We start from the raw sequence: 70,542 nt of genomic DNA on the forward strand, positions 1-70,542 counted from the left end.
TATCGAATGACCATCATACAATTAACCATGTTCATGTATTTAATATTATCACTTAAGTCTCACTCAAACAACCAACCCAAATATATTGAAATATATATCACAATAAAACATAGTCCTTGAAAACATACTACCACAACTTTTAAAACAATTATATCATAAATCTCAACCTATTAACTTAGTTTTAATCACCATAATACACTATCTAAATTAACCTATCACAATTTTTACATAGACATCTTGATTTTGATTTCAAAATATCTAAAACAATATCAATGACCATAATACAATCAATTTAATTAGTATGTGTTTTTTATCATTAACATCATCAATTTAAACTAAGATTGTGATCATCATTCCTGATTCTAGAAAGTTTAAGATGACTTACATTGCTTAAAGTAACTTATTCTCGAAGAAAACATAACTTCCAAAACTACGGAAGCTTTCACACAACTTTTAGAGTACACACCTAAAAATTAAAGTATAACCATAAAATTAACCTATCAAGAATCTTACCCATATCAAAGTTTTCTTCGAATAACTTTACCTTCTCCCTGTTACCTTCTATACGTTATTATTTAATATAAGCTTTATTTTTTAAACTCATAAATGCTGAAAACCAACAACCTCATATTATGTTAATAAATGTAATCCAAACCCCATTTTCATTCTATTTAGAATAACCCATGTTCATCACAAAGTATTCTTTATTCGTGTTCATCAAATTATTCTTCATTCATATATGAGTAAGTTAAGTTAAATGATTAATCTATTAATATCATACGAAGCAACACACTCAACTAAAGACTTTTAACTGTATTAATATAAGTATTGTATAAATCTAATCATAATATATACATATATTATAAAACACTTATTATAATTCGAGTGAATGTAATTTTAAAGTTATATGTTTTATCTCTCAAAATATTACTTGCAAATAAAGTTCTTGGTTTTCAACAAGTGTATTTTAATATAGTAAAATATTAAAATATTTTTCTCCATTTGTAAGGAAAATGTTTATTTTTCAAAGAGAAGAAAACGTCAGATAGGGCCCTTATTTATTTCATTAAAAGGATTGAACAGAACTTCGTGTGTGTACATAGTGTTGATTTTTTCATTTACCAAAGATATAAATTTAAAAAATTAAAACTATACGAAAAATACGATTAATTATTCAAATAAACAAATAGAAAAGTATAAGCGGCATTATTTTTTAAAATTAAAAAAATGAAGAGTATACGCACAAAGATAGTGGAGATTTATTATGAGATTAAAATATATAATTTGGAAAACAATTTGACAAAAATAGATATTCCGGAAATAATAATAACCTAAATATTTGAAAATATAAAAAAAATAAATTCATAATTATATCTATTTGGTAGTGTTAAAATACCACACACAAAAAATAAAAGAAACGAATATAACCACGCAAATAAATTAACACTTACTTTATTTTTTTATTTCTTTTAACAATAAATATATTTTTATTTTTATTTTGAATAAAAATTGAAATTAGTCTATTTTTAATTTATCTAATTTAATTTTCTAGTTTTTGAAATATATTAATTTTTTTCACTATTATATTTATTTAACATTTTAAAAATATTTTATATTAATATTTAAGTTTTTACCGTTTGATATACAAAACGTCAAATAAATTTGATTAATAAAATTAAATAAAAATTACTAAATTTACACACTTATAAAAGTAATATACTAAATTAGTTCAAAATTATTTTCATTTTTCAATAAAAATATCCTTAATAATATGTGCATGAAAAAAGTGTTTTTATTTTGAATTTTCATATAATTTATTGATGTCCAAAATAACACGATGAATAGCTTGTAGGCAACGCCATCTAAATAAAAGCATTAAGGTGTGAGTCACATCATAACATAACACACATGCCACTCAAGAAGGAACCACACGACAACTGATTTCAAATTACAAACCACTTACCTCGTTAGATTCAATTCCCAAACTTACCTGTCTATAAACCTAACACAATTGTTAAGAGAACATTCTCGACTCCAACTCAAACGTTGGGCCTGACCCACCATTTTCCTCTCGTGGTTGTTACAAACAACAATGTTCCTTTCATCTTCTTCCTCGCATTGTCATAACACTCATTTTCTTAAGTAAACCCATTAAATTCAGAATACTTATCACAAATTCAATACCCAAAGCATATAAGCAACAAAATAAATTCTTAAACATATTTCATGTTAGGTTTTTTAAGGGGTATTACGGGAGAGAACAAACACCAATGAAACCTGAGCCCAACCACATAAAGAATTGACACCACTTTCAACCCAAGAAACTTAAGACAATGGGTTGGGTTTATGAGTCTTTATTCTTATATAGTGTTTCACCTTCTCATTTATACCCATTTATACCCAATGTGAGATTTAGACTCACACTTAAATTTCCAACACTCTCCCCCTTAAGGGTGAGTCCTTTCAAAGCTATGGTTGTGAAAGATTCAATAATAAAATTCCACATCTAGAAGCCAAATTACTCCAAAATTTAGACAAAAACAAAATTGTGATTTTCGGATCGTGGGTCGAAACAGGCGATGTTTTAGTGGGGAAATTAACACCTCAAATGGAAAAATAATCATCGTATTTTCCCGAAGATAGATTATTAGGAATATTTGGCATTCAGGTATCCACCTAAAAGGAAAGAACCCTTGTCAAGAAGACTTTCGATATAAGAATCATATTGCACTCGTCTGAGCTGGTTTTAACCATTGGCTTTAATACCACTTTAGGTTTTTAAGGAGGGATATCACTAGGGAGAACAAACACCAATGAGATCTGAGCCCAACCATATAAGAAATTGACACCACTCTCAACCAAAAATCTGACAATGAATTTATGAATCTTTATTTTTATATAGTGTTTGACTTTCTCATTTTTACCTAATATAAAACTTAGACTCATACTTAAATTTCCATCATTTCAGAATAAGTCAAGCCTACACGAGTTAGCCAAAACATTCAAATTCGAAACTCGATGTGCATGAATATCAATCCATTATAACAATTATTGCATGTATGAATATCAATCCTTAATTATAATAATTTTAATTGATTTGGTTTTATTTGGTGTTTAATTGAAGAGGGTTTAACGTTGGACAAGGGTTCTGAAAATCTCTACAGGAAACATGTGCGGTAGAATGTTATAGGAAACTAGAATGTACTGAATAAGAGTGTTATTTGTTCCAATAACTTTTTCTGTTAGAGGTGAACAAGTTTTTGATGTGTTAGTTAGAGTGATGAAGATTTATCATTTATGTTTATGAGTTGCTTCATGGATATTTGGGTGGTGTGAAGCACAATTACAAAATAAAAAGAGAAAAGGAGGTAGAATGATCTCTAAAACAAGTGAAAAAGATAATTAATCAAATTGTGAAGAGATTTACAATCTCTTCTGGTTAATAAGTAATTCAATGATAATGCAAATGCTACAAATAAAGACTTGTCAAATAGAGTATAGTTCTAGAAATTTAAATAATGGGATAAATAATATTAATAATATTATTAATGTCAAATTTATTATTTTTCAAACACAATTTATTTTCTTTTATGTGAAAAAATAATAAGTCTCATCATATGTGAGATGACGTATGAAAGTATTTCATTGAATATTGTTATTTACTAATAAGACATTAAATGTATATGTAATGATATACAAATATTGAAGAAATACTAATAACCTCATTGATGCATATATTTTGATAAACACAAATATTGTTGTTGTAGCGAGTATGGATTTGTAATGATTTTTGTTGTTGTAGCAAAAACACATGTGTTATTACGCCTGTGTGTTCGTATTTTTTAATATTTTATAGAAATTTGAGTTAAGTTTAACTCTTATGCTAAAAGCAAAAATATTAAAATATCTTTTATCGTTGAACCATGTCATTGCGGCTACCGAGCCTCCGCATCCGTCACCATTGTCACTACACATATGTTCTCCATTGTTGTTGCAATCCTTTTTAGAGGAAGCAATAAAAGAGAGTGTAAACTAATGATAATGTATGGAAAGTTTGTTCAAGAAAACTCGTTCTGAATAATTTATTTCGGAAATCTTGTTCTTGAAATCCTATTCCATACTGCATCTTATATGTTTTGAAAAGTTTGTTCCGAAAAGTTCATACAAAAAAGCATCTCATATGTTCTGGAAAGCTTATTTTGAAAATTCTGGTCTAGAAAGCTCTTTACAAAATGTATTTCATATGCTTTAGAAATCTTATTTCAAAATTTTTCTTCCAAAAACCCTATTTTTGAAATCATGTTCTTAGAACTTCATAAAGTTTGTTCCAAAAATCTTGTTGAATAGGTAATATTGAAGTCCCTTTAGGAATGGTAGAAGGTTGTTTTGAAACATGTGACTGTTGTTAGAAATCATAGGAGCGCAAAAGAAAAAGTCTTTTTCATTCATCTATAACAATATATAAAGAATAGACACAATCAGTCATATGTTAACATTATTTTAATACAGCACAAAATGTATTTTTTAATTCTTATTGTAAATATTTTATAATTACTTGTTGATTAACCTTTAAATGTATTAGAGATTTCCTTTCTTCATACTTATTGCATTTACATTGTCACGTGCTTGCTGGAAAAAAAATTGTCATGTGCTTCTTCATCTCTTTGATTTGATTATCTAGTTGTTGTTTATTAAATGAAAATTTCAAAATGGTTTATAAATTTTGGATCTTTACTCTTAATATTTTGCCACTGTAGAAGAGATTTGTAGTTATTTTAGACAAAATTTAACATTTGAGATAGATTAATATCTTTCTCGTAGTAGACTTGATAACTTTATTATAGCATGAAATTATGTGTACACTCAATCATATAAAAATGTAACCTTAAAAGGAATTATTAAGATAAATCAAGATTGTAAAAAGTTCAATTTGGACCTCTTGAAATAAAACGAAAAGTAATAAAACACTAAAAAATAATAAAGGAATTAAAAAATAAATAAAAGATATTAAAAGGAAGCTTTAATTGTTTTGTAAAAAAAATATTGATAAAATTGACTTGACCAATATAATAACAATAAGTCTCATAAATATTTTTGATATCTTCCTTTAGTTGTACATTATGTTTTCGTTATGATTTTTTGTTTATTCTATTTTCTCTTTATATTTAAGAATACGTCATTTTTATAAAATTATTTTATCTTATAGGAATCAACAAAATGAATCTAACTAAACTTAACTGTAATGATCTGTATTGTATTAAAGTAAAAAAAAAATTATTTTTAATAAAAATTAAATATTAAAATGAAAAAAAATTAATAAAAATTAAACAGTATTGTTTCACCGTTTATTTTTAAAAAACTGAACTTTTACCTGTTAACTGCTCACTAATTGAATTATGTATTTTATTTTCTCATTCTTCTTCAATGGCCTTTTAGCCTAAACACTATGCACACTCCTTTTTTAATTCAATCACCACCATTAAGACAATGATGGTGAGTTTCTCATCCCTGTCACTACTATATAAGGCCATGTCGCCCTGCTCTCGTCGTCCCATCTTACAACCTTCACTGTAATTCTAACATCTCACATCCCACTCCACTGGTATGTCTTTTTTTGAACTTTAATTCTAGCTAACATTTTATCCTTCTTTTATATGTCTTTTGCATTCATCTCATTTTTTTTATACTTAATCCTTCATTACTCCCATTTCAATTTTTTATTCATCGTCATATAATATTTTTCTTAAATTATTTTATCTTTTAGGGATCAACAAAATTAATCTAACTAAACTTAACTATAATTATCCGTATTGTATTAAAGTAACAAAAAAAACTATTTTTAATAAAAATTAAATATTAAAATGGAAAAAAATTAATAAAAATTAAATAGTATTGTTTTACCGTTTATTTTTAAAAAATCGAACTTCTACCTGTTAACTAATCACTAATTGAATTATGTATTTTATTTTCTCATTCTTCTTCAATGACCTCTTATTCTAAACACCGCGCACACTACTTTTTTAGTTCAATCATCACCATTAAGACAATGATCGTGAGTTTCTCATCTCCGTCACTACTATATAAGGTCATGTTGCCTTACTCTCGTCGTCCCACCTTACCACCTTCACTACAATTCTAACATCTCACATCCCACTCCACTAGTATGTCTTTTTTTGAACCTTAACCCTAACTAACATTTTATCATTCTCTTATATGTCTTTTGCTTTCTTCTCATTTTTTTATACTCAATGCTTCACTACTCCCATTTACATTTTTTTCATCGTCTTATAATATTTTTCTTAAATATTTAGGCTTTTACAAATTTCGGAACTCTATATTCTCCACTTTGTTTGACAAAATAGTTATTTGTGTGAAATGTGAATACAAACCAATTCAAGCTTGTCATTTGGATTTTTTTTATTGAAAATGTACAGTTTGTTTATGTTATTGTTTATACACTTGCTATATTTAATTTGGAAAAAACATTATGTTTCAATTGTTTAAGAGGGACCTTACGATTGTGGTGTTGGTGCTGAACAAACTTTTGGGTATGACATTTTTTGCGCACATTACAAAACGACTCTGCTTTTGCTCTATATTAATTAATTATGAAAGTGTTAACTTTTCCTTTAAATTTTCTCCTCTTTTTTGGAGGTGTTTTAAAATTCAGCACAACTAAAGAATATTTAAGTTCAGTTCGATTTGGTTTGGTTTGTTCTGGTTCGATTCAGTTCGGTCTGGTCTGGTTTGGTTTGGTTTAGCACGGTCCGATTCAGTGCAATTTGATTCAGTCTGGTCCGGTTCGATTTGGTTCAGTGCGGTTTGATTTGGTTAAGTTCGGTTCGGTCTGGTCTGATTCGTTTTGGTTTAATGCGGTTCAGTTCGGTTCAGTTTGGTTCGGTTCAGTCTGGTGTGGTTCATTTCGGTTCAGTTTGGTTTGAGGAGGTTCAATTTGTTTTGATTTGATTTGGTTTGGTTCGGTTCGTTTTGGTTCAGTGTGGTTCGGTTCGGTTCAATTCACTTTAGAGCGGTTCAATTTGGTTTAGAGCGGTTCAATTTGGTTTAGTGCGATTCAGTTTGGTCCGATCCGGTTTAGTTTGGTTCATTTCGATTTGGTCTGGTTCGATTCAATTTAATTCGATTCGGTTTAGTTCAATAAAGAATATATAATGAATTTTTAAAATAGTTGTTAAACGTAAAATTAGAAAAATAAAATATGTACATAAGAGAGGTATTTAAAACAACTATTGAAGACAAAAGAGATTTTTAGACCAACGGTTAAAAGTAAACTATTTATAAAATAATTAGTTTTTAAAAAATAATTAAGGGTAAAATTGGAATAATGAAATATAGACATAAAAGGGTATCTCTTTATATATTGTTATAGATGAACAAAATTAATCTAGCTAAACTTAATTATAACTACCTGTATTATATGAAAGTAAAAAACAAAAACAAAACTATTTTTAATAAAAATTTAATATTAAAGTAAGAAAAAAATAATAAAAATTAAACAGTATTGGTTTACCTTTTATTTTTAAAAAACTGAACTTCTACCGGTTAACTAATCACTAATTGAATTATGTATTTTATTTTCTCATTCTGCCTCAATGGCCTCTTATCCTAAACACTGTGCGCTCTACTTTTTTAGTTCAATTACCACCGTTGAGACAATGATCGTGAACTTTTCATCTTCAACACTACTATATAAGGTCATGTCGTCTTGCTCTCGTCGTCCCACCTTACCACCTTGACTGCAATTCTAACATCTCACATCCACTCCACTGATATGTCTTTTTTTGAACCTTAATTCTAACTAACATTTTATCCTTCTCTTATATGTCTTTTGCTTTCTTCTCATTTTTTTATACTCAATGCTTCACTAGTCCCATTTACATTTATTTTCATCGTCTTATAATATTTTTCTTAAATATTTAGGCTTTTACAAATTTCGGAACTCTATATTCTCCACTTTGACAAAATAGTTATTTGTGTGAAAGGTGAATACAAACCAATTCAAGTTTGTCATTTGGATTTTTTTTATTGAAAATGTATGTTTATGTTATTGTTTATACACTTGCTATATTTAATTCGGGGGAAAACATTATGTTTCAATTGTTTAAGAGGGACCTTACGATTGTGGTTTGGTGCTAAACAAACTTTTGGGTATGACATTTTTTGCGCACATTACAAAACGACTATGCTTTTGCTCTATATTAATTAATTATGAAAGTGTTAAATTTTCCTTTAAATTTTCTCCTTTTTTTTGGAGGTGTTTTAAAATTCAGCACAACTAAAGAGTATTTAAGTTCAATTTGGTTCGGTTTAGTTTGGTTTGGTTCGGTCCGATTCGGTTCAGTACGGTTCGGTTTGATCTGATTCGATTTAGTGCAGTCCGGTTCAGTGTGATTCGATTCAGTCTGATCCGGCTTGGTTCAGTTCAGTGTGGTTCAGTTCGGTTCAATTCAGTTTGGTCTGGTCCGGTTCGGTTTAGTTCGGTTTGGTCTGGTCCGGTTAGAGTCAGTTTAGTGTGGTTCAGTTCGATTCGTTTTGGTCCAGTTCATTTTGGTTCAATTTGGTTCGGTTCAGTTCAATTCGGTTCGGTTCGGTCTGATCTGGTTCGTTTGGTTTCAGTGCGGTTTAGTTCGGTGCAGTTCGATCTTGTCCTGTTCATTTTGGTTCAGTGCAGTTCAGTGTAGTGCGGTTCAATTCGGTTCAGTGCGGTTCGGTTTGGTCCGGTTCGATCTGTTCCGATTCGATTCAATTTGACTCGGTTCAGTTCAGTTCAATAAAGAACCTATAATGAATTTTTAAAATAGTTGTTAAACATAAGATTAGAAAAATAGAATATGTACATAAGAAAATTTTTTTAAACAAATATTGAAGACAAAAGAGATTTTTAAAATATCAGTTAAAAATAAACTATTTATAAAATAATTAATTTTAAAATAATAATTAAGAATAAAATTGAAATAACTAAATAAATAAAGAAAAGTATCTCTTTATATATTATTTTATATATCATTACATATATTATTATAGATATTAATAGTTATAGACATTGAAACCAAACAAAATAGAACACATTGATTAAATCGTATTTTGGTTTATTACGGTAATACCCATGTTTATTCTCGTTACACTTTGATACATTAGGGATGCCACTGACATATTAATCCACCGAACACACATGGCCTGGTTATGGCGCGCAGGTGCCAAGCTCTCGCTTGTTGCCTCCGCTGTTGGCGGCGGAGTCACCACGGCGCTCATTGCCACTTCCGACGACCCCGAGACGGCGCTCAAGCTTTGCGCCACCGTCCCCCATCGCCTCTTCAGCGACGCGTTCACGGCTGCTAACATTGCTTTCGGTACTTTTAACCTCCCTTGTTCTCGAACTTTCTATGAACGCTCATTCAATCTTGCGTTTGTTTTTTTGTTGCTTTTTCAATTCAATTTACCGCCTCATGAAATCGATTACTGAAGTGTGATTACTGATTAGTTGTTAAGACAATTGAACTTGTTGGAAACTTATGGGTTTACACTTTGGGCTAAAATGATTCAATAATTAGATTTCTGAACGATTCTTTACTGAATTATGGATTTTTGAGTAAACTATCTTTCTAGCTTCTCAAATTTTACCGCGCTCTCAAAGCAGTCTCCAAAACTAACGAAATTGCAATCCTACAATCACATCAATAAAAAATTCGAAAAAATGTATCACTTAAGATATAATATTATTATATATGTTTAGAGACTAAATAATAATAAGCGGTTAAATTTCGGAAATTTGATGAAACAATTGATCACTTTAGAGACTAGTTTGAATTTTCTTAAACTTTATACATTAATGTAACAGTCCGTTACCCTTTCAAGTACGAAGTGGTGATTTACTCAGTTATGATTTGTGTGATTGTGTTATGTGTGTGGGGTAGTAAGCATATTTTTAACTTGAAAATGAAGCTTGTATTACTAAAGCTGGTTATGATTTTGTTTTATTTGAAGATTATGAATATTCACTGTGGGGACTCCCGGAAGGGAGTATTGAGAGGGAGAGAATCAAGCATGAAGTGCACCTCCGGTCAGCACAAAAACTTCAAGACCTTTGTTTTAAGAATGGAGGGATTTATATAAAGCTTGGGCAACATCTTGGGCAATTGGTATGATTTGATTTCCCCTCCTATTGATTTTGAAGGAAAAAATAGATACAAAGACCATAGACTTCTTTAATTGCTGTTATTGTCCATCATTTGCACATTAGGCAATGATGAGTTGTTTGATTATTTATTTATTTACAGGAATATTTAGTTCCTCAGGAATATGTTCAGACAATGAGGGAATCTATGCTAAATAAATGTCCAGTTTCTTCGTATGAGCAAGTATGCAACGTATTCAAGAAAGAGCTTGGTGATACTCCAGATAAAGTATATATTATTTGTTTCTTTCCTTGGTGAAATTGTTTTTGTGTAATTAGTTTCCTTGGTGCTTGATTTTGTCTATTGCAGTGAATGAGTTTTACATTTTAATGTAGATATTTTCCGAGTTTGATCCAGTTCCAATAGCAAGTGCTTCCCTTGCGCAAGTTCATGTAGCTCGCATGCATGATGGACAAAAAGTTGCTGTCAAGGTTCTGCTTGTTGCTAATATTTTGTTATATGTGTGAAAAGAGCATTTTAGATCAGTTTGATTCTATGTCAGTCTTAATGCTTTATTTTAATATTACTTTTCTTATTTTTATCTGTCAATGTATGTTCAGGTTCAGCATACTCACATGACTGATACTGCAGCTGCTGATCATGCCACTGTGGAATTGGTTGTAAACACATTGCACAGATTTTTTCCCAGTTTTGATTATAGGTACAGCTTTGATGCTATTAGCAGTGAAATTTACCATCATCATTATTGTGGAAAGTTTTAAAAGCCATTTGATGGACTTGTGCATTTAATTATCGGAAAAATAAATGGTCTACGTTGTCTCTGTAGCTATAGTTTTTATGTCCCTGGTTTCCATAGGTTGCTATGCACTGATCGTTTAGTAATGTTCTGTTTACTTCTATCTACAGGTGGTTGATTGATGAGATTAGTGAAAGTTTGCCCAAGGCAAGTTGCTATTTAACTCTGGTTTAACTTTCAAGATTAATTTCGCTGTGTATTATGGTTATGTACTCCTTACTCCTTTAGTGTTGGAATAAAGTTAATGTATAGTTAAAATCATTTAACCAAAATTTGTCAGGAACCTTAAATACATGTTAAATTCAGTTATATTATGATCATATTAATAAGCAAAGTCATCATTTTCATTTTAACAATCCAATGTGTAAATTGTTTAACAAATAAACCATAAGGGTCAAAGAAAACCTGGGTTTGGAAAAATCTAAGTTTTTATGCTTACCTCCACCCTAAAAAATAAATAATGTTAGGTAAAATGTCACTTCTTTCGTTGGTTTGGAAAATGTTGTTTAAAATATTGCGGATTTAAGTTTGATAATCCTCCGTTATGTTTCACATACTTAATAGATTTCATGTTAGGATTATATCTTATCTTCAGTTTCTGTTAGTTTCAATTGACTTTCTCTATTGTCTTTTGAGGCCAGAGGTGGGATCAAATATTTGAATTTCATTTGTAAATTCATGTGGTTCCATTACACTGCATTAAAGCCTTGATCTGTTTTTCTGTAGATGTTATCTAAAATTTATTTACTTATCTTGTTAACCTTATTATTTTTTATTCATTCATGACATGACATTCACAATGTTTTGCTTGCGTAAGATTTTTTCGAGAAACATGTATAATCATACCTCAATTGTTATGGTTACGAGATATGATGTTCTAGCATGATGAATATTTTTTTACTCGTAAAATTTTCTTAGAGATATTTTGGATGTTGGAATTTTATGTTTCTCATTCATCATTATTAGATTCTGTTTTATTTTTTTCATGTTTACCCTGTTTTCAATTTAGTTTCCTAACATTATTACTGCAGGAATTAGATTTTTTAACTGAGGCAAAGAACAGTGAGAGGTGTTTGGATAACTTCCATAAATTGTCTCCTCATATTGCGAATTATGTATATGCACCAAAAGTATATTGGAACCTGAGTACCTCGAAGCTGCTGACAATGGAATTCATGGATGGTGCTTATGTAAATGATGTAAAAACCATTCAGAAACTTGGGATCAACTTGCATGAACTTTCAACATTGGTAAGTTCATGTTTATGGGCTTCATTATAGACACTTGTACAGTGACCAACTATAGGTGTTGATAGTGTGTAGGTTTTTTTATAACTTTATCGTATACGTTGAGATATCTTTGATACGGAAACATATGTCAATGAAGTTGAGGGACTTAATGATGAGCATTTTGATTGCCTCATGCAATTAGTTCCATTCCGTATGTGGCTTATAAGCAAAATTAGGGGCGGGATGGTACCACAAAGTCATAAAACTCTTGCACTCAGGATTGCTCGATCTCTGTGTGGGTTTAAACTGTATAGTAGACAACCTTTTCTTTGTATTTTCAAGATTCTCAACTCAAACCTGTGACTTCACAAGGTGATAACTTCAACTGTTACGCCACGGCTCCCTTTCATTTATTAAGTAATTTAGTAAAATGTGATGAACATTTTGCAGGTTAGTCAAACTTTTGCTGAAATGATGTTCAAGCATGGGTTTGTGCACTGTGATCCGCATGCTGCTAACTTGTTGGTTCGCCCATTGCCTTCCAGTAAAGCTAGCATTTGGGGTAATTATTCCTTCCCTTCACCTTCCTCGCTGATCTATAACTATATTCTATCAGTTATTGCCCGGAATTAGGTTTAGTTGTTTCTTTTTAAATCATTTAGACTATTGTTTTTCTAATTTAGCCACAAGAAAGAAAAGAATAATCTATAAACTCCTTCTTAAGTGTGAGATGGTGTCACCCTTAACATTTGGATTTTGTTGGTAAAAGCTTGCACCAACTAAATTTGGCTTTTCCATTAGAAAGTTTCAAGCACAAATTTAATATGGGATGAACAATTCATATCATTTTTCTTGAATTATGGTGGCATCGGCATATCCGTTGATTTGATTTGGGCGTCTTTTAGTTTCCAGGGAAAAGTAAATAGCTATGGTTGGCATTAATAAATGTTATTTGAAGACTAGACTAACAAAATATCATTCAGCAGGCTGCATTAATAGTTCCAGTGTTATTTTCGGAGATATTTAGGACGTTAAAGTGAATGCAGGAGGATTAATACCATCCCATGGTGTCCGTGTAGATTAAAATTGAAAGTTGATATTCATGTGTCAATGTGTGATTATCAATTTGAAAATGATACTATTCTGAAAAAGGTTGTTTCTTTCAATTGTTGACAAAAATATTGAAGTACCATTTCTGATTTCGAAGTTAATAAATATGCAATTTCAATTTGCATATACCATAATTTTTTCTTGCTTTACATTATCAACCATTCAAATGCTGATATCCACTCTCTTCATAAATGTCTATACTCTTTTATTCTATTAATGTTTTGGTTTGTTTGCTCACCACTGGCTCCAACTTCTTGTTTGGTTTTTTACAATAACTGCAGTGCTGGTTTCATGCGATGAGTTTTTCTTTATCTTTTTAATTTGGATATTTATTTCTCATATAGGCAGGAGAAAACCACAATTGATCCTTTTAGACCATGGACTCTACAAAGAGCTTGACTTCCAAACAAGAACTAATTATGCTTCACTATGGAAGGCGTTGGTATTTGCTGATGCTAATGCAATCAAAGAATATAGTGCAAAGTTGGGAGCTGGGGAGGATTTATATGCACTCTTTGCCGGAGTTCTAACGATGAGGCCGTGGAATAGAGTTGTTGACCCATCTATGGATCATTTAGTTATACAGGGAAATGAGAGTGAACGATTAGAACTGCAGGTAAGATATAGTTTAAGGGAAAATTTTCGCAAGAGTTTGTATCTCAGTCTCAGGTTCATGTTTTTTGTTGAATTATAATACTTTCACTTTACTTCTGCTTCATAATAACACTAAGTAATACTCGTGTTTATGCTGGTTTTCTTACGGAACTAGGTAAAATTCGTATTTCTTCTGTTTTTTGTATTCTGAATCCTGTGATCTTCAGTTTAAGCACTTGTTTTAAAAAATTGGTCAACTACAGCGTTGTTCACTTTTTACTGAGTAAAAGAAGTCAGTCTGTTTTTAGGGTTTAGGGTTTGGCATGGTCATTTTTCCTTGCTTAGCATGCCCTTGAAGGAAAAGACGCTCTAAAATGACTCTCCTATTTGTTTTGCAGATGTACGCATCTCAATATTTCCATCAAATCTCTGAGCTTTTAAGGCGATTACCGCGTGTGATTCTGCTAATGCTAAAAACAAATGATTGTTTACGAGCGGTCAATAACTCTCTGGTAAATACAACTGTGTTTTCCATTTACTACATTTTGTGCCATGTGATTGATTGATGAATAATACTCTTCAAACAAATGTAGCTTCTGTCTAATTGTAAAATATCCAGTCCAGCTCATAGAAGTGAAAATAGCAATTGAAGCAATACCTATTTGTCGGGTCTGTTTATAATAGATTTCTTTTTCTTTTTGGGTATCATGATCAGTTACAGGGATCATCTTTGGAGACCTTTTTTATCATTGGAAAGGTTTCTTCGGAGGCTGTCATTGAAGCAAAGATGTTGCAAAGCAAATCACTTTTAACATGGTTAAACGTTAAATTGGATAAGATTTTGCTAGAAGTACGACTCTGGGGAATGCAGGTGGCCTTGTGGCTTTTACAACTAAGAAAGACTTTGTCTTGGTCTAACCAACCATTATAGAGGAATTAATCTGCCTCATTATTTGCTACATTTTATTCTTTTGGGAAATAAGCTCTTACATTTTTTGTGTCCGCGGTCACAAAATCCCTCACAATATGCAACTTCTGTTTGAGCGCGGATTGACGAATTGGTTTTAGTATATGTTTGGAATCTCAAAAACATGCACTTTATAGGTTAAAGAGGGTGAAAGTAAAGGAGCAAGTCATTCTTGTGTTAGTTTGTAGCCTTTACTGTATTCATGTATTGGGCGACGCAGAATGTTGTTGTAAACTCCCATTAATGTATGCGGAAACTGTGAAATATATAGATAACTTATCACATCAGTTTGAATGGTTGTTTTCGGGTCTATTCAGATGCTATTTTACATGCTTTCGTTCTGGTGTATGTACATGTGTTCTTTATATGCACGTGCAGATATTCAGATACTTGTGCTGTGGACACTCCAACCAGGATATTCAGTTCTCTACAAGCTATTTGAAGTTAATTATAGTTTTCTTTAACCATTTTAATGTTGATAATATATTATTTAATATAAGTATGATACTATTGAGTAATGCAAGGCATTTTCCTCCTACATACATCTCCATAGCTTTATTCCTGCACTCTCATGAATTTTGTTCGCTATTTTGTCTTTTTGATTATTTAATTTTATTTTTTTTACTTCTACATCGTACAATCTAAAAGGTAAATTTGACTTTTGAGTTATATGATTCTGAATTATGTGATTCGAAAGTCTGTTGATTTTTAAATTGTATAGTTTTAAAATTATTATTTTAAGAAAAAATAATAGTTTTTGAATTGTTCAATCTAAAAGTTACTTTTATTTTTTTAATTCTATAATTTGGAAGTCTTTTCTTTTAATAATTTTCGAAATATACCATCAAAAAGAACAAATTGAAAAAACAAAATTATAGAACAAATTTTATTATTGTAACTATTATTAATTTATTCTAGATAATATATATAACTTATTTTAAATTGTGTATTTGAAATGTTTTCATAAATAAAAAGACAAAGGGTAAAATAAATACAAGAATAAAAGGAGAGATATTTGTAATAAATTTAGACATCAATATAATATTAATTTTTATCTTGACATTTAGAGTATGTTATTCATGACATACCTTAAATACATCTTAAAATATAATAATTATTCTCAACATATATCAGCCTAAAAATTAACGATCGGTGTAGCTGTGATGACAAATAGAGTTAATCGTACAAAAATTTACTGAAGGAAGTGGAAGGTAATTTTAGCACCATTGGATGGAAATGTGGAAGCACCATTTTTCTAAACAAAAGACATGAAAAACGGTAGAAACAATTTTTTGCTTAGCATAAATTATATATTATGAGTTATTACGTAAATAAAGATACTTTGAATTATTAGAATCATTCCTTTTATATCTTGTCGGATAAAAAGATTGACAAGTAGAAAGAATGACATGAAGATAAGATCTTTGAAAATTCACTTACTTTCCCTGTCAACAATTCTCCTAATTCTTCACCTAAATCAAACAAACGACTCAGCCTTACAAACAGTTGTTTATCGCCTAAGCCATACCCAAGCAAGTGTCATCCCAATAAACAACCATCACTGATGCCATTGTACCTTCACAAAAACTGGCCCAGGATCTTCAATGTTTGAACCCACTGCTTCCTTAGGCTGCTGTGTCGTATTATTGTTCTCAAACACCATTCCCCCAAACCCATATTGCTGTATAATTAGCAGTGAAGAGCTTGAACCAAAATTATTCGATGCCACAATGTCCCCTACCACACCAAGTTCCGGACAATCTGTCCATTTCATCAACTCCGATAATATCAAACAGTTTCTACCTCCTCCTTGTCCCAAAATATACAAATCATAACCAACTTGATCAATCTCATTAAGCACTTCAGGAATATCATCACGACTTCGAACTTCTTTCTCCGAATACTTTATAGAATCCTCATTGCTCACTGCTTTCAGTCTGAATGCACTCATATACTCATCATCCAACTCCTTCTGCTTCTCACTGTCCACTATCACAGATAACAGTCCATGATTCTCAACATGTGACATCACATCAATCTCTGCAGCATCACCAAACAAAAGGATCCTCACCACAGACAGTTGCACCCCTTGATGCTTTGACATCCTCCATGCAACGGCCAAGGCTTCACGGTCATCAGGGCCACCGACATAAACCATCACCACTCGCAAGTTCACTTTGAACAATGAGGCAAGTCCTCGGTCAACAAAGATTCCCACAGTGCACGGTGCATCTCTCATCACATTGCGGTTTATTTCTTGGAATGCAGTGTTGGCTGTCTCCAGAATGCCTTCTATGTTTGATTGTTTGTGGAAGGGAAGGAGAATGAGGTTGGCTTGTTTCTCCTGTGACACGTTGTATATGTCCTCGTGAATGGTTGAATAGGAGGATGCAGCTGCAATGGTCTCCACGTTATTGCTCTCGTTTATAGCTGCGTATGTTTGGAAAATGTTTGTGATGCTTTCTAAGTCTTCCTGTGCCTTGGTGAGGGCTTGTGCACCAACACTTTGCTGTGGGTTGTGCTGATTCACATGGGAAACAAAAAGGGAAGCTGTGTGTCCCGTTAGTTCAACAAGCTGAAGTGCAAACACACGTAGAGGAGGGAGTTTTGTGGTGTGGTATGCTTCAAGAATGTTGATCATTCCTGTGGCTTGCCTAGGGTTGTGAACACAAGCTAATATACGCAGTTCTGCTTCGGCCTTTAAGTTTTGTAGGGTCTTGAGTTTGTTTTGTTTGTATAGCTTTCTTGGCTTGTATATAGCGTTGATGACAAGAGGCACCACCATGGTCATTACTAAAACAGCTATTGTCAAAATTGAGAAGGACTCCACACTCAGAATCTGAGAGCAAAACAAAAATAATAGTCGTTTATCAACAATGATTGAGTAACAAAAATGGAGTATAATACAGTAATTCTAAGTAGGTTGAATTGAGTCAGTAACATTGATTAATGAGTGGTTTTGTCATACTGCAGCATTTTGTTTTCAATCTTCATGTCCATTCATAAAAGCAAACAATTTACAATGAAATTACTGGATACCTGTTTGTCCCAGGCACTGTTGAGCATTAATATTGGTAGGAGGCCTTTGGTGTTCATTAGTAGTCCAATAGACACACCATCAAGAACAGACATACCATAAAACTGAGTGGCTATTACAGTGCTTAAAATCTTGGGGAGGATTGAGAGGAACAAAATGAACAGCACCAGGCCCAAACCTTGAGTTTTTATGACATATATTATTCTGAGCCTTATGCCACAGCTACCAAAGAACAATGGAGCCAGATAAACAACTCCAAAATCCTCTGATTTCTCTATGAGCAAGTGAGTAAATTTACCACGAGGTATCATTATTCCATAAACCAGAGCCCCAACAACAGGGTGTGTCCCTAGCAGATCCGTGACCGCTGCAGAAGCATATGCTCCCATGACCACAATGAACAACCCATTATTGTCCCACTCATTCTGATTCGTTTTGCGCACTATTATCTCTACCAAATAAGGACGAATAAGAATGAAGCAGAAAAGCACATAAACTATAGTGCTCAGCACCGAGTATATGGCACTTCCACCGTTTATGGCAAATGGAACCAACATTGCAAACATGACCCAATTATAGAAGTCACTGATCATGGCTGTTGTTAAGGTCACTCTGCCAAGTCCCGTGTAGAGGAGCTTGAGATCTGCAAGAATGTGACTAACCATAGGAAAACCTGTGACACTCAAAGTTAAGGTCCAAAACATATAAGCCTTTGGCGTGCCGAAATTTGCCCAATACTCTGGAGGTCCCTTGTACAATTTTAGAGCCAAAGCATGTATGATACCCCCACATAACATTGGAATCAAAACGCCAGCAATGGCAATGCTTGTGGCCTTCTTTCTTCCTCGTAGAATTGTGTCAAAATTCATGTCCAAACCAGCCAGGAAGACAGTGTAAATGAGTCCCACGTATGATATTGTTTCAGTTGTTAGGATTGACTTCAAAGGGGTGAGAACCTCAGATAAAGCTGATGATCCAAATAGTTCTGGACTTATCAGAATACCCATCTGTTAACAATAATTTACTTAGGACAAAACTCACATGCAATTTCTGTAAAGCTTCATCGTGAGATAGTTATAATATAATCAATTGATACAAACCTAAATAAAACTATAATTCTGATTGGAAAAATTACAAAACAACTTCAATTTAATTACCACATCTAAAGTTTGTTTTTGTTTGTAATCATGTATGTATGCATGTAGTTTGGATGCATGATATTGAAATTCAAGTATATGAGCATTGAAAGAAGCTAACAGAGGAATAGATGATGCACTTGCCAAAATCTCAGAAACAAGACGTGGTTGGTTTAAGGGTTTGAGGATGTAGTACAAAACACGAGTGGATAACAACATGAAAGCAACTTGGGCTGCCAAGGTAGGAAGGTAAAAGAAGAGAACGGTTTCACTTTTCCATATTTCATTTGCATTTGAAACATCTACGTCGTAACATCCTGTAGTTACGCGTCGTTTTAAGTATTGATCTTCCGTTCCTGGATCCATCATAGCTGCTTTCTTTTAACAAGTAATTAAATTAAGCTTTGAATAATGTTGGTGATTGTGATGATATCGAATGGCTTTTCCTTTGAAGTCTCAAATATTTTGCTTTTTTGTTTGTAGAGAAAGTTATAGACACCTTTGTCGGTAACATAGATCAATCACCCATTGATATGGAGAAGAATTGAAGCACAGACAACCATGTCATGTTTGATGTTAGGGTTTATGTTCTGTTGGGGCATCGTGTCTTTTTGGAATCGCAGAAATCCAGTTGCAAAGTCTTAACTGTTTCCCTATTTCTGTCACATTTCCTATGAAGAAAGTAAAACCTTCAACGATTCTTTTAGCTGTTATACCTCTGGATTTTCTAATCCCTACCTGTGAAAATAAGAAAAACCAATATAGAAAATACTCAATAATTACATATCTGCCTCGGTTTAAATTAGCAAGTGTTTACTAATATCAGTAATTTCACATGGATAACGGTAATAATCATGATAGATAATAATAATAATAATAATCTTAAATATAAGATGGTTACTCTAGGAACAAAAAAATATATTAAAATATATATATGAGAATTCTATCATCGCTAATGAAACCATGAGAACTTAATTTTAAATAATAGTTTTTATTAAGAAGTTTATTTAAATTTAACTTGTTACCATAAATAAAACTAATCTTTAATTTAAGATGTGAAAATTCCGATACTTTCTTCCATACTCATATCATGTTAAGATTTTTATATTGTTTTAATATCATTTTAAAATGTAAACTTTAAATCTAACTTAATTCTTAACGTTTTATAATAAAAATTGTTTCTACTTGTATATTGTATACCGATCTTTGATATGAGATATATAATACATTTCAATATACAATTTGTATTGTAAACAAAACCAAGCACCGTGAGCCATATCAATATAGGACATGTTGCTGGCCAAATACATCTACTAAGTTGACATCACGCAAGCCAGAATAATTTGGGATTAATGGGTAATTGGCCAACGTGGCCCATAGCTATTCAGGTAAAGACCCATGAAAAGAGTAATATAAATAATACATCTTATGAGACATGTTAATTACGTTCATTGATTATTATGTATTGTTTGATGACACACTAGACTAATTTTGACATTGAAGTGTCTTCTGCAAATGAATACCCTTATACTTGAGGGCTTAAAGTGTTCCAAGTGCTTTTAAAATCTTTCCAAGATATATTTGGACATGTAGGAACACAATCCAAACATGGTATCACAATCATTCTAATATTAAAATTTCACTTGTTTATCAATGAATGCTTAGTTGAATTTTATATAAAATACTTACTTAGTTTATGTATTTACGTCATTATTTAATTTAATTTATATATGAGTTTTAATTAGGTCTCTTAATTTAAAAATTATCATCAACTTTCTTTTCCTTACAAATGATGTTATCAAACAATATGACGAAATGACTAAATTAAGGTAAATTAAAAATCAATTAGAGTTTTTGGTAATTTAGGAAGGTTAAACATATTGTATAAATCAAATTGAATAAATTATAAAAACAAGGGGACAAGAACTTAATAAATTTATAATTAATGGTTTACTAATTTGTTTGCTTTACATTTGTACGATGAATATAATATTTTCAGGGTCTAAATTAATCCTAAAAATTACATTTGTATGATGGAGATAATATTACATTGGAATTGCTTTCTATTCTCTGTATTTTATCGAAATTATCTTTTGTATTATTTAAAATTTCAATTAAAAACTCTCTTTTTATAATTAACAATGACTACAAATTTTGGATAATTGTTACTAAAGTTGTATTAATTAATTGTTTTTAAATGGAATGAATAATATTTACAAAAACCGGATTTTAACAAAAATATTTACACCATCATCTAAATGTTTGGAAGTTTTATTATATATAATCATTTGTAATTTTTAATGCCTGTTTTCAAAAATTAAATTGTACTTTATTTAGATACTTGTTGAAAGACCTTATTGGTCGTTTAGGCCGCCACAGTTGACAATTGAAGATGTGACAGAGTTAGTTATGATGTTCTATAAATGTCTCACCGACCTGTTCGGTAACAATTCAATTACCACGATTTTCGTTACGTTATAACTTTTTTTATTAAAATATAGAACGTTCACGACATTTGTCAAATATCTTCTTTAATTTGTGGGACATGTGAATAATGTTTTAATAAATAAAATGAACAAAAAATATAGTTATCAAACTTAAAAAATTGGTTCAAATGATTAATTTTAAGGGACACAAGAACAGTTTAAATTTAGTTTAAAACTTAAAAGGTTTTTCGGATAAAAAATGCGACCAATTTCTTACACAATTGATTTATTTTTATTTTGTGGAATTCTTCTATTTATTAAAATGGTTTCTGTGTACTAATAAGCCTCAAATCGCTTAGGAGTTGGAGTCAAGTAAAGTTTAAATACTCATATTTTCTTCCACTCTCTAATGCGTCTTTTAAGGACAAAATCGTGACAGAACTCAAACGTTCCAATGTGGACAATACTTCGATAATACAGTGATTGTTCCTAACGATGGTTGTCGGACAAACTTATATCAGAATCGAAACAGTAACACCCACCGTGAGGACCGACAACTCCACCGTAGATAATATTATCTATAAACTATGTATTTATAAAATAAAAGTATATTTTGTATAGATTACTATTAAACTTGTTTATGTTTTTCTATATTTAACTATTACTTTAATAATAATTTTTAAAATACTTGAAATTTAACCTGCTTAATAATAGACTTTCTTCTTTTAATCAATAACTTTCAATTATAAATTAGTTTCTATCTCTAACTTTCAGTTGCTTTAATACTTTTTGGGTGAATATACCGTACTTTATTGATTTTGATACAATATAATTAATGTAATAAATTATATAAAATGGAATCATGTAAGTTTATGTTATACCATCTACATTTATAATTAATTCCCAGATATTGAAATAGAGCTTACTAAAACTACAAATAAAATGCAAAAGTTAATAAGCCACTTATTTTATAAGAATTGGAGGATAGCCATTGGTCACGAACATTCAGCTTTTCTAAAAATATAATGTGAAATGAGTAGGTGGGAAGGTGGAAATAAATGAATGTCAGTACTACAAAAGACATGAAAGGGATGTAAGTAGGTTATCCTTAAAAAAAAAAAATCGGTATAAATCACAGGTAAATAATTCATAGAAAAAAAAGTTAAATAGTAACTGATAAAGTCAAAATAAAATAAAAATAAGTGTTAAAAGATTAGTTAACTTGGTTATCTATTATACTCTATAATATTTATATTTAAATATAATTTAACTTAGTAAAAATATTAGTTTGTCAATATAATATGATAATAGGGTTATAGTTCTTCCAATAATATTTTATTTTCTCATTTTTATAAATCTAATATTAGATTTAGATTCACATTTAAATTCTACGTCATTTTTTTCTTTAAAGTTAAATTTTTTTCATCAACTATGATACTAAGGTTAGATTTTAGGTTTTGTAGAAGAGAAGTTTCAATAAGATTTATATTAAGAATTAACATCACTCTCAATCTACAATTTTAAAATAATAGTTTTATGCATCTTTATTTTTATGCAAACTTTTTTTTATCTAATAGAGGATTTACATATTCCTAATGAAAATTTTAATAAATAAGAATTTGCTTATTTATTTTTTCATTAAGATGATGACAAGTATAGCAAAATTACAAAAGGTAACCAATATATTACTTATTTAAGAAATTATTTTCCTTTGAAAGATGGCAGTCCAGTCCCATCTAAAATAGAAAATAATAGTACTGGAGAGCAAGTCATTGTTTTATCATATCTCCTTTGACAAAAGTTTTAGGCTTTTTTTTGTTAAATAATGTTATTAGGACAAATTAACATGTATCAGATTTATTTTTAAAATATATCGGAATATTAAATAAACTATGTATATTTAATTTTTTATTGATTTATAAATAATACAAAACTGACAAAAATACTAAAATATTATAGGTAATTTTAAGAAAATTATTGTTAATATAATACAATGTAATTAGTATTGATAATTTATATAAATTTTAAATACAATGTTTAACGACAGTAAGTAATATAGACTCAACATTTTTTTTATTCCCACCTTGAAAATTGAATGTATAAGATATTTTTTATATACATTTCTTAATTGTCATTAATTTATATATTAACTCTTTTAAATTTCAAAAATCGATAAAAAATATGCATTACAAAATTAATTATATTACCATACACAAACAATTATATGATTTTATGAATATATTCTAATTAAATCTATTTATAAAATTGTATGAAGAATTGTATTAAAATTTCCATTTGATACTCCATGTATTATTAAATTCATATAACGTAAAAAACATAGCTATTTCTGATAGCTCGGAGAAAAAACTTACTTTTCTCAAAATTAAATGGAGATGATGTTTTGATAATTTTTTTATAATTTTGAAGTGATATATTTTTAAGTGATTTTGAAATATAGAAAAATGAAAAAATTACTTAAAATATACTACCTTAGATTATAAGATAAATAATGAAAATTTAGTTATTAAAAAGACATTTTCCAAACTAAATACATCTCTTTCAAATAACGTGTGCTATTTAAATATTGTGCAAAACATCAGTACTAAATACAAATTAAATTAAAAACTTAAAAAAGAAACCGTGCATAAGATAATTTTATCTAATAAGAAAACTCTAAGACTAACAAATGTAGTGTTTTATGTTCTAACCAATTCATTAATAATGAGAAAGAAAATATTCATAAATGTATAGTTATATTTTAAATTTCACTCTTGGTATGATATTTTTTTTGTTGAAATTTAATAGTAAACTATATAAAATCATAATATATCATAACAATAGCTATTAAAGTCACCCATATTATTTTTTTCTAAGATTCATCGTATTTATTTCATTTACTCAAAACAATTTATTTTTAAATTGTCTTAATATAAACCCATCCGAATTATTAATCTGTCAATTTGAAGAATTCATATCCAATTAATCCAATAAATTAAATAGTTAGATATGAATTTTGAAATATTAAATTTAGGTTATATTGAATTCGTTAAGTTAGATTTGAATTTGATTCAACCCAATGTTTAGGGACTAATTTTATATTTGTTTTCTCTGTCATTCTTCTTCTTTTTTTAAAGACTTTTATTTGTATTGATGGATGCTGATTTTTAAACTAGAGAGACAGTCCTTTTTATAAAAAAAAAAAAGTATTTTTAACATAAATCTAATTTTCCTAGTATATAGATAAAAAAACTGTATTTATTTATTCGTGTTTTCTCGAAATCAACCTTAAATATCAAACAATCTCATTTGAATTTTGTGACTTGATCCATTGCCTCATTTGCTAATATAGTACACATTATATACAACACCAAAAATGATTTTTTCCTCTTAAAATTATCTTTTGGGCTTGATTTGTAGCATTTAATAACACTTTCTCAACCTCTTAAAATGTATCATTTTTGGGTTTCCTACATTTGGACACCAATGTGATAAAAAAAGGTTACTTCTATTAAAAATTTTCCGCCAATAAAGAACTTGTTCAAGAAGATCATTGTGTTACCTTTTAAAATCTGCCAAAACTTTTTAATCAATTTTTTAAGTTAAGAGATTACACTAAAAAGGATATTTGGTGTTTTTTTTTTTGGAAAGATGAAAGAAAAAAATGTGAAAGTATTAAAAAGTATTTTGAGATGACATCAAATTTATAATCAATCATATTGAAAGCAAATGTGGTGCTTTTAGACTTAAGAAAAAATATATAAAATTTCATGCAAAAGTAGTAGTTTGTTAGGTGTCGTCTTACCCTTTGAAAAAGTGGATGCTTGTGATTCAAATATTCAGTACAAAATTGGTCTCATGGAAGCTCAAAGTGTGGTCATACATGTGAGGGTATGTTTTATTAACTCACTCGTGACATATATTTCTTTGTATTACGAGTAATTTTTTTTTTTTTTAGAATACGTAAATGGCAAGGAAGCTAACAAAAAATCAAAACAATTTTATTTGGTGATAGAAAAAACTCAACGTTATAACCGCAAACACATCCCAAGACTTAAGAAAAAATAAAGGGGGAATATTTATCTAAAAAATGTATTATAAGGACATTAGATAGAAAATATATATAAGACCTGGCCTTTTTTGGGCTATAAAACAAAATTATTAATGACCATTATTAGAGTGTTAGGTAAAGAATTATTTATAACTTACATTACTTATAACTTTTATATTTACTGATACAGATTAATTTGTCAATAAATTTAATTTTATTGACGAATTTTAAAATTTAAATTATCAGTGAATACTTTTGTTGATAACGAAATTGTTAGTAAAAATCTTTGGTAATAAAATTTATATTATATATAAAAATATTTTTCAGTAATGTATATGACAATTAAGTTTGTCTTTTTTGTATATTATAGGATGAGATGTGTGAGAAGAAAATGAGAATAATAGAACGAAAAGAATTATGATGATAAAGAGAAGGGGAACAAAGAGGACATAGAAGAAGGAGAGGTGTGGTGTTGGTGCGACGTCAATGGAGCGGTCACATAAATGGTGTGGTAGTGATTCGACGATAACGGCCAAAGTTAAAAGAGAAGGAAGAATGAGAAAGAAAAATGAGGAGAAGGAGTTGGAGACGATAAACATAGCGACAATGACGATTGAGAGTGAAGGAGGAAAGGAGGGGGAGTGAAATCATGAAAGAAGAAAAAAAAGGAAAAAAAAAGAAGAAGAGAGGAATGAAGGAGGAAAAGAAAGATATAATCACAATATTTACAGATTGATTTGAGGTCATCAATAATTACCAATAAATTTTGCAATTCGTCGATAAAATTTATTGACAATCATTTTTATTGATAGAGCTTTTATTGTAGTCATCCATCCATAAACTTAAATTACCGATAAATTTTTGGTATTATTGACAATTTTGTTCGTGAATAATACTTTTTTTAGTGTTAATTTTATATATTTATATTTTGTTATTTTAATGTTTGAAATTCAGTTTATTTCAAATAAATTAATTGTATTTAAATCTATATTTTAACTTAAGTTATTCAGAATTAATAACAAAAATCAAAATAATAGAGTGAGTTATTATGACATTTAGATTTAGATCCTAAATTCAAGGTGGTGATAATGGAGAAGGTAGAGAAGCAACATTGCATATCTTAAATATCTTAAATGTGTATAACAATATGATATGAGATGTCATTATGGTAGCCATAAAGGATAACCTACTCACATCCTTTCCATGTCTCTTTTATTGTACCATTCATTCATTCTTCCCTAACTTCCCCACCTAACCTACTAATCATTTTTTTATAAAACTCAAAAATTGTGACCAATCGATGCTATTCATCCATCAATGGTTATAAAATTATACGGCATATCTATTTTACCTTTAATTTCTTAATATCCACTGCCACACTACACATGGACCCCTCTTTCTTTTCCTGACTTCTTTCTTAAAGATCTCAGACTCCTGATTTCGTTTGGTGTATCCAATATTGAACCTACCCAACGTGTTCATCCCTTTGATTACTTGGATTTAGTCAGAATCTTTTATTATATTTAATCATATAAATCACGAGAAACTTTTTTTTAGGATATGCATGTAAGATCAATAAAAAATGATGATAAATATAATTATAAAGCTTCGTAACTTTCTTAATAGAAGTTATCAGATTAATTACATTTTCAATGTCTATATCAAAATTTCAAACATATTCGATGACAACTACAACATATAATACATTTATTAAAAATATTAAAGAAATTAAAATTTAAAATTTGGAAAAATAATTAATAATTTAAATGTAAGCATTTAAAACGTTAATATTAAAAGCTTATGTTAATATATATATATATATATTAATTGAATATTTACACTAATTCATTAATGATTACGTTTTCAAATAAAGACATATTAGATATTTTTTTGACATATCATTTATGTCAACACTTTAAAGTTCATTAGTTATTTGTCTTCACATGAAAAATTATTAAAAATAAAATAATATAAAACATGGGATCACATTTGACTTATGATAAAAATTACATTCCACCAACCATAGACAAATTTTACCTATTATGAAAAAAATCTAATTAAATACATAAAAATAAAATATTAATTCACTTATATTGTTATATATAAATTAACTAAATAAATACACGAAGATAAAATATTAATTATTAAGTTTAATTTTCAAAAGAATTCCTTTCCTTGCTAAGTTTTATATTTCTATCATTTTACCATCTATCAATTTGAATATAAAATTATTTACATACAAAATTTATTATTTTATATATTTTTATTTTTATTTATAAACTAGTTACTAATTAAAATTTATAATGTAATTCATAAATTCTTAAATTACAAGTTTGGTAAGATTTACCATAAGTCTTAGCCAACGCTTAAGTTGATAAATTACCAACTCATAAAATTAGAGTTCATAAATCAATTTGTTAGAGATTAATCATTTTGTCAGAGATTAACTATCGGTCTATATATAAAATTTCTAAAGTTCAAAGTGGGTAATATAGTTAGTAAATATATATATTTTTAGAAATATAATTAAATATTATAATTTAGAATTTTTTAAATGACTAATTACTAGTTCTAGTACTTTTAAAAGTTATATATGAATTTTTTAAATGATAAGTAATTTGTAAATCTTTGTTTTTTTATTACACATGTTTCTTGATATTATTATGAATTTTGTTATTGGAATTAAATTGATACTCAAATTTCAATAAATTAAAGATTTTGATATTATTATGAATTCTGTCATCAGTATATTTTATTTTTTTAAGAAAAATGACCAAACCACTTATGACTATAACCAAACAACCTTTGATTTATTTGGTTTAGGATATGACAAATACAAAGTCTTCCATGACCCTCCTCATTCCCTTCTAATTTTTTTTCTCTGTGATTCTTAATCTGAACCTCACAGACATGGTTGCACCTGCCAGACCTCAGTTTGTTCTGTTCGGATCCTCCATCGTTCAGCTTAGTTTCGGCCATAGCGGTTGGGGCTCCCATCTTTCTGACATCTACTCTCGTAAGGTACCTTCCTTCAACTGCATTCATTTATTGTCTTTTCTTTTACCCCTCAACACTGATTTCTTCCATTGTTGCTCTACATTACAACTGCAGCATCATCACATGCATCCTTGCATCACATCTATGCTATCGTATATGTCATGTCACGTCGTTTTCTCAACGAGCTCAATGCCACTTTTTTTTTTTTTCCTGACACTTTTTTGTGGAGAGGCGGTTACCAATTCTTCAATTTAAAACGCTATTGCATTCTTGTGCCAATTCCGACCACATATACATGGTTTGATCCTCTATAATAAACTCTTTCCATATGGGAATGGGAGGCAAGGTTTTAACTTTTAATAAAATCCTGCCTCTGAAATTTTGGCCTCAACTCTGTTAAGGTTTTTGGGTGTCTGTCATCGCAATTGTGGCTGCATCACTTTGCAATTTCCTGTGATACAAACAGCAACTGAAGCAGGAATTGAACTGTTTAATCTCTCAGTAATGAAAAGTAGCATCTGAGTATTCCTTTTGCGCGCCAATTAAAACGAGATTGAGGGGTTAAATTTGTGTCTTTTTTCTAATGTTCGTGTCATTTGCTCCAAAGGATTCCAGTTTAGTCACTCATCTTATCTTTGACTTTTTGTCTCATTAGTTGAGTATAATATTCCAAACAAAAAAGTGAATTTGAATGAATTTACTTCAGTACATGAATTATTGTTGATTCAAGTGTGACACCTTGGTTAACTTCTAAGTATTGTCATCATTGAACGTTGGTAAGTATTCCCGCATTTAGTTAGAGGCAATTTGGGCAATGTTCTTTACGTGAACTTATAGGAGAAGGAAATAAGATGAAGTAATGCGGTAAAATGACCTAACATCTATGTTTGGTAAAACAAACTTATAAAAATTAGCTTATGAAAAGGTCCAACACCATCCAAGACTGTTGAGGTCCATAAGTTGATATAACTTGTGAGAGAAGATTGATTTATAGTTTTTCGTTTATAAAAATTGAGCCTAATGAAATCATTTTGGTTGGCTTCCTTTCTGGTTACGCTGTTTTTGTCCTAGTCGTCATGCATTCAAATTTTTGTATTTTACCCTTCTTAATGGCCTCCTAAACGATGCTCTGGATGATTACAAGTAGAAAACCTGTGCAAAGACTGTATCCAGGCGTTTATATTTCATAAGTGTGTGTGAAGAGGAGATATAAATAGGCATGCACTCTCTTCTGTGGGAGTGTGTCCACATCAAGAAACTTTTTGTTTTTGTTTTTCCTTCACTAATCAACTATTGGGAATGGTCATGTTTAGGTTATGATGATACAAATTTTTTCTGTAGGCTGACATAGTGTTGCGAGGATACTACGGATGGAACTCTCGACGTGCCCTCCAAGTCCTGGATCAAGTTTTCCCAAAGGTATTGTACCTTAAAGGAAACCATTCACATGACAGAACTCAATCAAAATTATGCACATTGTGTAGCTATTCTTTCACTTTATCTGATGTTTGATTACCTTATGCTTTAGTCTAAAATGGTGGATCAAAAGAACACAGTTTCTTGAAATAATGCACGATCCTTTTCTGGTTCTTAATGTGATTTCCATGTGGGATATGTTGCTAGCTTTATGCTCTCTCAATTCATTATTGAATAATTCCTTTGATGTAGCCTGTTATCCTTCCTACGTTATATAATTTGATTTATCGGACTTCCCAGGATGCTGCAACCCAGCCTTCTCTTGTGATAGTTTATTTTGGAGGTAATGATTCCATGGGTCCTCATTCGTCTGGCCTAGGCCCTCATGTCCCTCTTCACGAATATATTGAAAACATGAGAAAAATTCTGATTCATATTCAGGTACTTCTGCAGCTATGTTAATCATTTGGTTCTTTTTTCATAAGTGCACACTGCCTTTCAGTAGAAACTTATATGCTCACTTCAAGACACAGAGCTCTACAATCTTGATTTTCTCAATATGAAGGCTACACCGTTTCTTTAAAATGTGAAGGTTTAGGAAATAAATTGATTTATTGAAGGACCTTTTGTTGACAAACATAATGTAATGCAGATAAAAAAACCATCCATCATCACATTGTTTTATATCTTGCCTATCCTTGGTTCTCCAGAGCTGTTTCTCCCATGTTTCTCATAACATAAAATTAACATAAATCAACTATGCGTTCGTATTCAGTTATGAAATTTAGTTTGCTTGAGGAAAATAGTTTAGAACGTCGGTTGCAGAATTAAGATGCAGAGGTGTCAAGAAAATATAGTTTGTGGATAATAATGGACACCCTTTGAAATAGGCTGCACACTGTTCTATTTCATTTAATGTCAAGTCGAATGAATCGTAAATATGAGAAGAGAAAACAACTAAAAGAAAAAGGATGTCTATGAAAAAAACTGAAAAATGATTTGCAGTTATGCAGGAATGCAGCAGATTGTAACTTCTATACTGAAGAAAAATAGATCTTACACATGATGTTCTTTGCCTACTATGATGATCATAAATGCGTTTTAGAAAGTGAAACTATTATTTGTAATTTAATGTGAGAATATTGACTGTCAGGGTCTTTCTGAAAGGACACGGATCATTGTTCTCAGTTGTCCTCCTGTCAATGAGGAAAAAGTGCGTGGAAACACTAGGTAGTCTGAAGATATTTTTTCTTTCACATTTCCAATTCTGTAGTGTACTTATGTTCAGATAATCACTAAATTCCAATCTTATCTTTTTATTTCCAATTCTTAATCAGTGGAGTTCTTAGTGAGCTAGTAAGAACGAATGAATTGTGCCAAAGCTACTCAGAAGCTTGTATTAAGCTATGCAAGGAACTGGATGTCAAAGTTGTTGATCTTTTTAATGCATTACAGAAGAGAGATGACTGGAGGAATGCTTGTTTTACGTAAGTTTCATAACCTCTACGATTTATCTTTTATTCTTCTGAAATGTTATGAGATTTCAGAATGGTGTCATATTGAAATGTAATTGTTTAATACCCAAATCCTTTAGTTGCTCTTTGCCATTATCTTGCTTTCTTTGCAAGATGATTTAGGCCCTGCAATCTTCCATCTTAAAGGCATGTTGACTATCTTTTGGTTAATTTAAACTTGCATTTATGTTCAATTCACTGGGTTTTCGTGTCCATAAAATTTAAACCATTGATGCTTGAAAGATTAATATGACATTGATTTGGTTTTTGATCTTAATAGATAAGCGATATGAATGTAGTTATGGAAAGTTGGAGATTACATGTCCTTTAAATAAATTTACATCAATTTAGATACTCAGTAAAAGAAAAATGACATCAAATTAGTCCCTAAATCCTGCCTTTTGCGCACAGAAGGCTGATTTCTGTCTTAATTTCCACGACCTGAGTCACTAAATTGATGCACATATATCTCATGGAGTTAGGGACCAAAGTGATGTAAACCAAACATTCTAAGGACCAAATGGATTTTTTCTCTAGAATTTATATGCATTTCCATATTTAGTTGTAGAAAAATCTAAAATAGAGTTGACAATAAAGTCACAGCGGATGCTAAAACCAAAGTTCGTATGATTCTTCTTTTCATCTCCTTATGCTTGAATTGTTGCTTATTCTGATCTCTTGTGAAATATATTAAAGAACATGTGAATGAGAATGATGCAAATAGACTAGTTTACCTAAACAATATCCATAATTTGTTGTCATCTTGAATGAATTTTGCAGTGATGGCATCCATTTAGCAGCTGAGGGAAGCAAAATAGTGGTGAAAGAGATACTGAGCGTGCTTAAGGAGGCTGACTGGGAGCCATGCCTCCACTGGAAATCTTTGTCCACTGAATTTGCAGAAGACTCACCATATGATCTGGTTGCTGCTGATGGCAAAACTACATTGAATCCTTCTGAGTGGACTTTTTACAGAGAGATTCAGTGGGATTAGGTTGTTAGCTTATTGACTTTAATAATATCTATTTGTTGTGACCTCCATCCAGGAGTCAACCTGTCTGCCAAATCCCAAAGTATTTAGCAGTTTCATATATTATTTACGTTTTTTTATCAGACATCTTGATTGACTATTTGGTGATAGTATTGTCCAATATTTTAGATAATCTGTTATTTTGTGATGGTTCAGTTGAAGAAAAGTTTAATAGAATTTAGACATTGGATATGGCTATTTTCCTATGCTCGTATATGTGGGGAGGGAAAAAGCAGACACCTATATTTAACCATAAGAAAAATTGACTGCAACTTTTACAATGACTAGAACTTTTGATGCATTGCACAAATATTTCTTAAATTTGAATTGAACATATAAGAAGTGTTAAAAATATAGTAGACATCTGGGAAAATATTTAATCACAAATATGTACTTACTTTTAAAAACAATTATATGTCACAGTAAAAAAAAGTAAGATAACATAAGTTTGTTTTGTTGAATGTGATTTAAGTTATTTGAAAAATTTGAGCATATGCCATATGTCACCACCATAGAAACCATACAGGGGCTACAAATGCCTTACATAAATAGCTTGGTCTAGACCTTTTTATCCATACCAACTCTGTCATGGTTAAATTCATTGGTGTCTTCTCCAGTTTCTGCTGTCATCATCAGTCTGTCTCCCTGTTATCACCATTGATAACATCCTATTCCTTCTGTCTATCTTTTTAATTGCTTCTTTAGGTGGGGACAAACAATAAAAGATAAGCAACCAATAAAAAAAATTCATATAAAACAGAGAAAAAAATAAAAAACAAAAAATTATAAAATTATAAATTAACTTTCTGCACAAAGATGAAGAAATTTACACATACGCTTATGTATAATCAAATTATATGAATATTCTCATAAAACTAATTACATAATGTAATGCATTTATATGAATATGCATTCATATTCAACATAAATCAAATTATAATATATAATTTTTGTTTTATACATTATAATTTGGTTTATTTTTAGTCAATATGAAATTTCTAATACATCTCTCGTGTTGAAGATATCATGCAATCATGTCGAGGACATCAAGAATGAAAATCAAATGGGTCTAATAACGAATAACACAATAGACCAAAACCTTAATCAGGGTAGACCTTTATGATTCTGATTCCATATTAAGACAATAAGTTTTAGCTTAACTAATTTTAATTACGCTGACTGTTTAAGGTAAGGTTTGTCCCACTTATGTACTATAATTTGGTCTTATATTTAGTCGATGTAAGATCTCAAACAAGATCTGAATTTTTTACCTTAAAAATAATACTTGTTGAGTTTTGGCGTGGAGCAACTACATTTTTCAAAATAAGGTCAATTATCCTTGAATGATCTTTTGATGATGAAGTTAATATAGGTTTAAGTTTTGCCGTGAAGATTTGTAGTATAATAGTTATAGAGTTTTTCATTTTGAGGCAATGTAGAATTATGCTATTGTTCCTTTTTACTTCAATTATGAATGTTTGATTTCCACGTTCAATAACACAACTGTGTTGGTATCGGACAATTGTACATGAAAGTGATACAACTTATTGTGATTTATCTTTCCAATTTTGTTTCCTTATTTACTTTCATTTAGAATGAGTTGTTGGTCATGTATTTTTTATTGTATTTCTATGTGATGTATTGTGCCTAATAACATAAGCATAGAGTGCAAATCTGTTTTAAATCAAAGTCTCAGACCAAGTCCTCTAATTTTCACTTTTAGTAGTATAATAGGTTAAGTTTATGGAAACGAATAATGAAAATAGGTTAAATTGATGGTAGTAGGAAATAATAAAAATTGATTAGAGAAACAATATGTTATTGATTGTATTTTGCAATGAATAGTGTTATGTGTTGAGGCAAATAATGTTGTTTTGTGTTAAAAAAAGTGAAATTATGAACTTTAAGTTATAGGTAATTAGTTTGGAGTAGTTTAAAATTATTAGCATTGTTGAAATATTGGTTAAATGAATTTTTCTTGCATGATAAAATTGCTTTTCCAACGCCATGTGGGTATTTATTTAACAATACGATGTGAACAAATGTTATATTGAGTTTGAATAATTCAATTAAGTTGAAATGAGTCCTATAACGATTGAACAAGCTATAAGTACATCTTATCATCTTGAATTTGTCTAAAATATTGAACATGTTAGAAATTGATGAATGATTAAATTGATTCCTTTTTTATATTTGAATATGGTGAGAAGTTATTTAAGAAAGTTTATTGAAGATTTCCACTGGACATTAAGATAACAAATTATCTAGATGCGAGGGTACACTTTAGAAGACTCTATATAATGAGAAAAATGGAATTCATTTAAGAAAACAAAAACAAAATGATGATTATAGCAAGAAACCGAAATGAAAATAAGGAAAAGTAATGTAGAAAACCAAATAAACAAGAGATGAAATTGTGAGTGAAACACGCCACTTCAAGGAGAGACCAAAGCCGTGAATCCTGGGAGCCACTTGAGTTTAACTCAAGATAAGACTTATAAGTTTCACTTCAAGGGATGATACTCTCACAAAGGTTGAACAAGTGTGTATATTACTCCAAAATGATCAACCACCTTACATGTAGTAGAGCACCCTTTATATAGGAAGGTTTAGGGGTCTTTTAGTAAAAACACATAAGTTAGGAAACCCTACATTCTAGAAGGTAAGTTAAAATGTGCAACAAATGGCCTCTTAAAGTGGATTCTCGCTTAAGACATGTCACCTATTCTAGACGCTCCAAGGTGGATTCTTGGTCAAGTCATGTGGTCCCTGATTCTATAAGTTTTTATAAGGTTTTGTCTGCTATCTCTCTTCCACATGGGCTCTAGAAGGTTTTGTTTGTTCTTTCTCTTCCACATGGGCTACACATCTTCTATGCTCTCCAATAATGTTGCGTCACCTCTCCATGCCTTCGTTAGTATAATTAACCTACAAAAACAAGTAAACATGGATGAGTATGTTGATATAAGTCAAGCCAACTTTAGCGAACAAGTAAATCCTAATCAAAATCAACAAGTCAACTAAGTCAACTTAGGAAATTTCAAATATAATGAAAGAAAACAATCAAAGGGATTAAAGAACTTCCTTTCTCCTCAACATATGTCATGGATTATCATCTTTGATAAAGGTCAAGCCTTCATTATAAATAATGGTGATTTTATAAACATTTTTCTGTTATGTTGCATAAATGTGTTATTTGATACTTTTATTTAAAAGAGATTATAGCTGTTTAAGTGAAATTAAGATTAAGAATCGAGTGAAAATAAATTAAGTTAAATATTTAAATTTTTGCTCCAGTAAAATAATGGAAATCTTATTACCGAAAAAATATATTATTCATATAACATGAAACACCGAAAGTAATATCTCACACCAAAATTAATATGTTTTTTATATAAATTGAGTTTTAATGAAAATAATTTTAACAATGAATACATCATAAATTTAATATATTATACTGCTCGTGATTACATTTATTTTAAATTACAAAATAGTTACCCTATTTTTAATTTCCTTAATATTTACAAAAATTTGTAAATAGCACCTTGAGAAGAAAAGTTGTTTCCTCAAAATAATTAAAAATAAGTGACGATTTTGTAATTGAAAAAAGTATAATAAAAATTATTAGATTTTTAACTTTTATACAATTACCTGAATAGTTTTGTAGTCCCTGTTCTATCATTTTTTTTTTCAATCTCTTTAATTTTGGTTGTTATAATTTTTATTTTATAATATTTCCATTTGATTAGATGGTTAATCTAATAGGAGATATCTCAAATCAAATTAGGTAAAAGTAAAAATAAAGCTATACACTTATATTATGAAATAATTTTATGCTTTAGGCAGCATCATCATCAAATAAAAAAATCATTATCAAATAAAAATATCGCGAAATAGATTTTTATATAGTTTTGCACCAGAGAAGGCCAATCTGTATACGACAAATTTGGAACGCGCCATCACTAAAACTGAAATGTCGAAAACGCGCCAAGATTCAAAATCACAAAAATTCCAAGAAAAACAAACCCTAGTTTTCTTCCCCAAAATCAAACACCTTCCCTTTTTCATTTTCATCTTAATCACTTCGTCACTTCGTTCTTTCATTTTGATTTTGTTACCTCGATCCCCAATTTCTTACGCTAACTCACTAACACAGTAACCCTAATCAGCACTCCGCACTATCTCTCGTCGCTGCTCACTCTGTCAGTAACTTGCGGCGGCACAATTCACTCCGTCATAGCTCAGGTGAATTTCCTTCTGTAAGATGCTTCGCGTAACCGAACCAATGTCTTCTCATTAAAACTGTGTTCAAGTTTTCTCCAAAATTTAAATATTCTACATTCTATTATTTTCTGCTTCTCATCTGTATGGCCCGAAATTTTGTACAACTACATATGTGCATACGAGGTAACTTGAAGCTTGATTTTTCCCATGTTGGTTATTGTGCTTTCTGGAAATTGGGACGGTCGTCCCCTGTGCACAACCACAAATAGTTTTGTCCCTTCTTATTCTTCTTCTTTTTTCAGAGATCGAGTTCATATAATCAAGGAACCAGGGATAGTACGCAGAAAGATAAGTGTTGCATAAGACGAATGATGTGATAGAAAAAAAGAGTATTATTTAAGGAATCATGATTTTTGATTTTGTGAGATTTTTGGCCTTGACTTGTGCAATTGGTCTGGGTCTCGGTCTGGTTTCATATTGATGGCTCGAATTAAAAAGAAGATTTCTTTTTTCTTGCTCAAATTTCTTTTCTTTCAAGTAATGTGTTCCACCACTTCAGATTGATGTCCTAATTGTAGAAACAAATTTCCACTTTCAACTAGGAGTTAGGTTTTTGCTTTGTTTGATTCACCTATCCACTGCTGCCTATACTATTGACTCTTGTTTGACTATTTTTTTAAAGTTATTATTCCCCCTTATCTGTATGATACGCATATTTCAAAGTTTCGTGGTTATGAATTTATTTTTAATGGAAGTGCAACACCAGACACTGTGGGCGTGTTTTATATTGACAGTTTATTTTAATAAAACATCAAAACTAATGAATGGAGTTTTGTCATTTGAACAACAGATTCGGGTTTTCTGTGCTGATTGGTTTTGTTGTCTTTATTGTTAGTTGAAGAAGAAATATTTTTTTATTTAATGAAATAATGAAGATGGGTCTAGTCATTCTAACAATAGCCCTAATTCTCACCTTTGATTTTCATACGATCCAATGATTAAGATAGATTACTCGGTAAAACCATTAGATTTTAAAGAAAATGAGTAGTGATAATGTTAGAGTTACTCTTTTTGAATAACTATCTCATTTTTTTTTAAATGTATATTTCAAACGCTTTTTATGAATTTTCAGTTCACTCTTTCGATGAGTTAAGTGAAGTGCGGAAGCAGCAGGCAGGAGGATATGAATACCAAGTACTATGATGTTGATGATATTATAATGGAAGAAGAGGTAGGCTTCAGATCCTTCGTTTTTTTTTTTTTTAAATGTGCTGCCGATCGGTATGTATGCAAGGGAATGCCATCGCATGATGTTTTACTCTGTTGCTAACTTTAACAGAATCAACTATGAATTCATCGTCTTTACAATTAAGATACAGAATACATCCTGAATTTATTATTCTAATACTGCGGTTTGATATGTTGTGGTCACAGACTGTGTCAGTTATATTTCAGAAGGCTGCATCTGGAGTGGGAATAGATCCCAGTTCTGTAATGGACTTTGTAAGAGCTATTTTCACTCGTCTTTAGATTTCCAAAAGAAAAAAAAAATTATTTGCAGTTAGATACGTGCTCTATGGAGCTTAGTAATTTGACCCACATTACATTGTTTAATTTTCAGATTGAAACTGGTTCAAAAGTTGAATTGCCCTTTTGGCTTGCTCATGAGTTACAGATGAGACAGGCAGTATCAGTCAACGTTCCCCCTTGTTTTGATAAAAAGTAGTGGTTATTTAATGTCTTTTTGTTACTTATGAGTACTTTTTTTCATATAATGGATCATATCATGTCGCTGACGAGTTCAGAGGCACTTTTTAAGTATACTACTATTTCTGTTGCGCCTGAAATGTTTGGCAGACGTTTCCTGTTAGTATCTTCCCTCATGGGTTTTAAATGGATATTGGAACCAATTTTTTTTTTCATCCTTAATTTTCTTTGTTGGTTTTCATAATAAGTGCATGTTGTGTGGCATGGAACTTTGGGTAACAACAAATTCAATAATCAATGTACATGGCTTTCAAAGTAATAGTTAAAAAAAACGGATATTGGCATACGCATGCTAAGCTGCATTACCATTTATATCGAATTGTACTACAGGAATTTTTGATGTCTTGAAAGTGTCACGTTTTTTTATCTTATAGAATATGATTCTTAACTTCAGAACAAGGCTAGAGATCCAAGCTGATTCGGCCGGTGTGGATCTGAGGTCCAGATGTCCATTCTTTTATGAGTTTGGTTGCAAGATAGCACCCATGTAAGTCTTGCTTATGCTTGTATTTTCTTGCTTGTATGAAATAGCTTTTTATTTCTCTTTTGGTTTAAGTTTTACTGACTCATTTTACTGTTTTCTTATATTTTGTTGATTAAATATTTAATGCTGTCTCCGAAGATAGTATGTGGATGTCAGAAACTTTCTTGTATTACATGACTCATGCCGCATCTCATTCAAATATTTATTATCATAAATTTCATCATGAGTCGGTCAACCTAGTAAATGTAAGATGGCCAAATGTTCAAAAATTGGATTTGGTCCAGCAACATCTCAGCCCTTGATTCGTAATGTCACATTAATCAAACAGGAGAGATAACATAATATATGGTCTTAATTTTTGAGGGAGAATCCACAACTTTACCTTCCGACTTTACCACAAATTCCCTGAACCATTTTACTCAACATTGGCAACATGTTTTGTGTACCCTCCTGATTTATTTTTCATTTATGGCAGAGTTGGCGACCGAACCATTGGGTTTCTGTTGTTGTCTGCTTTTAAGAGTAGGTACAAGGAAATTCTCACGAAGGCCCATTCTGTAGCATTTGCTGCTGGTTCCAAATTTTGGTCTATTCTGACAAAAGAAGAGATCAACTGTGAGACGTTATCCTTTCTAAATGAAACATGTGTGGTCACATCTCTTTCCCTCTTGAGACATTCAATTTAATTTTTGTTGTAATCCTTTATGTAGTGTATGAGACAGCTCAATCCGAAATGGCATCCTTCAAGAAGTGGCGAATGGGAGGGCCCAGATTTCAGATAGCTTCTGTTCTGGGAAAAAAGAGAAAATCCGCTGAATAGTTGCTTTGCTTTAACCATCCATGTAAGCATCTCTTTATGCCAATGTTATGATGTTCTGAATATGTATAAAAAATGTCAGTTTTTTTGTGTTCATGTGGACTTAATACAAATATAATGTGTTGTAATTTCCAATTACGGATGCCTAAACATAGAAGTGAATTTACTGACCACCTGTGGCTATGTTGTGTGCCACAGTGAGTGCTAGTTGAATCATCTGTACCATACCATTGATCATGGGTTGTGCCTACAGTGTACTAGTGGCCCTAACAGGGTGTGATTTTTCCCGTAAGTGGCACTCTTTCAAAACAAAAAAAAAATCTCTAGCGGGACTCCTTTGAAATTTAATTTCCTAATTAGCACCTTTTACTGTTTATGATTGAAATTTGATTGTGAGGAGCTGAATTTCTACTTCCAATCTGCGGTTTTTCTTGTTTTCTTTTTTTATGTCATGCTGGATCAGGGGAAGATTGTAGCACTGTGGCATGTCAGAAATTGGTCTTTGAGAAGTGGGATTTTTGACCTTATATTTGTGGTTTTTATTGTGTTTTTATAACCGGAATTTGATCTTGTAACTAGAAAAGCAAAACGGACGTGGAATTTGGCTCAGTGGGTATTGAATTCCCACTGTGAACAGTAAAAACTAATTGAAGAAATAAAATCTAGACATCCATTTGAAACTTTTATTTTTCTAAACAGTGTCATTTGCGGAAAAAATTCACTGGTTGTTTGAAGGTTGAATAAGAAACACGGCTAAAAGCCTAAGAACGTTCTTTGAATGATTTTTATTTTAACTATTTTTAATATATATGATTTTAATTTGAATTTACACAATAATTATATATTTATCATATTTTAAAGATTATATATATATATATATATATATATATTATGTGTTATATTTTGTTATTTTTAAAATAAATGTATATTGATGTGTCATGTCTTATTGTATTCATGCATTATATTACATTAGACCCATTAATTTAACACTTTGATCTCCTTTGCTTTGTTTACCATTCTTAATTTTCTCCAATTATTTATCATGATTTATCTTCCTAATTAATTCTCTCTTTCTCCACTGATTTATTACCCCTATTTAGCCCTGGATGAATATAAGTATCTGGGATTCGTTTAGAGATGCCAATTTAGGTCTATCTAGACACTTTTTCATAAACACTTTAGGAATAAAAATAAAATATTTTTAATAATTTAAAATTAACTTATATTCGGATTAAAAGTAAATACTTTTAAAATTTGTATGGAAACTTTCTACAAATTAATATATCTATATATATAAGCTAATTTTAATTTCTGAAAAATGTATATTTTTTAGAAAAGTATTAATAAAAAAGTTAGTCCAATTTTAATTATAAGTAAATACAACCGATAGCCTGAGTTCACTATGGAAAAAAAAGAAGGAAAAATCATGTAAGAAAGACAAAAGGAAGACAAGATATTAAAACAAGAAAGAATAAGTTCAATAAATGTTGTAAATTCTTTTCGGATGCTCACACAATAATAATACGAAATATTACGAATGCCAAAATCTACATTCTCCCTGTGGGAGTTCAATTACTATTATTATGCATAATACTCTTGTAACAAGTAAAAAAGTTCTAGCAAGATTAAAAGACATAGAAAAGCAAAAAAAGAAAGTTTAGGAAGATATTTATTCAGCGAAACGTTTTGCGCATAACTGATCCAAGATATTTTGGTTCAAATGGAATCTAGTTGATGAAGTTCACGATGGCACAGTGAAATTGATAACATAATTTATCCCTATAACTAGTAAGGTTATGTTCTGTGTTGGGACCAAATGTGTTTCCTTTTTTCATTTCTCGTTTGAAGGTATATATTCGTCTTCGATCGTGGGAATTTTGTTTTTCTTTCATAGGCCCAAAAAAAAAACTGTGGGAGATATTTTGGTGTATCTATCTTAGATGTGTGGCGCGTGACACATGCAATTAGATATTTTATGCACTTTCCTATCCACGGAGGCAGAAACATGGTTCTTTTAATCGTCGTGGCAATGCACTTTTCGCTTTTTGCATCCAATCCTCTAGATATTTTCAACCTAATGCTTTCCCCACTCTCACCTTGCCGCGTGCAACTTCCTCAACATTTTCTTCTGTTGACTATCCTTTTCTTTTTTCTTAATGGACCACGGATACATTCATTTCTATATTTTCTAAGAGCAACCCACTACGCTTTTAATATAAAAATAAGGAAAACTAATCAAATATGATTCTTTACGACTTAAATTTTAATTTATATTACTGGAGTTTTAACACTCATTCTTTCTAAAACTGACTAACTTTTTCTATTTTTAAATTAGATAGATTATAATCTTTACCTAAAATTTTCAAATTCTTATTCATTGATCAATATATTTTCGAATTGAATTACTAAATATTTTATTTTTATTCAAAACTCACGAACTAAAACTTTGTGCCAAAATACAAAATACCCCACTTTTTCCTTTTCAAACCCTAACTTTACATCAAGATGCCCACTTTTCCTTTTCAAAAACTAACTTTACATCAAAATCCTTCAGATTTTATTAATCATATTATACTTTTCTGTTCTAGCTTCGATACAAGCCAGCCAGAAAAAAAGAATTCTAACTTGTAAACTATTGAGATATTTTGTATTCAAAACTCGTTATAAAACTCTAGATATTTGAATTTAAAGTGTAAATTTGGGAAACATAGATGAAAGTTTGATAAAATGGATAAACTTCATTTTAAAAATGGGAAGATTTTAATTTAATACAAAAAAAATTAAAACTAAGACAAGAACGGGTTTTAAAAAAATTGTATTTAAACCTTTTTAGTCCAGGGTTCACAAAAATATATTTTAATATTTTTATGCTATTATTCAGTTATAAAGTATCGTTACACTAAATTATTGGTTCTTATAATAATTTTTTTAAGATTAATATAATTTATTTTTTATGTTTGTAATTCTTTTTTAGATATTTGATTGCGTAATACATTATGAATTAACTTGAATACCGATTTGATTAAGATTTATGAAATATAAAACAGCTATGTAAAGTGGGGCTAAAATAGTATTCTATTGCACTTTTGACTTTTTCTTCCAGATCTATCTTTCTTTTCCCTTTTTTTATTTCCATCTGTAAAGTTGTGCTGCACGCGCCAATGGATAGTCGCGTCAGCTCATCTTATGAAACGTATCACGGCACGTGCGAATGTGTGATTCTCTCTGTAGATCCAATTGCTAAATGGGGCTCATACTGTTTCATATCCAAATTTGGCTAAACGCCACGTATCATATAGTTATGTTATTATGTCTCTCTGATATTAAAATAATAATATTCCAATATTAAAATGAGTTAAAATATTATTTCAAAGCTTATTCTTTATGTTTCTAATATATATTTTATTTAATAAACGATAAATTAGTCCTTTTAATTATTATATTTTAAATAAAAAAGGTTTTAAACTACCAACTAGATCTTGAAAATAAAATTCTTGAAACAGAGAATTTTAAATTTAAGATTTTAGTATTGTATAAAATAATTCATTTTAAAAATAAAGAAAAAGCATATTATAATAATTCAATTATTTTTAAAGTTATAAAAAGCTGAAATAAAATAATGAGAAAATTGTAAATTTTACTAGTCTTCACTGTTTAATAAACTTGTAAGAAAAATATTAAAATAAGGATCATTATGAACCAATTTAAAACAAAATGGGATATAGTGAGGTTTTATAAAAAGACATGTATTAAAATACATTCATAATACTTTTGTTACTAACATAGATAAACAAGAAAACTTAAAATTATTATTAAATATATACTTTTTTATTTTTATTTTATCCTAATAATTTTATATATTTATCCCCTAAGCATATTTTTCTCACCAACCCTTGTCCTAATTTTAATTTAAAATATACTCAAATTAAATATCTGTGATAAAACATTCAAATGATTGTACTAAAAAGAAAAAATAATGCGCTTGTTAAAAAGACATATTTGATCTGAAATCTGTGAAATTTTGAAGAATAACATGTTTGCCCTCGCAGTGCTGTGTATATATAGCATTGCCCCGTCCCTCGTGAAGTCACAAAAACTTTGCAATGTCTAACCCAACAAGACTTGGTTGAGTCGTCTCTGTGTTTCATGCACAGCACATGAACTCATCTTGCTCCGCTGCAGACTCCACCATGGAAGACCCCTCCAACCACCGCCGCTCCAAGAAGCACCACCGCCGCCACAACAGCCACCACCCCGCCGCCACCAACACCACGGTGAGCACGACCACCGGAGAGTCAGACGGGGAAGTGGAGGAGGCGGAGGACGGCGACCCAGAGGTGTGGGCGTCCCTGAACAAGGGGTTCCGGCAGGTGCAGTCGGTGCTGGACCGAAACCGGCAACTGATTCAGCAGGTGAACGAGAACCAGCAGTCTCGGATGCACGACAACATGGTAAAAAACGTGTCCCTCATTCAGGAGCTCAACGGCAACATCTCCAAGGTTGTCTCTCTCTACTCTGATCTCAACTCCAATTTCACCAACGTTTGCCAACACCGCTCCAAAAACCCTTCCAAATAAATCCACTCATGTTTCCTTCTTTTTTAATCGTGTCTGTCTCTCTATCTATATATGTAGTGTCTGTTGCTGAAGTTGAAGGTTTGTGATGGTAATTTTTGGCTTTGTTTCCTCATCAATTGTCAATAAGGACGGTGAAAAGCGAAGCATTCTATCGTCTTCTTTACTTCTTTCTACACATACTACTACTGTTGTCGACTCTGGTCCTACTTTTCAGTAACATCACTTTCACTGTATTTCTAAATCAATAAATTAACTTTTTATTGGATGATAACGTGTTCTTGCTCACTGCATGTGAATGGAAGATTCATCTGAGTTGTAACCTTTACTTTTGTTCATAGAGAAAATATCAGTCTTTTGCTCTTTACTTGACCATCATCAACACGTGAAGTTACAACACGTCATTTTTGAAAGATCTGATATTCACAGTGCCTAACTAACCTCATTAAGACTGATTGAATCAACCAGAAGAAAGTAGTGTGACAAATCAAAAGTTTAAATCTGAATTCGAAGATACGTTAATATTTAGTCATTGGATAAAGCAGTTTGCTTAGAAGGAAAATAATGTGAAAAAAGTAACCATTTAAAGGAGTACAACACTCTTGGTGTGGTGCAATATCATTTGTGTAAAATCTGGATGATGATGATGAGCTCGGTCTTTTTCACAGGAAAAGGTAAAAGATAACATTTTGTTAATATTACTTTATTTTATGATGGTCCATTTGTACTTTGGATTTAAATTGCAGTGGTGGAAGTGGAGAATGTAGCAGAGGACACGACATGATGCACTTGAATAAATAATTTATCCTCGTACCTATTACATAAGAAAAGTTCAGATAACACACTACAGCCTGATGCATATTGTTAATGAGCATCCCCACTATGGCAATCTCTAATAAAAGTTTTTCCCTTATAGCAAGACTACTGTGGACAAACAAACATGCAAAAACAACAATCCAGACTTAAATTACACTAATATCTGCAAATTTATTCATTTACTGAATGATGAAATATGCAGAGTTTGGGAATATGGTGTTGGGCAAACATGGTTCGTTAACACAGTAGAATCAATCTCCACTTGTATAAATAAACCATGTCATGAAGTTAATTCTCCACTGTCTGATATGATGACCTTGTTCTTAGGCGAGCCACTTTCACTTCCTTCTGCTTCAATCTTGTACAATACGTCCATACCAGAAAGTACCTTGCCAAAGACAACATGGCGTCCATCCAGCCTTCCAAGAAACAATTGGAGGAATGAGTTTGTTGAAAAGGGCCCCAACAGTAGCCATAAAAACTTGAACAGTTACCTTTTCATCTCAGGCTCTTTTTTCTTATACATAAATGTTTGAAAGCGTGTCTATTCTATATTAGGAAGTTGAATCATGAATGTCTAAGTTCAGCTTTATACTCATTTATGTTCAAAATAAAATCCATTGCTGATAAGTGAAAGGAAAATGGACCTTTCTAACTGAGATTCTGCTTGTGCACAAAATGGAATAAACTTTTCCTTTCAAACTTTTCTTTTCCACCAAAACTAGAATCGCATTTTATTCAAAGACAATAAAGCCATTAAAAAAAAGTCATATTTATACCTGTCACAGTAAGGTTTTCACAAGTTAATTCTATTCAAATTCAAGAGTATGCAAAATAAAAAATTACCAGCTGGTTTTAACTGTGGTCATGAAAAACTGGGAGCCATTAGTGTCTTGCCCAGAATTCGCCATAGATAAGTATCCTGAAAGGTGACAATCATGCAAGAAGGGTGAAGAGGTGCAATAATATAAATTATATTAACATTGTCATAATTATGGATATAAATATAATACCAGTAACAAAGACATATATGTTCACCTGGTCCAGAATGCTTCACCTTGAAGTTTTCATCAGCAAACTTATCACCGTAGATTGATTCTCCTCCTCTTCCATCACCACGGGTGAAATCACCACCCTGGACCATAAAGCTTGGTATAATCCTATGGAATGTGCTTCCTTTATAATGAAGAGACACCCCACTTCTTCCCTTTCCTTTCTCTCCTGAAATCAGATGCTGTTCAAATTTGTAGTTTTTACTAACAAGAGAATTTATACAGATCAAGATTGATTCCAATTGATCACTATCAGCAACATAAGTAGTGGCACCACTTTAAAGTCAAACAACGAAAGTAGCAATAGTTGCATAGCTACCCGTACAAAGCGCCCGAAAGTTTTCTGCACAAAAGGGATGATACGATCAGTAACCAAATCCTGTACATGAAACTAAAATCTGTCTAAGTAAACATCTTAAGCATTTCACTATAGTATAGCATGCCATACCTACAGTTTTCGGAACTGTGTTCCCAAAAAGGCCGATGACTATGCGACCTGAAGTAAGAAACAAGATTTTTACTGTTGAGTGACCCATTCGGGATCATAACGTAATGCTATAACAGTTAAGCCCTAAACCGTAAAAAGAACATAACTAAGGCAGAAAAGTAGGGGAAAATCCTGTTCAACTTTCTTCAACAATAGAGGATATGATCTAACAAGACACATACAGTCAAGAAGGAAGTTCATACAATTGATTTGAACAAGTCTTATATTGAGACATTATTTACCATGAAATCCAACTCTATAACTTTTACCAACATTTTTTTTGTCTCCCCTCCCTACACATGTTATGACCAGGTGTCGTTGAGGACCAACTGGGATAAATTTTTCTAGAAGCATTGTAGAGAAGAAAAAAGTTTCTTAGAATTAACTTATATACAAATTAAAAGTCAATTTTTCAAGAAGTTAACATAAGAACACCATTACAAATTAGCTGATACGTTAACTAAATTTAGGATACGAAAAATTTCTTGTTATCTAACCAAATCCTAAACCATTCAGATGGCAGCTGGCTAGTGCTTTGCAAAAGTTTGCATTTTAGACTGCCGTCAAATAGAACTACCCAGACATCTTTTCTTTTCAAATCCCATGATAAAATGTCTCAAGTATAAACACAAGTTCCAACACGCGTGCTCATTCTACAAATGACACAAATCTCATCGAATCATCCATCACAATGCGCACGGTGGTTCCATCACGTTCAATTCCACTTCAGAATGAAATAACCCTTTTTTCCTTGTACCTTGTACCGTACTTGAGAATACCATGACACCACTTCTGATGCACAATTCATTACATATATTTATCAAAGGAGTGTCTCATAGCACAAACCATCTTAAATCAGCGAGTGATGTGTCCATTTAATGCATCTAAAATCCTAGCCAACACTCAATCTGCTATCACATTTCAAATCATAATATAAAAATAATTGCCATAATCCAACAGATGCAAAGAAATGGCATACACGAAACACTGAATTATCGGGATGGAATTGAAATAAAAAAACTGAACTTTCTAATAAATGAAGCATACCCGCTAATTTCCCATGGATCTCTATGTCGAAATACACCTTGTGAGTGACACCCTCCAAATCTTGTCCCAAAGGGATATCCTAAAAAGCAAGGGAAAGAGCTAATATGCATCAATCGATGATTGAACCACTAAACCCAAGAGAAAGGGAACGAAGGAAAAGAGTGGCAGAAAGATGAATTCTTACTGAGCGCTGTTCACGAGAGGAAGGTTGATTGGTTCTGTTGTCTACCAAGTGGAGCTGAAAGAAAGCAATGGTGGCGCAGAGGAAGAAAAGCCATAACAGACACACCCAAATCAGCGTTCCAGTTCCTCTGGAAGCCATTGCAGTGAGCTGATGCAAAACCTCAATCAATTGCTAAACGTAGTTTGCGTCAACCAATTATAAGTATAATTTATTGATATACACGATTTTGGATATTTTCCATTTGTTCTTCATTTTTATACTAAATCTGCTTTTGGTTAGTTTCCCAACCATAAAAATCAAGTCTTTTTAGTTTCAATAATTTATACGATTCGAATTGTCTTTCACCTAAAGTCTAATTTAATCAATCTAATCAGTTGAAAAAAATAGATTGGAGCATTTAGTTAAATGTAAATAGATTATTTTTAAATGAAAAATATCATTAAATTGAGGATGTTTTCGATTACAGTTTTATTACAGACTTTGTTAAAAAACAAAAATATGTAAATTTTAAGAGTTTGTGATAATGTAATTACTTTTTTAAGATTCTTGTAATTTAGATTACAAAGAATTATAAAATATGAAATTATAAGAATTGAAATTTTATAAACTTATGATTATTTAAAAGAAAAATTGTAAAAAATAATCATAAATCATTTTTATTTTTACCTGCTCATAATTGTATATATTACGTGTCATTAGTTTTTATTACAAAAAACAACAAAGTTTAAGGGATTCAAATTATCTTACCAAACAGCCAAATAGTGAATCAATTCAGTGTTCTAACTTATTAAGAACCTATAATTCGTTGACATTAGGGTTGAGAAAAATATCTATGCCTGACTGAATTTGAAGAAATTCAAAATAAATTTAGGTATATGGCCGGGGAGATAAGATAAGGAACTAAGGATAAAATTGAGTAAAATAGGTAATTATAGTCAAATTTGAATAAAAATTGAAATTTTATGATATTTAATTTAATTTAATTTTATATTTTGATACTTATAAATTTGTAAATATATTTTAAATTTTATTTTTAATATGATGCTACTTTGTTAAAATTTATTACTAAATTATATAAAATTATAGTCTATTATAATAGTTATTATTAAAATTATACATATCAATTTTTTAAGTTAAACATTTTTTTATTATTATATATATTATTTAAAAACAAATAAAAAATTTAATTTTGTATAAATTCATAATTAAGAAATTCCACCGAATTAAGATCAAATTATAATAATCCAAATCTATAGACGTTACAATGATTTTATGTCATTAAATTCTATGGAATTTAATTAACTGAGGGGAAGAAAAATAATAACAATAATATACTAAACTGATGCAAAAGTTTAAAATTTTAGTAGTGTTACCTGACTTAATAGATTAAATGGTCAAATATAAAAATATCATATTTCAATTATATTAGATTGATCAGATTCAATTTAACCATATCAGCTTAATTGACATATAAACGAAAAGAAAAAAGAAAAGCAAAATAAAATTTCAAACTTAAAATTGTACTTTATTTTTATTTTTTAAGTGACTTAGTAGGTTGGCCTACGGTGGTTTAAAATTATAAAATAATTTAATCTGATAATTACATAATAATAAAAAAAATTATCTTAAATGAATGACTCCTCTAATTTCACCCAACAATCAAATTGCCATATAATAGATTAATTGTGATATTTATTGGATACAATATATTATTTTTTTTCCATAGAAGATACATATATTTATTATTAAAATTTACTAAAGTGTATTTTCTATAGAAATAATATACACATTAAAAATCACACAGAAACGGTTTCTTTTATAACATGTATTTTGAAATAAGAAATTTCGAACATATACCAAAAGAGAAAATATATCTATAACCTGATAATAGTTTATTTGTTATTTCTTATTTATACCCAATAATTAATTCCATATTGTATTTACTAAACAAAGAAAAAAGTCGGAAAATCAACAAAATGACAAATGAACCAGCATAATATTTGATTTCTATCTTAAAACTGTTATCATTTTTTTTTAAGGATTTGAGATATATAAAATATACTTAACAGTAAATACTCAATAAATCACTTATTCTATTGTAATATATGTTTTTATGATTGATAAAAATATTTCAAAAATAATAAACATTAAAGTTTAAAGTTATATTTAATATATAAGTTAAAATATTAATTTTATTTCATTGAACTTTTTTTTCCTCTTACATCTTTCTAAATTATTTATAAAATTTGCAAATATTTCTTTTATCCAATTAGAAATTACATAGTAAAAGATATCAAAATTATAATAATCTAAGTTATAAACTACCAGTACATGAATGTGTTGATGTGTTTTGTTTATGAATAGATTTTTTGAAATAACTTCTATAACTTTGTTTAGTCTTTGAATTCTCTTCTTGTGGAGTTTGTATATGTACCTAATTTAATTATGTTGTTTTGGATTTGTTGATGTAAGTATAGAATATGTTAATCTTTTGAATAATAAGATTTGGTTTGGATGCAAATCATGTTTTATTCATTTTGAAGCTGACATTATTCATTTGAAATAACTGATTTGATTTAGAATATGATTACATTGCTTTGGAATTTTAAGATTAGTTGTGATAAAAAAAAAAACTAGCATATTCTGAAGGTTGGAATAAGATTAATATCTTAAAATAAGTCTAGTTTTGGACTAGTTCTATGTGGTAGTTTTGAGAAGGTTTGACATTTATTTAAACCAATTTGATCTATGAGTTGTGAAAATAGTTTTATGTTAGTATTTAAGTTATATTGGAATGATCGATAACAGTTTATATTAATTCTAATATTTTGGAATACTTGTTTGGATTGTTAAATGATATTAAATTTATTAAATTTTTCTCAAGCACGTAAGTAATCTAAGTAAGATAAAACCTTTTATCTTAAACAAGCTTAAGCAAAATCAAAATTAGACAATTATCTCTTTCTTTTATTAGGACTTTTAGCTAAAGTGAGAAATTTTAATTTAAATAAAAGTTTTGAAATCTTGTATTTGTTATAAGACATGCCAAACAGTTTTATGGTAATATTTAAGTTATATTGAAATACTTGAAAACGATTTAGATTAATTCTAATGCTCTGGGATATTTGTCTGCTTGTTAAAAGATTTTAAATGTTTTAGTATATTTTATATAAGAAAAAACTATATTTTCAACATGATTTTTTCATTATGAATATTGACTTAAATTTTAAAAAAAATGGTAATTAAGAGAATAAAATTAGAAAAATAAAATGACATCAAATATATATATATATATATATATATATATATATATATATCTTAAATTTTAGTTATTGAAATAAAATATATAATAAGTAATATTGTATAAATAATTTTTCCATTACGAGTAATTATTTAATTTTGAAAAAAATAGTTACTAAATAATAAAAAAAGAGTAAATATTTGTTTATAATGAATAATGATTTGAATTAAAAAAAATAGTTATTAAAATGATAAGCCTAAAAAATAATGTTTTTATGATGAATATGTACTTAAATTTAAAAAGTTAAAATTGAGAGGAAAAATTTGAAATAAACAAAAAAAAAATAAAAAATATGTGTATTCTTTTTATATATTCTTTATATATAACTGGCGTATACATAACACGACACATTTTATAAAATTGATGAGAATAGTGTAATGTTATTAAGTTAATATATAAAATAAATTTATATTTATTAAAAATAAAGTGAAATGTTAAAAATAAAGTGGAACGAATACAAAAATTACTTGTTGATAAATAAAAAAAAAGAAGAAAAGAAAAAAAGTTTTATAAAAAATAGATAAACATAACCGTTAATTTTAAAAAAATTAATAAATAATTATATTATAAATGATAGAATTGATATTGTGAAAGGTGACACAAAAGAGAAAATCTTTTTTATATATTGTTATAAACTATAGATAAATAAAATTTTAATTATTGAAATAAAAGATATTATAAGTAATATTGTGTAAATAATTTGTTTATTATGAGTAATTATTTAAATTTTAAAAAATAGTTTTTAAAATGATAAATAAGTAAATAATTATTTATAATGAATAGTTATTTGAATTAGAAAAGGTATTTACTAATATGATAAAAATAAAAATAATTTTTATATTATGAATATTTATTTAAATTTAAAAAGTAATATTTATGAGGATAAAATTGAAAAAATAAAAGCGGAGAGGAAAGTAAAGAAGTGGGTTATCTTTATGTATAATTGTTTATATATAGTTGGCGAGATAACAAATTTTAGTTTAAACTATTATCTAAAATAAAAATATCAATAATACGATATCTTATGATAATAATATTATGAAAATAAATCTTATGAAAATAAAAACAACTTTTTTAATGAGACTGAATTTAAAAAGCCGAAATTTATAAAATATCTATTGAATCTCTTTGTTATTAATTTAATGACATTGTAAGCCCAACTTGACAATATCATAATGAAGCAGATTTTAAACAAGTATATTTAATTCTATATTAATTGAAAGGTTTTTTAACGAAAAGTTCAACCAAAAATGTACTTAAGGAAACCCTAAGCATTTATGCCCCTTTGCATTTTCATCCCAACCTTCTACAATTACTGTGCCTTTCTCTCACCCTTTTTTATTTGCATCGATAATACGTTTCAGACTTTTGTCCAAGTAGCAGTTTCAACGCTCTCGCTCCATCTCTCAGAGGCATACATTATTTGCTTGCAAAGGTGTGTTCATTTGTTTTGTTCAAAAACATGAAACCGTCGTTCTCCAATGTCACCATCATCACCACGCATTCATTGCCTTGAATGTGCACTCATCATATTATAAGATTTTACTCGTTTATGCAATTTAATTAGTGGACTTTCTGACAATTAATAATCCAGTGTCTCAATATTTTAACCTAGTCAATCCCAAAAGTCCAGGTTTGATCTCAGAACACTAACAACCTTAGTCACTTTCCATGAAACCATACTTCTGCAATGTTTGGATATCCCTTTCCAACCAAACAAAAAGAATTTTACACATTGCAAAGCATAAAATGCTAATTATAATTTATAAGGAAGTATTTTACTATAACTAAAGATGTATTTAATAGAAAATTTTGAATTATTCTTTTATATAATTATGTTAAATATTCAGATTTTATAATTTATAGTGACCCTATTAACTTTAACAGGACTGTCCTTTGTAAAAATGTTGAATTTTTTCTGTACAAAGAAATTACTGTGAATGTGAACATTGAACAAACTGTGAATGTGAACATGGAACATAGCCCACCTAACCAGAAGTCAGCAGTAGTACTGTCCTAGTTTTAGTACAAACGTAGACATAAGACATGTTACTTTTACTGTTCATCAACTTGAATTAAAATAACCTTTCCAACCACATTCATTAAGTACATTTTATATTCGGGTCTATGCATTAACTTTATTTTAATGGTTAACCTCATGGAAGAAGATAAATAAATAATTTTGGTGTGTGAACATTAAATTTACTTACTTTGTTTTCTTGGACTTTGATCCGATGCATAAATGTATAATTATTCAACTGTGCAGAACCAGCCTGCACAATAAAACAGTAAGGTACAGAAAACAAAGGATTTTAACCAATGAAACCAGAGAAAAACAGAGGCTCTTTTACCAAGGTGACCCCATTTGTCCTACTCTTGGACTGCACATTTTTGTTTAGTTACACGTGTTTGTTTTCTCACAGTTCCATTGATATATATATTTCTGTTGGCAGAGAAGGGTGAAAATGAAAATTGAATCATTCAAGATCAAGATGTTAAATTTCCTGACCAAAAAGGATAAAGCTTGCAGGGAAGAACATCCTATGGACCTGAAGGAAGTCTTTTCGAAGTTTGCGGAAGGAGGGAGCCAAATGAACAAGGATCAGCTTCTTCGGTTCATTGAGGAGCAGCAGGGAGATAGTATCAGCGCAGAAGAGGATTTGGATAAAATAGTTGAGGATTTTTTTGTAGCACGGAGTTGTAGTTCTAGCTCTAAAACCAGATCTGCAAAATTTCCTGATGTGTACAGTAAAGAAGGGTTAACTCTCAATGACTTCGTGGATTTTCTCCTTCTGCATGATTTCAATGCTGCCTTGAATGATAAGGTTTGCTTTCTCTGACTGTTTTAGGACTCACAAACTGAAGCAGATAGTTTCTTGAAGATGCCAACAGTCTGTTTCCTGGTTTATTAATTATTTGCACAATGCTAAACTCTACCTTGTTTTGTCTTGCTTTGTTTATTTTCGGGTTTCTACGTATCTTCATTTACATGTCATAGATCGACAAGTGGACACAATTTACAGAATTTTGCTATATATAACTTGATGTATTGCAGAAAATTGTCTGGTCACGGGATAGTGTGTGGAGCGCAGAGATTTTGCTGCACACAGAAACGTGTGCTTATCCAAAAACATTCTTAAATCATAGAAGTTTATAGCAACATATGTTCTTTGTTTTATGTGCTCTCTTTTATTGTGATTATCAGTAGTTTGCATTGGACTTTCTAAATGGGTTTCTAAATTTTAACCTTTCCTGACAATTAATAAGAAATCATATATGTTTCCAGGTACATCATGATATGAATGCTCCCATGTCACATTATTTTATGTATACGGGACACAATTCCTATCTGACTGGGAATCAAATTACTAGTGAGAGCAGTGACGCGCCAATTATCGAGGCTTTGAAACAAGGTGTACGAGTAATTGAACTAGATTTATGGCCATCTAAATCTGCAACTAAAGATGGCATTAAAGTGGTTCATGGAAGGTACTAGCTGGTTATTACAACCATATCTAGTGAGAGTTCTTAGTAGAGGAAAAAAAAAGAATAAGTAGTTCGTCTTATAGAGTTGGATGATTGTTTTCTTACACATATATTTTTTCTCAATGCAGGACTTTTACCAGTCCAGTTGCCGTACGCAAATGTCTACAATCCATAAAGGAATATGCATTCTATAAATCAGATTACCCGGTAATTCTTACTTTGGAAGACCACCTAAAACCAAAACATCAGGATAAATTTGCAGAAGTAAGCACTCATTGTCATTTACTCTCTAAATAAGAAAATAAAAACTAGGGATCTAAACCATTTTGTATTGCTTTTTATTTTTCTCTATTCATGCAGATGGCATTTGAAATATTTGGAGAGATGCTTTATTGTCCCCCAACAGAGCCTTTGACAGAATTCCCCTCACCAGAATCATTAAAGAAACAGATAATTATATCAACCAAACCGCCAAAGGAATATCAGCAATCTGATAGTATCAGCAAAAGCAAAGCTGGGCCAAATGGATGTGAAAACCCTGAAGAACAATTTTTGGAACTGAAATTGTCAGATTCAGTGTCTAAAATGATAACTGGGGACAAGGTCAGAGAAAAATACTTCTTTCATCACTTTTAAACAAGGTGTAAAAGTAGAGAAAATAAAATTATATATGCTAAACCAAAGGAGAAATTTCAATTGTTAGTCCTTTGAATTCACGTTTTCTCTTTTGACAGCAGAATGCAAGTGGTGCAGATCGGGAAAATATAAACACAACCAATAGCATTCTAAACAAACAAGTTGTATTGCGATACAAACACTTGATCACAATCCATGGTGGGAAATCAAAAGGTTCCATCAAGGATCAACTAAAAGATGATACTAAAGTTAAACGGCTGAGTTTGAGTGAGAAGAAACTAAAAAGTGCTTCTGAGTCTCATGGAGCCGACCTTATTAGGTACCTATCAAACTTATTTGAGCGTTAACAGTAGCTGAACCATGGTACACTTACGCACGATTTGATAGAAATTGTTATCCTTTCCAGGTTCACACAGAAAAATATCCTCAGGGTTTATCCAAAAGGAGAACGTGTCAAATCCTCAAATTTCAGGCCACATTTAGGGTGGATGTATGGAGCTCAGATGGTTGCATTCAATATGCAGGTTGGAAATTCATGACAGATCAATAAAGCAAAGTCTCAGATAAAATGGTGTATCAACACATTTTAATTTTTATGTCATGGTGTCAGTGCAATATAATATGCATGTTGAAGTCTTATAGTGTGATTGTTATAGAAAATGTGTCAAGAAGTATTCTTGGGTTAAAAGCAGAGTCTTTATCCAAATATACCAGAATATCGGGAATATAAACCTTTCCGGCATTAACACTTGTTGTCTTATGACAGGGGCATGGAAAATCACTCCGGTTGATGCAGGGAATGTTCAGAGCAAATGGAGGGTGTGGCTATGTTAAAAAACCTGAATTTATAATCCGAACACTTCCAAATGACGAGGTGTTTGATCCTAAAAAACCACTGCCGGTGAAGCAGATCTTAAGAGTAAGCACATCCCTATTCACTTTGCTAAAAGGAAATTGAGTTGTTTCATAACATCTGCACATTTTCATATTCAACAACAGGTAAAAGTCTACAAAGGAGATGGTTGGCGTTTAGATTTCAGTCCAACACACTTCGATCGATTCTCTCCACCAGACTTTTACACAAAGGTAAGTTGCACAATTATCTCATAGATTTGGAGCAATATTGTTGCAAACTCAGGTGAACCTAATACATGAGTAATATATTTATCTCTTGAAAATTGAAAATTGATGATGACTACTGTTACCCAGAAGAAAGTGTGAGTGTTTGAAGAAATTGTTGAACAGGTGTGCATTGTTGGAGTGCCAGCTGATTGTGTGAAGAAGAGAACGGTTGCAAAGATGGATACATGGTATCCTGTTTGGGATGAAGAGTTTAAATTCGACTTGAGGGTCCCTGAGCTTGCTTTACTTCGGATAGAAGTGAAGGACGAAGATAAGGGAAAAGATGACTTTGCAGGACAAACTTGTTTGCCAGTAACAGAGCTAAGGCAGGGATTCCGGTCAGTCCCTCTGTTTGATCCCAAGGGAAAGAAACTGAAATCTGTCAAACTTCTAATGCGCTTCAAGATTGAAACTATAAATAACTTGTAGGTATCACTCTTTTAAATATTTTGTATTGTTGTAAAACACAATCCACGGAAACCAAGCTAGAATCAGTGACATCACATGGTTCGTGTTTGTAGTTTATACAGTTAAATGAATTATAGCATGTCGCTAACTTAATTTTAGCTTTAGCTGCTGTTCATCAAATATTCAATCTCGTCAAAATAAACCAGCCCTTTTGACTATATTTTCAACCCTTGTGTTGCATGAATTTGTTTAAAGTGATTCTTTTTTTAATATAATTAAAGTTAAATAAATTTTTAATCTTTAAACTTTATTGTGGATTTCTAAACTTCAAAAATTAATATATATAGTCTTCATAAACCCAACACGGTTAAATTATTTGACGTGTCAAGTTAGTTCCTGATTGAGGTTTAAACTGTCGTATCATTTGATATTATTCAACTCAAATGTTGTAATATAAAGATCTTTAATAAGTAAATTTATTAAGTTAAATTGATTATATTTATTATTTTTAAAGTTTAAAAACAAAAACATATCATATATTCTACTATCAAATTTATGAACTAAAAATATTTTTAATCCTTATAATTATATATTTTATATTTTTTAAATTGAAATTTCATTGAATATTGTATATCATATATAATATCATGTAGTTCAGTTTTTAAAAAAAAAATAAAAAAAAAGTATTGGATAAATAGATAAAAAAATCTATTTTGAAGTTGAAGTTTAAATTATGTTATTGGGTTGTTATAATCAATATAATAATTGCTTAAAAACTATATTTACAACTATAGTGCGTAATTATTATATTAATAAAAAATATATATTTTTATTATGGTTGAAAAAACAAAATATTTTATTTTTGAAATCGATGAATTAAAAGTTTTAAGCTAAATTATTTTTATTTAGTTTAAAACTATTATAATCTCACTCGTGGATGTATATATTTTTATATTATAGTTTCAACTAAATATATACTTTTTTCCCCAAATACTAACGGTTTATTATGCTTTTATAGTGTTCATGATTAAAATCTCACAAAGAATGATTGTGTGTGTACTCAAGTTTTGTGGCGTAATATATTAGAAGCTGTAATTGTTTCAATAAATATTACTGATTAAATTAATTATCTGTTAATGATAATTTTGATTGAATAAAATCAAGTTATTCAAATCTCCTTTATAGGACTTTATTATAAAGACTTATAGATACGATACAAAAGTATTCTTTTATTAAACATTATAATTGTAGAGAAAATTGTAAACTTTTTTTTGAATTATACATATTTTTTTCCAAGAGTTCAAGTGTCTTTTAAATATAAAAAGTGAAGTTATTTTTAAAAAATATATATCTTCATATATTTCAAATATAATATATTAAAAATTTAAATAATACATATTAAGACATAGACATTTAAAAATATTTCTCCTGCTACCAAGTGTATACATTTATAAAGTTACTCTAACTCTAAGCATTAACTATAATAAACAATTTGTTCAATATTAATAAATTTAAGTTGTTTACAGATTAAAGATTATTAAGAATATAAATATCCGTTGAATTTAGTAAACATAAGAAAGTTAAGTGATATTTAAAGAAAAACATAACGCAAACTTTATTAGAAGTGTTATAATATCTTAGATGGTTAACTTATAATTTATTAGTGTTAAATCTTCCTATTATAAATCTTTAAAAAAATTTAAACTAAAAAGTTAGACAATTAAGATCTTGACAAGTGACTTTATTAAAATATAAGACGCATAAGAAAATCATCTAAAAAAATAGATATGCTTAGTTTATATATTTTGAGAAAGCAAATTATTATAGCATTGTAATATTTGTATTTAGTTTGCATAGACTTTAAACGTTTATATTAACAGTGGTTTATTATTTATAAACTAACTTATAACTCACAATTATTATGAATAAATAATATAAATAAAAATAAAAATATATATTTTTAATTTTTTATATTAAGAGATGATTCTATTGGTTTATAAAATAATTAAATTTTGAAACTTCAGAATTGAATGGTGTAATAAATTGTATTGATGTGTACAAATTGATTATTTGTGAATGTTGAATATTATTAAAGCAAATAAGTGGTAAGTAAGAACTTAAATTTCTATGGTGATGTTAATTGAGGATTAAATTTAAAGATATAGACGACCGTTCAAGTCTCTTTTGTTGATTAAATAAATTGAAACTTCAAGATTTGATTCTACCATCTAATTTCCTTGTTTGATTCTGTGTTCTTGAGTTGTAATCTTTATATTTATTAGTACGTAACTGATTTTTTTACTTTTAATCTAGAATAAAATGTATATATAAATCATTTTAGGTGCTTGTTGTAAAAGGTTCAGTGAGAAAGAGGATTTTAATGAATTTAAAATACTTTTAACGTATTAAAATGTTGTTTCAATGTGCTTGAAACAAATACAAGAGCCTTTTTATGAATTAAAAAAACATTTTAATTAATTAATTTCACTTAAGCCTTTTAATTTATTATATGTTTTAATGTTGTTTCAACTTGTTTGAAATAAAAAGAAGAGCATTTTGATTAGTTAAAAGAACATGTTAATTAAATAATTTCACTTAAGCCTTTTAATTTACTATATATTTTAATCTACAAACTTTAATTTATTAAAACCAGCAAAGACAACTCTTTTAATTATTTGAATGAATTAAAATCGTATTTGTTTTTAATCTTGAATTTGTGTTAGAAAGAAAACTCCATGTCATTAAATTGTAATTAGTCCTCTGAACCATAAGCTTTTGCTGGGACCGCATCTAGTTCCTATATTTCACCAAAAACGACTGAAAAGCATTTCTCATCAACCTTCATTAAAATTTCTGACTACGACATGGCTCCTAGGCAATCAAACATCATGCGTTGCATAATTCCAACCTAAAATGTTAGATAACAATAAATGTTTGAAATAGGATAAAAACTATTGTTTGGATGAAAGAAATGGGATGGAAATAATTACAAAGAAAATAGAGAACAAATAAGTTAAACAGATAAATTTTGTGAATATTTAATCGTTTGATAATGTATAAATAAATAAAAGATAGACAAAAAAATATTGTAATAGTAAAGTAGTTTGGTTATTTTATTAAAAAACAAAAAGAGAGACAAAAATACGAATAGAATAAATGAGATTTCTCATTCCTAATATATATTTTTTTGAAAGATTTAAGTTGATCAACTAAGGTGATCTATAGATCATGTGAAATTATTTTGAAAAAGATATTTTAAGATGTCATCAAACACTTAACTATTGATTGTGTAAAATTACTTCAAATAATATCCCTAAAGATATGGTTGAACACTTAGTCACTGCCATCCGGACGTGTCGAACGATATTGTCTGATATCATTATTTGAATTGTTCATAAAATTTTATTATAATTATTTATACAATTTATGTGTTGAGTCATTCGGTCCGCTGGCCGAACAACATCTATCTTATTCATCTAATTGTCTAGATTAATATAGATATATTAACATGTTAGTAAGCAAAATTTAAAGTAATTGGACTGAGATTAGACAGATTCTAATTATGAATCCATGAAAAAAAAATTATAAATACTAATAAAAAATATGATTGATAAAACTTTTATCTTACCTCAGTTACAAGAACATTTACTTTGACCGCTAGCTAATTATTTTATTTTTGAATTCCAAATTTATGTTTAAAATTAGATCGTAGACTTGGGTGTAAAAACAATCTTTTATTACGATTTTTTATTGAACTATTTGGTAAAAGAAAAAAGGTACGGTGATTGATTTAATTCTAGATTTATCGGCCGACACTAAAACCTATATTCAACGATTCAACATGTTAAAAATTGGTAAGACCAACTAATAAAATATTTATATTTTATTGATTAGCTCAAGACCGGTTGTTAAAATTCAAACCATAATATCTAGCCTGAATTAATCAGTTACATATTTAGTAATCTTATTTTTAAATATATAAAAAATGTAAATCATTATTGAACATGTATATTAAATATTCACTTTTTTATATTCTACGTGTTGAAACATTATCCATTATTTTAAAATTATACACCAAAAGTAGAAAATTTCTTTAAAGCTTTCAAACCTTTTCATAAATTTTATGTGGCGGAGAAAAAAAATGTTTGAACAGTAATTATAATTTATTTTTGAAAATATTAAAAATAAATATTTTTCCATAAATGGCCGTGCGTGTCCTTCGTTACTGTCCTGATGTAACCTTCACACTCACACGCATTATATTACAATTCCATTAATGTGATCGCTTTGATCGCCATTTCTTTTCTGAAACACACCAAATCCAAGAACGCTCTCTCATCTATTTTATTCATGCGATTAGATTAGGTTTTTTTTAACCATGGCCACCCACAACTACAAAGTCTTCAGCTGCTTCAACAGAAAGTTCACCATCACCGAACCAAAACCACCGCCCGACGTCCAAAAAGCCTTTTCTGAATTCTCTGACGGCGCCTCCTCCATGTCCGCCGAACACCTGCTCCGGTTCCTGGCGGAGCATCAGGGCGAAGTGGACTGCACCGTTTCCGATTCCGAGCAGATCCTCCAGCAATCGAGGAAAGAGGACGGGGAAACTGGATTCGATCTCCACGACTTCTTCCATTTCCTGCAAGAGAACGATTTGAACGTCCCCTTGAAATCTCAGGTGAGTTCTTGTTACTCCTCTTTGTTTCCCAGAAAAGTTAAGTTTCCAATCCTTTTCTTTAGGATCATACATTTTTGCCCTATTCAACGTCATGATTTGATTTATTTTACTAGCCGAAATACAAAAGAACCACCAAACAAGAGAAAAAACAGATAGATTTAATTAGACTCCTTTTCTTTAGTTTTTTTTTTTTTTTATGTGTAATTTGAAAAAATATAAAGGAATTAAAATATGATCTAGATTAACTTGTGTTTGAGGGAATGTTTGTAAAATTAATTTTGAATGAAAATATTTTTTTAATTAAAATTTATTTAAAGGGAAATAGTTTATATTTCAATATTTTTAAGTTAACAAAATAAGATAATCTCTTTGGATAAATTTCTTTGATAAAAAATAAAAATATAGAATAGGTTAAATTTCTTCATAAATTAAAATTAATTTACGTACTTTGAAGATGTTAAACAATGTTTTATGAAAAAAATACATAAATCAAATAATTTAATATATATTAAAATCTCAATTTAATTTATCTCCGTCTATATATTTATTAAAAAGTTTATGCATTCAAGTCTAGTCCAATATATTTTTCACTATCGAGAACAAATATGGCATCAAAAATTGATTTTACTGGTGATTTTTTCGTACTTTCTTCTGTTTTGCATTAACAGCGCAATTCACACTTATATGAGCTAATATTTAAAAATTTGGGTCCTCTTTAAAAAATTATCAAACGATATTGGTTTATTACGTCATACTTTGAATTATTTTTGTACAATGACGCATACTGCTCTTATAGATAAGAACTGGGACCATGTAAACAAAATAATTATGAATATGTTTGGAAAAAGTTGACTATGTTGCTTTAGTACTTTTATTTAGGAAAGTGAAAACTAATGTTCGTTGGCTTTGAAATGTAATCTTAAAAATATACATTTTATCGATTGCTTAGTGACGATGACTTAACACAAAAATTAGAAGTGGAGAATCTAAATTATTTACCTCATATTAAATGTATCATGTCACATGACTCTTCAAGTGTCACCAAATTCCATAAATTTATAATAAATCTATTCAAGTGTCATAAAGTTATAATAAATATAAACACAAATAAGTAATACGACATACTTTAACATTTTATTTAATTTGAGACTTAAATCATTATCATACTATAAGAAAGAATCTTAGTGTGAGTTAAGAGAAATTTTATACATACACCACACTTCACTAGGTTTAGAGGGATAAAAAATCTCACTTCATCCACACATGATGACTTAGTTTACATGATTTAGACTATGAGATACCGAAGAGATCTTTATTATACTAGATTATTCACTTGATACATATTGATGTAATTTTGGTTAACTCAATTAATATAATCAAAAAGACAACATATCATACACTAAATCAAGCCTTATTTAAATTCATACACTGATTAATCATCATTACACAACGTTTTCAAGATAAGCCATCCAAATTCATAAAATTTTATCACGAATTTTTCTTTTGAACAAATATTATACTAAAAATCGATTTTTTTTTCCGGTTTGAATGAGAATTATTTGTTTGAGCAAAAATCATTTTAGAAACAAAGTCTTGTCTTGATTTGATTTTTGCTTTATATCGAAATCTAAGACGATTTTGTTTTAATTTTTGTTTGAGTGAAAATTCATTATTTAAATAGAAATCATATAGATCTTACACATAAATTCAATAACAACATAATACTATATCAAAGGCAATCTATTTAGTGAAATATGAATTCAATTTCATATAAATATTTCTTTATAACAATTAAAATTATAGTATATCTTTATATTCCTAACTCTTACAAAAAATTCAAGTAAACTAAAATGAAGTAAATTAACTTAACTCTTTAAAAGTAAAAATACTTCAAGCTTCTAACTCAAAAAATAATCAAAGTACCAATTAAAAATAATTTTAGAACTTAGTTGAGATGATCAAAGTTTTCAGGTACTAAAACTAGGAAAGATTGAAAAGATTCATTTTTTTACAAAAAAAAAATGAACTTTACTTCAAAAACTAATTAGACGTGTCTTCATGGTAAGATCATTGTGAAAGAAAGATAAGAATGAAAGTAAGAATTGAAGAGAGGGAACAGAAGAGTTAGAAAAAGTATCGACGACAGCGGAGAGTGTATGTGTGTTTGACAATATTAGTTCCAGCAATAAAAATGTATATCTATCTTGATGAGTATAATCTGTGTTTTGTTACTGTCCAAGTAATGGATACACTTACATAAACTCTTGTAATGTCTCAAATATTAATTATATAATTTTTTTTTTTGCAAAATAAAAATCATTACGAAAAGATATCAATAATTTAATGTTAAATCTTAGTATAGACTACCACCAGATAATAATTATACTATTGAATATTCGCAATTGATATATATATTCACGTGTTAAACGATAAGAATAAATAAAAATATAAAAAATAGCAAAAATGATTAAATGCGTGTTTTAAAAATAATTTAATTCGATAAAATTGATAATCACGTTTCCTAACATGCAATATATCACTTAAACAAAATCACAGAAAGAAAAATATATATTTGAAGCTGTGTTAAGAGATAATGTATTGAGTAATTTTAATAGATAACATACGTATCTTAATAATTTTAATAGCAAAAGGATACATTCTTCACAAGTGATCAAAGAAGACGATGAATCTATATATTTTTTTCTTAGTGAATATAATATATAATGTGTAAATCGTGTATGCATATTTCTGAAGGCTAAGTAACACTGAATGATAGGGTTTTGTTTTGTGTGCCTACTATGTAGGAGACAGTTTTATGCTGTATTTAAGTGGGTATCATGAGTCATGAATAAGATGACATAATGAACCCCAACAACAACAAGGCAGGATGGAAATTAATCGAGGAATAGATGGAAAAATAAGTAGAAAGCAGAAGAGGTGATGATTTCATTGATAAAAATTAGTATTCACACACAGTTTCCTTCTCTCCATACCCTGTTTTCAAATCCAGCAAATCCCCAGGAATATTTGGAAGAATTGTTGCATATACTGCGCACTGTCCCAATTTGTCTTAAATTGCCATCTATTGCAAGAATCTCTCATGATTTGGTTCAAACTTTAGGAATTGTGGTGTTTGATTTGTTAATTCGACAACGATAAATGAACAATCAACATGAGCAGTAAAATATGGAAGGAATCTCATTCAATAAGTATCAAGTACAAAATTAGTGGTGCATTGTGTATTTATTTATTTTGGTGAAATTAATGTTGTCTTATTCTTTTGCTACGTATATGTTTCGTCTTCCGATTTCCATGGGGAGTAATTTTGGGTTTTAATGCATATTTGCTACATGATATGAATACAACCTAACTATTCCAGGTCCATCATGATATGAATGCTCCAATATCACATTATTTCATATACACTGGGCACAATTCCTATCTGACAGGGAATCAACTGAGCAGTGACTGCAGTGATGCACCAATCATAAAGGCTTTGCAACGAGGTGTGCGAGTAATTGAACTAGATTTATGGCCAAATTCAAATAAAGATGATATCGATGTAGTTCATGGAAGGTGCAGCTGATCCTCAGTTCAATTGATTGACCTTTCAAATATTTCGATCTTTGTAGTTTTTTGAGATATTTATTGTGCAGCAATATTGTAAAACTACTTACAGAATGTTCTTTTGAATTACTGCAGGACTCTTACCACTCCTGTCTCACTCCTCCGATGTTTGAAGTCCATAAAAGAGTATGCCTTTGTTAAATCTCAGTACCCACTCGTTATAACTTTAGAAGATCACCTTACTCCAGATCTTCAAGCTAAAGTTGCAAAGGTAGGACTCCTTTTTATTCCCCTCCCCAAAAGCATCTACTTCACATCCCTATTTTATTAGGTGTTGAATGCTGATTTTCCATCTTCTTATACGTAGATGGCCACCCAAGTGTTCGGAGAATTGCTTCATTATCCTCAGACAGATTCCCTGACGGAATTCCCCTCACCAGAATCATTGAAAGGTCGAATTCTTATATCAACAAAACCTCCAAAAGAATTTCTTGAATCCAGTGAAAAGGAATCAGCTGAGGAGGTTTCCTCATTGCGAGAAAATGCTGATGAACAAAGAACTGATAATAAGGTGAGCATATTGACAAAAGTTGATTCATAGTTTTTCCCTAAATCCATAGAATTGAGATTTATGACCTTCTGATAAAAGCATCTTTAAGTAAACAGGGGAAGATAAGAAAAATTATTAAACTTTTCAAAGTTTCTTAAGAAACGTGTAGAGTCTCTCTCTACAAGGCTTCATCTTTTATTCATTTATTCAATAGTTCTGTGGGTTGATGGTTTCCATCACTTTCTACCTAAATTTTAAGTTCCCAACCACTTGAGCTATGTTATGTTATATTATATGCTCAAGTGGCATTTGATTTTTATAATTTTATAATTTTATATGCTTTGCATGTTTATGTAATCCTTTCCCTCCTAACTGAGGATGATTTGAATGCATATATGATGAAAAATCCCTTTAACAGAGTGCACCTGAGTACAAACGCTTGATTACAATCCATGCTGGGAAACCGAAGGGTGAAATACAGGATGAATTAAAAGCTGCTGGTAATGTTAGGCGCTTAAGCTTGAGTGAGCAAGCACTTGAAAAGGCTTCTGAATCTTATGGAGCTGATGTAGTCAGGTAGGTTTCTAACGGTGAAGTTTCGTAATGGCAAATGCAAATATTTATATATTCGGTAGTTTAAAACTTCCTAACTATACGACATACTTTTATACCTTTTTATAGATTCACGCACAACAATATTCTCAGAGTGTATCCAAAAGGAACACGTCTCAACTCCTCAAATTACAAACCACACATAGGGTGGACGTACGGAGCTCAGATGGTTGCGTTTAACATGCAGGTTCGAGATTAATGATCATCGTTTCCTTTTTTCAAAGGGTTATTTACTCTACAAAAATTATTATCTGTACTACACGTAGTATGCAGTATATTTATTATATGTGAACTTTAAAGCATGAAACTAATGAACCAATGTTAATTCTTTTGACAATTCTTTATTGTAAAGCAATCTTACATGCTTATGGAAATAGAATGAGCTGCGTGTGTCGATGTCAATGTACATTATTTCTATGCTTAGCCTTTAACAACGATACTGACATCTGCTGATATGGTGTTGCCTTTATTAGGGGCATGGTAAATCACTTTGGTACATGCAAGGAATGTTTAGATCAAATGGAGGGTGCGGTTATGTGAAAAAGCCTAACTTTCTAATACAAAAAGGTCCACAAGATGAGGTTTTTGATCCTAAAATAGCATTGCCAGTGAAGAAAACATTAAAGGTGAGATATTATATACAAAAGCAAAACATTTAGTTTGGTGACATGTTATGTTCTGAACATATTCCTCTGCCTGTAGGTAAAAGTCTACCTGGGGAAAGGTTGGAGCTTAGATTTCAGCCCATCAGACTTTGATAGTTACTCACCACCAGACTTTTACGTTAAGGTGAGGTTGGCAATCATGCTAATATTGCAGATTGGGAAGTACGAATATCACAATTGAAATAGTTGAACTTTCCTTGGTGTGAGGAGACATTTTACAATTGGATTTATTATTTGCTTAGTTTATATTTGTGTTAACCTCCTCTACAATTGCATTTAAGACTACTTAAGGGATTTTATATACTTCTGATCAGGCTACTTCGTAGGCCATGACTAGAATTTTGATAGAAGCGATACAAGCAAGTTTATTATCCATATCCTAAGAATTTGATCAATTCACACTCAGGTTTGTATCGTTGGAGTTCCGGCTGATATGATCAAGAAGAAAACAAGTGTAATTTCAAATAATTGGTTTCCTGTATGGAACGAAGAGTTTGATTTCCCTTTGACTGTTCCAGAGCTGGCCTTGCTCCGCATAGAAGTTCGAGAAGATGATAAGCATCAAAAGGATGACTTCGGTGGACAGACGTGTTTGCCAGTCTCAGAACTAAAATCTGGATTCCGATCTGTCCCTCTGTATGATGAAAAGGGTGACAAATATAAATCTGTGAAGCTTTTAATGCGATTTCAGTTTAGATGAATTATACCATCAGCCTTATAATAATCTGATATAATGGATATGAGGTCGTTGTAATGATAATTATCTTTATCATTAGTCGCTTACTTGCAATTGTATTTTTGGATTTACTGTGTAATGTTTTCTGCATCATCAAACAACAAACATCGTAAATGAGTGTCCTTTTACGATGCACTACTGATCTGCTTTTTTCAACATTATTATGGTTACTACAGTGGTTCCAAAGATTGGTCTATTACCAGTATGATTGCTAAAAATCCAGTTCCAACGTCTTGACAGTATTTTGCTAACTTTTATCATAGATTCTTATGATGGTTTAGAGCGGACACAGGTCATAGAACATATTTTTCTTTTTCTTTCACCAAGAAAATATCACATTACATTTTCTTTTGGAGGCATATCATCATCACATATTGTTGAGAATATATTACTTAATATCTTTTTTATTTAAATTAGTTTTTAGAAAATATTTCAGTTTTAGAGATATGTGTGAGTTTTAGAAATTTGTTATTATTTTAGATTAGGAGTGAGATATTCTAAATATTTTATACTTGATATTTGTTATATTTTGCTCTATATATAGAGTATATCAATAAAATACAAAAATATGTTCCTCCGTATAACATATCACATATATCTCTCATATATTTCATATCTCTCATATTTTCAAAAGTCCTAAAAATCCCAACACATATCTAGTATGATCGCAGTCGTAAAATTGGACTGTGAAAGTGCATCCTTTTAAGACATCATAAACGACTTTAAATGTCCATACCAAATACATACAGATTTTTTGCACGCCTAAACTCTTATGCACGTCTAACTATTGAGTTGTTACCAAATACTCCAGTAATGTCTCCATTAAAAAAAAGGAATTGCATAAAAGAAAAATACTTCAATAATGTTCATTATTTGTTAAAGAACATCAAACTTTAACCAACAATGTATGCATTATGTCGGCTCCATGTAGTTCGAATATTTTGAATCAAAATTGATTTTAAATGTGTATTCATCAAAATGAGTTCTGATGAACAAGCATTCAGAGTCTGACTCCGATGACTCCTAAATGTATTGTAATGACAAGGCAACCTCTTCATTGCAAAAAAACATAAGAAACGTAACCATCTGGAAAAAATTGTGGAAAAGTTGATCATAAATCAAACAAGAGAAAAAGTCACATGTAGAAATTTTTTAGATGCTCAAGTCATTATAAATATAAAATGTTGAAAATTTCACATTAATTATAGATAAAATGAATTTTTAGTATATAAATAGGTGTAAATTTTATTTCACAAACTTATTTATAAAATTGAGTTAGACTTATCACTTATTTTTATAATGAGAACCTATCTTAATGATATTTGGTATTTATTAAACCTACACCACCACTAAACCACCCATTAATCTCTTATACACTCTTCTGGTATCTATATATATATAAATAAGTATTATCTTGTTCACATAAAATAAATTTATCATGTAATCCTTATCAACAAATCAACATCTTTTGGTATTTTCTTTAAAAAGTGTTTTGAGGATATAATAAGATTTCATTTCATATTTTGTTTGACGTGAATAGTTGAAAATGGTGAGAGCCCACAAGGAGATGGCAGATTTGAAGAAAAGGAGGGAATTGCCAAGTGCCAAACATCTAAAAGATTGGAGGTTGGAAGTGGGTCCCTCCCATGCATTCTGACTCTGGAAACGTATCCACGACAAGACAACCTTTTCATTGCCACCTAACACAAGAAACGTATTCATTCTCCGACCAAAGTGTTATCTTCTAGACACAGCTAACACGCACACGCACCCATCTTCGTATCAACAAACTACACGCGCCGTTCGCGTTCACCCCATTAGTTATTTCTTCAAGGAGTTGGGTTGGGAGACACACACACAGAGTGAAGAAAAACAAAACATTGATTAAGGCATGTCGAAGCAGACTTACAACTTTTGCTTCTGCTTCCGCCGCCGCTTCAGGCTCCCCGTGTCGGAGGCCCCTCCGGAGATAAGGACCCTTTTCGATCATTATTCCGATGAGAATGGCGTCATGACAGCCTCTCACGTCCGCAGTTTCCTGGTTGAAGTGCAGAAGGAGGAGAGTGCCACTGAGGAGGAAGCTCAGGCCATCATCGATGGCCACAAGCATCTCAGCATCTTTCACAGAAGGGGTCTCAATCTTGAGAGTTTCTTCAACTACCTCTTCAGTCACAATAATAATCCACCTCTCTCACCTTCTCTTGGGGTAACTTTTTGGTTTCATATACACGTGCTTTCCATTTCTTCTGAATGAATAAATCATGTTCTTGTGTGATTATGTTCTTTCTGCTCTTCCATTTGCAGGTGCACCAAGATATGTCTTCACCGTTGTCTCATTACTTCATTTATACTGGTCATAATTCCTATCTAACTGGGAACCAACTTAGCAGTGACTGCAGTGACCTCCCCATCATCAATGCACTGCAGAAGGGTGTAAGGGTGATTGAACTAGATATATGGCCTAATGAATCAAAGGATGATGTGCATGTTCTTCATGGAAGGTTAATTTACTGGTTCATTTTTCTGACTTTTAAACAGGAATTTATCACAACTCCCTTGTTTCCCTAAACAGTTTCGAAGTGTCTTTCTTTGTTTTTTTTTTTCAATACAGGACATTGACATCTCCTGTGGCACTCATCAAATGTTTGAGGTCTATTAAGCAGTATGCTTTTGTCGCCTCAGAATATCCAGTTGTAATAACCTTAGAAGACCACCTTACTCCTGATCTTCAGGCCAAAGTGGCTGAGGTTAGTGACTTGGAGAAATCAAAATGCTTCTTTTTCTTATTCTTATGTTTGACACTCATCAGTCCTGTTTAACTTTTTAGATGGTTACTCAAACATTTGGAGACATACTATTTTCTCCTGGCTCT

At 30.1% G+C, this 70,542-nt stretch overlaps 9 protein-coding genes across 12 annotated transcripts in view; 7 read left to right on the top strand and 2 right to left on the bottom strand.

Moving 5' to 3' along the window:
- The first annotated feature begins 9,155 nt into the window (after positions 1-9,155).
- Positions 9,156-15,144, top strand: LOC114191705 (putative ABC1 protein At2g40090). Its single transcript, XM_028081097.1, has 11 exons — positions 9,156-9,368; positions 10,003-10,157; positions 10,296-10,421; positions 10,529-10,624; positions 10,754-10,854; positions 11,061-11,097; positions 11,982-12,200; positions 12,630-12,741; positions 13,634-13,905; positions 14,282-14,395; positions 14,599-15,144. Exons 1-11 carry the CDS (start codon positions 9,191-9,193, stop codon positions 14,812-14,814), a joined length of 1,626 nt encoding a protein of 541 aa, XP_027936898.1. The 5' UTR covers positions 9,156-9,190; the 3' UTR covers positions 14,815-15,144.
- A 1,264-nt stretch (positions 15,145-16,408) lies between these two features.
- LOC114191181 (cation/H(+) antiporter 15-like) lies at positions 16,409-19,389 on the bottom strand. The gene is made up of 3 exons (XM_028080364.1): positions 19,045-19,389; positions 17,890-18,894; positions 16,409-17,689 (listed from the first exon to the last, which is right to left on the bottom strand). The coding sequence occupies exons 1-3, from the start codon at positions 19,387-19,389 to the stop codon at positions 16,409-16,411; spliced, it is 2,631 nt and encodes an 876-aa protein (XP_027936165.1).
- Positions 19,390-28,309: 8,920 nt separating this feature from the next.
- LOC114177322 (GDSL esterase/lipase CPRD49) lies at positions 28,310-32,587 on the top strand. The gene is made up of 6 exons (XM_028062616.1): positions 28,310-28,518; positions 29,836-29,913; positions 30,211-30,351; positions 31,064-31,140; positions 31,248-31,397; positions 32,205-32,587. The coding sequence occupies exons 1-6, from the start codon at positions 28,408-28,410 to the stop codon at positions 32,416-32,418; spliced, it is 771 nt and encodes a 256-aa protein (XP_027918417.1). The 5' UTR covers positions 28,310-28,407; the 3' UTR covers positions 32,419-32,587.
- A 3,834-nt stretch (positions 32,588-36,421) lies between these two features.
- Positions 36,422-40,377, top strand: LOC114176322 (DNA replication complex GINS protein PSF3-like). Of its 2 annotated transcripts, XM_028061341.1 has the most exons (8): positions 36,422-36,699; positions 37,811-37,909; positions 38,113-38,181; positions 38,300-38,400; positions 38,840-38,932; positions 39,405-39,544; positions 39,640-39,771; positions 39,945-40,377. In XM_028061341.1, the coding sequence occupies exons 2-7, from the start codon at positions 37,862-37,864 to the stop codon at positions 39,747-39,749; spliced, it is 561 nt and encodes a 186-aa protein (XP_027917142.1). In that variant the 5' UTR covers positions 36,422-36,699; positions 37,811-37,861; the 3' UTR covers positions 39,750-39,771; positions 39,945-40,377. The 2 variants fall into 2 exon arrangements, with proteins under 2 accessions (XP_027917142.1, XP_027917134.1); XM_028061333.1 differs by having other exon boundaries at positions 39,640-39,959.
- Positions 40,378-43,818: 3,441 nt separating this feature from the next.
- LOC114183523 (protein EARLY FLOWERING 4-like) lies at positions 43,819-44,624 on the top strand. The gene has a single exon (XM_028070573.1). The coding sequence runs from the start codon at positions 43,904-43,906 to the stop codon at positions 44,321-44,323; it is 420 nt and encodes a 139-aa protein (XP_027926374.1). The 5' UTR covers positions 43,819-43,903; the 3' UTR covers positions 44,324-44,624.
- A 477-nt stretch (positions 44,625-45,101) lies between these two features.
- On the bottom strand, positions 45,102-48,172 carry LOC114183514 (peptidyl-prolyl cis-trans isomerase CYP19-4-like). Its single transcript, XM_028070560.1, has 7 exons — positions 47,907-48,172; positions 47,723-47,801; positions 46,637-46,684; positions 46,508-46,531; positions 46,175-46,357; positions 45,983-46,058; positions 45,102-45,555 (listed from the first exon to the last, which is right to left on the bottom strand). Exons 1-7 carry the CDS (start codon positions 48,042-48,044, stop codon positions 45,417-45,419), a joined length of 687 nt encoding a protein of 228 aa, XP_027926361.1. The 5' UTR covers positions 48,045-48,172; the 3' UTR covers positions 45,102-45,416.
- A 5,285-nt stretch (positions 48,173-53,457) lies between these two features.
- On the top strand, positions 53,458-57,079 carry LOC114183500 (phosphoinositide phospholipase C 6-like). 2 transcript variants are annotated; one of them, XM_028070540.1, is made up of 10 exons: positions 53,458-53,562; positions 53,661-54,032; positions 54,494-54,696; positions 54,822-54,957; positions 55,054-55,296; positions 55,428-55,648; positions 55,736-55,853; positions 56,096-56,248; positions 56,329-56,415; positions 56,575-57,079. In XM_028070540.1, the coding sequence occupies exons 1-10, from the start codon at positions 53,527-53,529 to the stop codon at positions 56,878-56,880; spliced, it is 1,875 nt and encodes a 624-aa protein (XP_027926341.1). In that variant the 5' UTR covers positions 53,458-53,526; the 3' UTR covers positions 56,881-57,079. The 2 variants fall into 2 exon arrangements, with proteins under 2 accessions (XP_027926341.1, XP_027926349.1); XM_028070548.1 differs by having other exon boundaries at positions 53,459-53,562; positions 55,431-55,648; positions 56,575-56,880.
- A 4,015-nt stretch (positions 57,080-61,094) lies between these two features.
- LOC114194893 (phosphoinositide phospholipase C 6-like) lies at positions 61,095-67,888 on the top strand. Of its 2 annotated transcripts, none has more exons than XM_028085306.1 (9): positions 61,095-61,540; positions 64,920-65,116; positions 65,243-65,378; positions 65,475-65,678; positions 66,076-66,233; positions 66,339-66,456; positions 66,743-66,895; positions 66,972-67,058; positions 67,249-67,476. In XM_028085306.1, the coding sequence occupies exons 1-9, from the start codon at positions 61,238-61,240 to the stop codon at positions 67,258-67,260; spliced, it is 1,368 nt and encodes a 455-aa protein (XP_027941107.1). In that variant the 5' UTR covers positions 61,095-61,237; the 3' UTR covers positions 67,261-67,476. The 2 variants fall into 2 exon arrangements, with proteins under 2 accessions (XP_027941107.1, XP_027941104.1); XM_028085303.1 differs by having other exon boundaries at positions 61,096-61,540; positions 67,341-67,888.
- A 1,673-nt stretch (positions 67,889-69,561) lies between these two features.
- Positions 69,562-70,542, top strand: part of LOC114173765 (phosphoinositide phospholipase C 2-like) — a 2,724-nt gene continuing 1,743 nt past the window's right edge. Inside the window, exons 1-4 of the mRNA XM_028058356.1 lie at positions 69,562-69,876; positions 69,975-70,171; positions 70,282-70,417; positions 70,498-70,542. The exon at positions 70,498-70,542 is cut by the window's right edge and continues 189 nt beyond it. Coding sequence (XP_027914157.1) covers positions 69,562-69,876; positions 69,975-70,171; positions 70,282-70,417; positions 70,498-70,542 — 693 coding nt within the window. The remainder of the gene's footprint in view (positions 69,877-69,974; positions 70,172-70,281; positions 70,418-70,497) is intronic.

Source organism: Vigna unguiculata, chromosome 1 (assembly GCF_004118075.2).
Source record: "Vigna unguiculata cultivar IT97K-499-35 chromosome 1, ASM411807v1, whole genome shotgun sequence".
Taxonomy (NCBI): domain Eukaryota; kingdom Viridiplantae; phylum Streptophyta; class Magnoliopsida; order Fabales; family Fabaceae; genus Vigna; species Vigna unguiculata.

Excerpts from the sequence above, each read along its gene's own strand:
- LOC114191705 (XM_028081097.1), top strand. The coding sequence starts at position 9,191 with ATGGCCTGGTTATGGCGCGCAGGTGCCAAGCTCTCGCTTGTTGCCTCC. Across the intron at positions 12,742-13,633 it reads CAGTAAAGCTAGCATTTGGG|GCAGGAGAAAACCACAATTG; the intron begins GTAATTATTCCT and ends TTTCTCATATAG. Across the intron at positions 14,396-14,598 it reads GAGCGGTCAATAACTCTCTG|TTACAGGGATCATCTTTGGA; the intron begins GTAAATACAACT and ends TATCATGATCAG.
- LOC114191181 (XM_028080364.1), bottom strand. The coding sequence starts at position 19,389 with ATGGATCCAGGAACGGAAGATCAATACTTAAAACGACGCGTAACTACA. Across the intron at positions 18,895-19,044 it reads AAAAACAAACTTTAGATGTG|ATGGGTATTCTGATAAGTCC; the intron begins GTAATTAAATTG and ends TATTGTTAACAG. Across the intron at positions 17,690-17,889 it reads ACAGTGCCTGGGACAAACAG|ATTCTGAGTGTGGAGTCCTT; the intron begins GTATCCAGTAAT and ends TTTTGCTCTCAG.
- LOC114177322 (XM_028062616.1), top strand. The coding sequence starts at position 28,408 with ATGGTTGCACCTGCCAGACCTCAGTTTGTTCTGTTCGGATCCTCCATC. Across the intron at positions 28,519-29,835 it reads CTGACATCTACTCTCGTAAG|GCTGACATAGTGTTGCGAGG; the intron begins GTACCTTCCTTC and ends TTTTTTCTGTAG. Across the intron at positions 29,914-30,210 it reads TGGATCAAGTTTTCCCAAAG|GATGCTGCAACCCAGCCTTC; the intron begins GTATTGTACCTT and ends CGGACTTCCCAG.
- LOC114176322 (XM_028061341.1), top strand. The coding sequence starts at position 37,862 with ATGAATACCAAGTACTATGATGTTGATGATATTATAATGGAAGAAGAG. Across the intron at positions 38,933-39,404 it reads GGTTGCAAGATAGCACCCAT|AGTTGGCGACCGAACCATTG; the intron begins GTAAGTCTTGCT and ends CATTTATGGCAG. Across the intron at positions 39,545-39,639 it reads GACAAAAGAAGAGATCAACT|TGTATGAGACAGCTCAATCC; the intron begins GTGAGACGTTAT and ends TCCTTTATGTAG.
- LOC114183523 (XM_028070573.1), top strand. The coding sequence starts at position 43,904 with ATGAACTCATCTTGCTCCGCTGCAGACTCCACCATGGAAGACCCCTCC.
- LOC114183514 (XM_028070560.1), bottom strand. The coding sequence starts at position 48,044 with ATGGCTTCCAGAGGAACTGGAACGCTGATTTGGGTGTGTCTGTTATGG. Across the intron at positions 46,532-46,636 it reads CACAGTTCCGAAAACTGTAG|AAAACTTTCGGGCGCTTTGT; the intron begins GTATGGCATGCT and ends CCTTTTGTGCAG. Across the intron at positions 46,059-46,174 it reads GGTGAAGCATTCTGGACCAG|GATACTTATCTATGGCGAAT; the intron begins GTGAACATATAT and ends GTCACCTTTCAG.
- LOC114183500 (XM_028070540.1), top strand. The coding sequence starts at position 53,527 with ATGAAACCAGAGAAAAACAGAGGCTCTTTTACCAAG. Across the intron at positions 54,033-54,493 it reads ATGCTGCCTTGAATGATAAG|GTACATCATGATATGAATGC; the intron begins GTTTGCTTTCTC and ends ATATGTTTCCAG. Across the intron at positions 55,854-56,095 it reads TGGTTGCATTCAATATGCAG|GGGCATGGAAAATCACTCCG; the intron begins GTTGGAAATTCA and ends GTCTTATGACAG.
- LOC114194893 (XM_028085303.1), top strand. The coding sequence starts at position 61,238 with ATGGCCACCCACAACTACAAAGTCTTCAGCTGCTTCAACAGAAAGTTC. Across the intron at positions 61,541-64,919 it reads ACGTCCCCTTGAAATCTCAG|GTCCATCATGATATGAATGC; the intron begins GTGAGTTCTTGT and ends TAACTATTCCAG. Across the intron at positions 65,679-66,075 it reads AACAAAGAACTGATAATAAG|AGTGCACCTGAGTACAAACG; the intron begins GTGAGCATATTG and ends TCCCTTTAACAG.